A 61,157-nucleotide genomic window follows, 5' to 3' on the forward strand; every position below is an offset into this window, starting at 1 on the left:
GCGTTCACTCTGACGTACACAGGCACCATCTTTTTATATATGTCTCAGGTGATAGATTTATGAATGCTGTTCCCTGTCTGTCTGCATAATATGTTTAATTGTGTGACAGTGTCAAATATTACTGTTAGGCCCAGTCTGGTTCACTTCTGACTTCTTGTCTGAGATTCACTTTTGTAAATTAATTTTGGAAAATTAATTTTGCAAGAGTTGGAGGAAGGTTCAGAGATCAAATTGCCATTATTTTTGATTTACGCTGTAGTGAGCAAAACAGACACAAAATACAAGGTGCTTTGATTTCCTAATTTTGTGAATAAACTGCAGGGACTGGGTATAGAGGATCCAAGAATCATTGCTCCAATCTATCCCTTGCCACAATCCCTGTGGGCTGCGATGTGGCACAAACCAACAAGCCAAATGGAGGAACGTCTCCACCAACTGGTCTTTGCTTTCTCTGGGTGAAATGTGGATTGTTCTTTGTTTTGTAAATTCAAGTTTATTAATTAAACCACTCCAAATGCTGCCTCTCTCCTCCTCTCTGTGGTTGCACTTGTTTCAAACACTGTGATTGAGTTTATCCGTTCTGAGTTCTCACAGAAGTGATGTGTTCACTAATTGGAGCTTAATGAACAAAACTGCTGGCTGAGCTCCAGACTGTAGGGAGTAGGAAGGAAGAGTAGGTGAACCAGGCAATGATAATGTGTGACTAACCTATCCTATCAGCGGAATGTTAGCACTGTGTGGAGAGAGGTCACGGTCTGTGCATCTTCCCACTCTCTTCTCATTCATGATCCCCTTACAAGAGGACACATTCTGTGACAATGCTCCCAAGCTCTCCTATTGCTCCCTGTCTACTCCCCACCCAGCGAGGGAACTAAGTTTGTATTCCTTTCCTGTTCCATTACAGATATGCATTCCAAGGACTATATTTTAAACACTTCGTATTATAATTAAAAGATTCATGTAGGTTTTTAAGCCTTTGGTCTTTGGTGCAGTCAGTTCAATACTGAATATTAACTGAGATCTTTTTAGGGGATATTATAACACAAGAACCCAACCTCACCCCACCCCCTGTTTTAATAAAGAAGTACAGTCTGGGAGATGCCGTCTTTATATGAAACATAAAACCAATGCGCCATCAGTTGCGCATAAAGATCCCTTAGCAGTATTCAAAGAACAGGGAGAGCTCTCCCAATGTCCAGATCAACATTGCTTGCTCAGTTAAAACTACTCCATACACGAGTAAGGGGTTGTTCAGCATATTTGTGGGATCGTCCTGTGTGTGAAATAGGTGCGTACTTACCTATGTAGCAGTCAGTGGACCTTAGATTAAGGAAGCACTTCTCTCTCACTTCTCGCTGTAGATTCTTGCTTAATTAATCATTTTAAATCTGAGAATGATGGATATTTGCTAGCCAAAGGTATTAAAGTATAGAAAACCAAGGCTGTTGGATGGAATCATAGAATGGCTACAGCACAGAAGGAGGCCATTCGGTCTGCCGTGCCCATGCCAGCTACATAAGAGCAACTTGGTTAGTTCCACTCCCGCGCCTTTTCCCTGTAGCCCTACAATTGTTTTCTCTTTAGGTAATTATCCAATTCCCTTATTGAAAGCCACGATTGAATCTGCCTCCACCACACTGTCAGGCAGTGTGTTCCAGATCCTAAACACTCACTGGGTAAAAAAAAACTCCTCGTGTTGGAGTTGGACATGGATCAGCCACGATCTCACTGAATGGTCGGACATGCTTAAAGAAGTGAAAGGTCTAGTCCTGTCCCTAATTCTTTGTACACAAAATACTTTGCGATATTTCTCACAGAAGGAAGGTGCTGTATTAATAAATAAAAGTGTTGCTTCAGTGAAACTCCCACACCTAATTCTGTCACCCACTCAGAGTTACTGAGACTATCTCACACTTTGAATGAAGGGTTGTAGGCTCAGATGCATTGCAGATCAATAGAGGTTGTGACGATGCTGTATAAAATGAGTTTGGGATAGAACTAACCCCAATTTAGGTGAATGCAGATTCACGGCCCATGACTCAAAACCAATCATATCACGAGGGCTTTTTGTGGAAATTAAAATGTCACAGCTAAAACAAAAAAAAAGGGCAAATGGTGGAACTAAACGGCAGGTCTGTCAACATCTAAAAAGGAAAAACTGCTAATATTTCACATATAGACCCTAGTTTTTCAATGCTTCTATTTGTCACTCCTGCGGTCGCCTCCTCCCATCTGGATTAGGTTTGAGAAAGTATGAAGTGAATTACTCTGGCTTGTGCTGACTCATTGAAGCTCAGCTGTTATGAGCTTCAACTCGTGTGTCTGTGCAAACTCTGACTTTTTTGTATAAACCAGCATACACTGTTTTTTTAATGAATGGTTTGTATTTCCATTTCTATTTTGTATGATTTAAGTGTACCCAATAAATATGTAGATGAACTCTGAACCTGGTATCTGGGCAATTCATTAAGCTACCAAACCTCAAGTGAAGCACTGCATGTGGTGTGACTTGTTGGGGAGTGATTTGTACGCAGTCTGCTTTTTCCTTTTTGGTCATGGCTCTGTGGGTAAATACACGGCTGAGGAAGTCAGGTGAGGAAGGCCCACAGGGTTCTATGTCACTGCTTCTCTTCCCATGCTGACTGAACTGGTCTAAATAGAGGGAGAAAAGACATGAGGCTTCGGGTGAGAACAGGATCAGACTGAGTGCCACGATCTCTATGCTTAACTATCCTGCTGATACCCTTGACCTAGGCCCACACTTGAAGCATGGCCCTTTGTGTCAGATACCATAGCAGTCCAGTGCCCACGGAACAGTATCCCAGCAAATCAGTGACCTCGAGTGCTGAGGGGGAAAGTCCTTAACAAAGGAGTAAAAACACCCTCACCTGGTATTCCTCGTGTTTGAAGAGGGAACAAACCTGCAGAGTCTAAGATTGGAACCAAACTGTGCCCACAAATTTTGTTTTGTGAAAGGTTCCTTCCCTTTACCTGATCCAGGTCAGTCAGTGACTGCACTGTCTGAGGCCAACGGAGTGTGGTCCCTCCTGTATGGTTGGATAGCCTCAACCATAAGCCATGCCATCAGAATGAAAAAGGGGATTCCACCTTATATCTTGCCTTGGGCAAGGGCATGGTTTCAAAGCCCCACCCCTTGAGCCTATGATCCACTATAACACTTCAGTGAAGATTTTTCCCTCTTGGATACTCTGCACTCACAGCCCTTACCCAACCCATAGCATATTAAATTCAAGATTATTGTTCTCATTCACAAATCCTTCAAAACTCCCCTAAATCCTGAAACCTATTCCAATACAAATATACAGCTCCTTGGGGCTGGAGAGAAACTTGGAGTAGGAGCGGAAGGATCCAGTTGTTCTGCTCCATGTCGGTACCAACAACTTAGGTAGGACTAAGAAAGAGGTTGATGCTGATGAAGTATGAGCAGCAAGGGGCGAACAAAAAAGCAGAACCACAAAGGTAAAAATCTCTGGATTACTACCTGAGCCATGAGAAAATTAGCATATGGTAAATAAGATTAGACAGTTGAATGTTAAAAGATTGGTGTAGGAGAATTGGGTTTCGACTCATGGGGCACAGGCACCAGTCCTAGGGAAAGAGGGAGCTGTATTATTGGAAGTGGGGGGAGGGTTTACGTGAGGGGGGATTTGGAAAATTGAAGAGGAAAGACAAGGCAGTGGTGCAGGGTAACAATACAGGTAATGATAGCCAGAGTGCAACAGGAAGAGACAGAGCATACAAACATAGTGCACCAACAAATAAGGTCAGAATAGGAAAAAAGACAGAATTAAAGGGTCTTCATCTGAATGCAAGCAGAATTTGATGAATTGATAACACAAATAAAAATAAATGAATATGATTTGATAGCCATTTCAGAGACATGGTTGTAAAGTGATCATGGCTGGGACCTGAATGTTCAAGGGATTTGACATTTCTGAAGGACAGGAAGAAAGTACAAGGAGGTGAGGAAGCTCTGTTAACAAAAGACGACATTAGTATAGCAGTGAGAAATTATCTTGGTTGATATGCTCAAGATGTAGAATCAGTTTGGGTAGTGATAGGAAATAGCAGAAGGAGGAAGTCACTAGTGGGAGTGGCTTATAGGCTCCCTTACAGTAAGCTATACTGTAGGACAGAGTATAAGTTAAGAAATAATGGGGCCTTGTAAGAAAGGTACTGCAGTAATCATGGGAGATTTTAATTTTCATATAGATTGGATGATTCAACTTGGCAAGGATGTGTTCATAAGAGTGTATTTGGGACAGCTTCTTAGAACAATGCTTTCTGGAACCAACCAGGGAACAGGCTATTTTGGCCCTGGTAATGTGAAAATAAGACAAAATTAGTTAATTACCTCATTGTAAGGATCTTCTAGGTAAAAGTAATAACATGTTGGAATTTCACATTCAGTTTGAGGGTGAGAAATGTGGTTCTGAAACTAGAGTTTTAAACTTAAAGAGTTACAAGAATAACTGAAAAAGAGTATACAAGAGAATGAAGGCAGAGTTGGCTAAAGTGGAATGGGAAAATAGGTTAAAAGGTAAGACAGTAGAGAAGCAGTGGGTAGACATTTAAGGAGATATGTCATAACTCTCAACAAAGATATAGTTCATTGAGAAAGAAAGATGACAAGAAGGATGCACTATCTGTAGCTAACTAAGGAAGGTAAGGACGGCATCAAATTGAAAGGAAAGGCATATAATGCTGCAAAGATTAGTGGTAGGCCAGAAGATTGGGAAAATTTTAGAAACCAACAAAGGGTGACTAAAAAAAAATTTTAAAGAAGAAATGAGAGTATGAGAGAAAACTAGCAAGAAATATATAACAGACAGTAAAAGCTTCTACAAGTATGTAAAAAGGAAAAGAGATGCTAAAATGAGGTGAGGAGGAATTTCTTCCCTTAGACAGTCATTAATCTTTGGAATTCTCTTCCACAAAGGGCAGTGGAGGATGGGTCATTCAATGTATTCATGGCTGAGTTCAACAGATTTTTGATTCACAAGAGAGTCAAGGGTTATGGGGGACAGGTAGGAAGTGGAGTTAAGGCCATAATCGGATCAGCCGTGATCATAATGAATGGCAGAGCAGGCTTGATGGGCTGAATGGCCTACTCCTGCTCCTATTTCTTATGATCTCTAGCCACAGCTTATGGGACAGATTGGGCATCGAAAACATCCTTAGGAGCAGGGCAGGGATCTAATCAGACCAAACCAGATGAAATTAAGACCACCTCATATCCTTGAGATGCGGGTGTCACTGGCATTCCCAGAATTTATTGTCCATCTCCTAGTTGTCCTGAGAAGTGGATGTTAGGGCATAATTTCGAATGCTGCAGTGCGTATGGTGATGGTGTTCCCACAGTGCTATTAGGTGGGGAGTTCCAGGATCTTGATCCAGCCACAATGGAGAAACACAAAGTTGGTTACCCTGCAGATCATAGAAACTTGTACCACAGAAGGAGGCCATTCAGCCAGTTTTGCGGTGCTGGCTCTTTGAAAGAATGGCTACATTCACAGTTTTTTTTCTGTAGCCTTGTAATTTTTTCATCCTCAAATATCCGTGCAACTCCCTTTGAAAATTATTTTGGAATCAGCTTCGATCACCTTTTCAGGTTGAGCATTTCCGATCCCGACAGCTTATTTTTATTCATTCTTTCACGGGATGGGGGCATCGCTGGCTAGGCCAGCATTGCTTGCCCATCCCTCATTGCCCTTGAGAAGATGGTGGTGAGCCGCCTTCTTGAGCACTGCAATCCATGTGGCTAGGTACACCCACAGTTCTGTTTAGGGAGTACCAGGATTTTGACACAGCGACAGTGCAGGAACAGTGATATAGTTCCAAGTCAGGATAGTGTGTGGTTTGGAGGGGAACTTGCAGGTGATGGTTGAAGTGGGAGTTCAGTCACCCTCCTCACTTTCAATGATCAGACGAGACTCAAATTCCTTTGTGCACCAATTTATTCGAGCATATGCACGTATCCTTGGATGATGCACAAGTTCCCCTGATCCTTTACATGTTGGTATTTTTATACATTTCTTGATAATGCCGTTCATTTACATGCACCAAGCACTGATTAACACAAGTCATTACTATACCATGATTCACTAGTCAAATTTGCACATACAAGAATTAGGCTATCCTATCACAATAAAGCATGTCCTTAGCAGATTAGGACTTCACCTTTACTCTATTTATAATTTACAATAGACAAAGCACATCTTGTGGCTTAGCAAGGAACCCCCACTCTGTCTAGTTCTGTATTTTCTGCTGACAACTGCATCCTGAATCTTCACCATGCATTTTAGTCATGGCCTCTGTATACAACCCCCAAGGACCCTTCCTCTATCCCACTTCCCTTTCAATGGTGTTCCCATGTATCTGCTACCCTTGTCTTTTTCACCCAGAGAGTAGTGGGCATCTGGAATTCACTGCCTAAATTGGTGGTTGAGGCTGAAACACTCAACTCATTTGAAAGGTACCTGGAACTGCACATGAAGTGCTGTAACCTGCAAGACTATGGTCCAGTTGCTGGAAAGTGGGATTAAAAATTAGCAGCTAGTTTCTTTTTCTCCCTTTTTAAGACCAGTGCAGATACGATGGGCTGAATGACCTCTTTCTGCAGCGTAACTTTTCTATGGTTCTGTGGTTCTATGGCTGAGGTCGAAAGTTTGGAAGGTGCTGTCAAAGGAGACTTGAGCAGTTGCTACAGTGCACCTTGTAGATGGTACTCACTATCTACCACTATGCGTCAGTGGTGGAGGGAGTGAATGTTTAAGGTGGTGGATGGGATGCCAACCAAGTGGCCTGTTTTGTCCTGGATGGTGTCAAGCTTCTTGAGTATTGTGTGAGCTGCACTCATCCAGGCAAGAGGAGAGTATTGTATCACACCCCTAACTTGTGCCTTGTAGATGGTGGACAGGCTTGGGAGTCAGGAGGTGAGTCACTGCAGAATTGCCAGCCTCTGATCTGCTCTTGTAGCCACAGTATTTATGTGGCTGGTCCAGTTAAGTTCCTAGTCAATGGTAACTCCTAGGATGTTGATAGTGAGGGATTCAGCGATGGTAATGCCATTGAATGTAAAAGGCAGATAGTTAGATTCTCTCTCTTGTTGAAGATTGTTATTACCTGGCACTTGTGTGAGGTAAGGGTTATTTGCCACTTATTAGCCCAAGCCTTAAGGTTATCCATATGCACACAGACTGCTTCAGAACCTGAGGAGTCGTGCATGGTACTGAATGTTGTGCAATCATTTGCGAACATCCCTAGTTTTGACCTTATGATGGAAGGAAGATTGTTGATGAAGCAGCTGAAGATGGTTGGGCCTTGGACACTACCCTAAGGAACTCCTGCAGTGATGTCCTTAGGTTGAGATGATTCACCTACAATGATCACAATCACCTTCCTTTGGGCTAGGTATGCCCCTGACCATTGAAGAATTTTCCCTCTGATTCCCATTAACTTCAGTTTTGCTGGGCTCCTTGATGCCACACTCAGTCAAATACTGCCTTGATGCCAAGGGCAGTCACTCTCACCTCCCTCTTGAGTTCAGCTCTTTTGTCCATTTTTGGACCAGGGCTGTAATGTGGTCAAGAACTGAGTGGCCCTGGCAGAACCCAAACAGAGCACCAGTGACTTTCTCTCTGAGTGAAAAGATTTCTCCTCATCTCCCCTCTAGATCTTTTTCCAATGATATTAAATTCAAGATCATTGGTCACTGACCCACTCCCCAGCAGTAATAGGTTTCCTCCATCTACTCAATCACAATCTCTGATCATCTGGAAAAATGGAGGTGTGCTGCTTTCTTAAAAACCTCTGTAGCAGTTTGATACACTGAGTGGCCACTTCAGAAGGCAGCTAAGAATGAACGAACCTGGTGTGGGATTGGATTTAAGTTACGGTTCTCAACCTACCTGCTTGGGCAGGGTTAGGAAACTGTATTTGCATGCGTGATTTGTGCAGTGTCCTCGCTGGAGGTGCCCATCACCTGATTAACTCCATCACTCTGAGGAGAGACTTAGGAGAGGGAGAGAGAGAGAGCGACACAAAATTATGGAGGGGGGGGAGAGAGAGAGAGAAAAACAAACAAACTGGGAAAGGAAGGGAGAGAGAGAAAAACAAACTAGGGAGAAAAAAAAACTGGGAGAAAGAGAGCAAGAAACACAAACCGGGGGAGAGAGACAGAAACTGGGGAGGGAGAGAGAAACAAGTTGGCGAAAGAGAGAAAGAAAAACTGGGGAAGGGAGAGAAAGAAACACAAACTGTGAGGAAGAGAGAGAGAAAATCACAGAAACTGGGAGAGGGAAAGAGAAAAAAACCACTTGGGAGAGTTGGGAGGAGAGTTGCTGACAGCCTGTGATGTGTGCAGTATTTTGTTTCAGCAATCAGGCAGCATTGCTGCTTCTCCCTGAGGACTGAGTCTCACCTCCCTGACATGCGACTTGAGCTATGGGTTATGGGAGTTCAGCGAATTTCATTAGGTTTGGCTTGGATTTTATTTATTCTTTTTATAACTTGCTGTGTATTGCGAAAGTCATAAAATTGTACAAAATCTTTAGTTAAAAGTTATTCATATCGATGTGGCGCTGGTGTCATTGGTGTTTCTCATTGCAGTCGATAATGTAGAAATGTCATAAAAGTAGTCTTAAATGTTACTTATCCTTAAAAGTTTATATTCTTTTGCGTTCTTTGATTTAAGTTAATCATCGCACCATAAAAACAAAAAGTGAAATATTTTATTTTGGGTTTGGTAAGATCGAGACAATCAACTAAGGTGCATACAATAACATTTTCAAATAGTGAGCAAATGTCTCATGATCAAATGTCATATGATTAAGTATCAAACAAGCTTCATCATGTGACTTAATTACCATCTGCAAGGTGCACTTCACCAACTTACCAAGGCTTCATCGACAACATCTTCCAAACCCACAACTTCTACCATGTACCTGGAAGGACAAGGGCAGCAGATGCACGGGAACACCACCACCTGGAAGTTCCCCTCCAAGCCACTCACCATCCTGACTTGGAAATATATCACCGTTCCTTCACTGTCACTGGGTCAAAAACCTGGAATTCCCTCCCTAACAGCACTGTGGCTGTACCTACACCACATGGACTGCAGCGGTTCAAGAAGGCAGCTCACCACCACTATTTCATGGGCAGTTAGGGATGAGCAATAAATGCTGGCCTAGCCAGCGATGCTCACATCCCATGAATTAATTTTAAAAAGCCATGTGATCAAATTTTCAGGAATACGTCAAACCAGAGTTGCCAATCCTAACTTAAGTTGTGAAATCTGCTGCTATAACACTGACAATAACTTAACCAAGAGAGGGCATTTGTTTGGGAGTTTCTTCTTTCTGACAGTCCCCCTCTGTATTTCTTGTTTATTGTCAAAGTTCGACCTCAGCGACAGAGACTGCGGTTATTTTCTCCACAGACGCTGCTGTCAGTGACTCGTTCCTTGGTGTCTCTGCCATAACATGGATCTCTGGCAGGGTCTCCTGATCTGCTTGCACAGGGCTACAGTGTGTTTGCTCATTGTGTTGTTGTGCCTTTTCTTGGCTTATCTCTGCTACATTCACTACCTCCACCTGAAGTTTGATCACATACCAGGTCCTCCCAGAGACAGGTATGGTCACTTTATAGATTTGGGGAATGTGATACTCCAGAAAATAGGGGAAACAAGAACAAGGGAGCTGGGGCGTATAACCTTGAACAGAGGTTATGCAGTGAGGGACATTAGAGACAGGGAAAACATTACAGCAAGTGTTCAGAAAAAACTGTTCGGATTTTCTGTTGGAGCACACTTCCTAGAAGTTCAGGACCTCATTTTAGATAAAGTGTAAAAAGAACTTTTGAATGTTTGTCTGAGAGCCAAGCTGACATAATGACAGCAATGGTGATCCCACATATTGATTATTAAAGGTGCACAGTAATCACAGGGTGTATAGCGAGTCACAGTTTACTAAACTAATTCCTGGAATGGGCAGGTTGTCTTATGAGAAAAGGTTGGACAGGCTAAGCTTGTATGTGCTAGAGTTTAGAAGAGTAAGAGGCAACTCGATTGCAACATATAACGATCTGAGGGGGCTTGACAGGCTGGATGTGGAAAGAATGTTTCCTCATGGGAGAATCTAGAACTAGGCATCACCTTTTAAAAATAAGGGGTCACTCATTTAAGACAGAGATGAGGAGAATTTTTTTCTTAGCGGATTGTGAGTCTTTGGAGCTCTCTTCCTCAAAGGCAGTGGAAGCAGATTCTTTGAATATTCTTATGGCGGAGCTAGATAGGTTCTTGGTAAGCAAGGGGGTGAAAGGTTATTGAGGGTAGGCAGGAATGTGGAGTGGAGGTTAAGATCAGATCAGCCATGATCTTATTGAACGGCGGAGCAGGCTCAAGGGGCCGAGTGACCTGCTCCTAATTCATATGTTCGTATGACTTGCATTTATACAGTGCCATTCACGGCCTCACTATGTCCCAAGTGCTTTACAGCCAATGAAGCATGGTCACTGTTGCAATCTGGGACACATGGCAGCTGAGCAGAGCCATCTGCCAGGATGCTAACGTATATCTCAGGGCTTGCACTACTGCTGACAGTACCGGTCAGTTGTGGATCAAATCCTGCCTCCATCTCTCTCCAGCTGTGACCTATGGAGGTGATGCTGTGGGAATTTTAAAGACTTACGTTTATATAGTGCTTTTCATGATGACCGGACATCTCGAAGCTCTTTACCGCCAATTAAGTAATATAGGGAATGCAGCAGCCAATATGCACACAGCAAACTCCCACAAACAACAATGTGATAATGAGCAGATAATCTGTTTTTCTCATGTTTATTGAGGGTTAAATATTGGCCAGAAATAATAATACTCGAAATACAAGTGGAAACTCCCTTGCTCGTCTTCAAAAAAGTACCATGCGACCTTTTACACCCATCTGAGCAAGTAGATGGGGCTTCAATTTACCGTCTCATCCAAGAGGCGACACTTAGACTCATAGGGCAGAATTTTGCCATCAGCAAGCAGGGGGCGGGGCCCGCTCGCTGACGCGGGATGTCATTGGGCGGAACCCCCGACGTCATCCCGCCCCATTTAAATCTTCAGGAAGGTGGGGGCGCAGCAAAATCAGCTGTGGGCCCGCCGACCTGTCAATGACCAATTGAGGCCATTGACAGAATCATTTAAGCAATTAAAGGACCTGCCCGTCCAACCTTAAGGTTAGCAGGCAGGCCAGGAGCCCCAGCGGCAACTAGAGAAAACATGAAACATCAACCACCAGTGGGATGAGGTTTCATGTAGGGATTTAAAAAGTTTAATAAAGTTTTACTGTAATTTATGAACCTGCCCCATCTCATGTGACACATGAGGGGGACATGTTAGGGAATTTTTTTTACTATTTTTAATCTTTTTAAAAGTGTCAGCGATCTCCCTGAGGCAGCACTCAGCCTCAGGGAGATGTGCGCTCTATCATGCATGAAAGAGCACACTCTCGCATTTGGGGAATCCCCCCCGCCGCCCGCACAGGGAGTGCATAGCGCTTCCCGCTGGACATCACGCTGGGCGGGCCTTAATTGGCCCGCCCACGTAAAATGGCGGCGGGGCCCACTTCTCCGGCGGGGATCGGCTCCTCGTCCGCCAGAGATTGGGTCGGGCCCGCCCACCCAACAGGCAGAGAAAGAGGCCATTCAGCCCATCGTGTACGTGCCAGCCAGCAAAGGTCAGATTACACTGATCCCATTTTCCAGCGCTAGGCCCATAGCCTTGGAGGCCATGGCAACGCAAGTGAATATCTAATACTTCTTAAATGTTATGAGGGTTTCTGACTCAACCACCCTTTCAGGCAGTGAGATCCAGACTCCCACCACTTTCTGGGTGCAAACAATTCTCAACTCTGCTCTTAGCCTTCTACCTCTTACCTTAAATCTATGCCCCCTGGTTATTGACCCCTCTACTAATGGAAAAAATGCCTTCCTGTGCACTCTACCTATGCCCCTCATAATCTTATACGCCTCTATCAGGTCCCCTCTCAACCTTCACTGCTCTAAGGAAAACAACCCCAGCCTATCCAATCTTTCCTTATAGCTCAGACCCTCCAGCCCAGGCAGCATCCTAGTAAATGTCTTCTGCACCCTCTCCAGTGCAATCACATCCTTCCTATAATGTGGTGACCAGAGCTGCACGCAGTACTCCACTTGTGGCCTAACCAGTGTTTTATACAGTTCCAGCACAACCTCCCTGCTCTTGTATTCTATGCCTCAGCTAATAAAGGCAAGTATCCCATATGCCTTCTTAACCGCCTTACCTACCTGCCCTGCTACCTTCAGGGACCTGTGGATATGCAACTGGAGGTGGTACTGCACGAAGTAGCTGTGGTGGGCAGTTCCACTATGTCAGTCTCGGCTCAGTTGGTAGCACTTCCGCCTCTGAGTCACAAAATTCCAGATTTAAGTCCCATTCCAGGGCTTGATACTGATACTGATACTGTAGTGCAGTGTCAGCTTTGATATCTGTACTCAAGCCCTGGAATGGGACTTGAATCTGGAACTTTGTGACTCAGAGGCGAAAGTGTTACCAACTAAACCAAGACTGACACAGTGGAACTGCCCACCACCAGCTACTTCATGCTGTACCACCTCCAGTTGCAGGGCTGCAGATGTATTCCTGCATTTTACTTTTCCTCAGAGTCAGAAGGTCAAGTCTCACTTCAGAGATCTGAGTCCGTAGTCCAGGCAGACATTTCCAGTACAATACTGAGGGAGCACTGCACTGTAGGAGGTGCAACCTTTCAGATGAGACATTAAACCAGGCTCCCTCTGTCCTCTCAGTTGGACGTAAAAGACCCCACAGCATTATTTCAAAAAAGAGCAGAAGAGTTCTCCACATTGTCCTGGCCAATATTTATCCCTCAACCAACACATAAAACAGAATATCCACACATTATCACATTGCTATTCGTGGGAGTTTGCTGTGCACAAATTGGCTGCTGTGTTTCCTACATTACATCCATAACTAAATTTCAAAAAATTATTCCATTGGTCGTAAAGTACTTTAAGATAACCTGAGATCATAAAAGTTGATATATAAATCTGTTATAAATCTATTAAAAGATAAATAATATCTTTATAACTGTACTCAAGCCCATCACCTCCACTCACCTCCCACCATACCCCCCAACCTGCCATCCTTACTGTCCTGTCAGGTCTGGATTAGGCCAAATGGTGTTTGAGTGCCTAATTTGTCACTGATGTCTATCTTATTCCAGCTTTCTCTTCGGACATGATCCCTCACTTCAAAAATCAATGGAAGGTAACAAAATGCTCCATGGAAAGTTCCTGGAATGGTGAGTGTGGAGTGCTCCTTGCCTCTTTAGTGCCTTAGACACTATCTCATACTAAAGGGGGAATGTTCCATTACCAGTAAGGTTGGAGGCTGGAATAGCCATTATTGGGACAGATCTAGACAGCAGTGCCAGGAACACACTGCCCCATAATTGTTTTCATGGCCTCACTTGATTACTTATTCCCAGCTATTCATGAAGCTTTGGGCTTGTGTGGGGAGCAGGTTTTAAAAGAGGGAAGCAGAAAATCTGGCCAGCTGTTGTACGCTCTGAGGTTAGAAACTGTAGAAACTATTAATTCAGACGTAATCAAACTACAAAATAAATTTTCAATATTGCAACCTTGTTACTCACACATTTCTGACACCTTGGGCCATTTTAAAACAGTCATGCTACAAAATCTACAGATATGGCTCTCACTTAGTGGCTTCTTGACAGCAAATTTAGTATGACGATTGTGCAAGCATCAATCACTGTGCAAATACTCAGCTTCCAACTCGTCAAGATAACCATTCTGCTGGTACCAATCAGATGCCACCTCACACTCACACTTTGAGCACTCGACCATATCCCTCTTTATAAATCTGTTACTTACATATAGAATAACTCACACACAGGAGTGAGTTACAGGTTAGAATCTAGTCAAAGGGTTCAGGGTAGTTTATATATAGAATAGCATATACCGTGATTGAGGTAAAGGCTGGAATCTAATCGAGGGGTTTGGGGGGTTTATATATAGAATAACATACCTGGGAGTGAGTTACAGACTGGAATCTAATCGAGGGGTTTGGAGGGTTTATGTATAGAATAATAGATACCCGGGAGTGAGTTACAGGAAGGAATCTAATTGAGGGGTTCAGGGATTATATATAGAATAACAGATACCTGGGAGTGAGTTACAGACTGGAATCTAATCGAGGGGTTTGGAGGGTTTATGTATAGAATAATAGATACCCGGGAGTGAGTTACAGACTGGAATCTAATCGAGGGATTTGGAGGGTTTATGTATAGAATAATAGATACCCGGGAGAGAGTTACAGACTGGAATCTAATCGAGGGGTTCAGGGGGTTAATATATAGATTAGCAGATACATGGGAGTGAGTTACAGACTGGAATCTATCTAATCGAGGGGTTCAGGGTGGTTTATATGTAGAATAACAGATACCCAAGAGTGATTTATTGACTGGAATCTAATTGAGGGGTTCGGAGTGGTTTATATATAGAATAACAGATACACAGGAATGATTTATTGACTGGAATCTGATTGAGGGGTTCGGAGAGTTTATGTATAGAATAACAGATACCTGAGAGTGAATTACAGGCTGGAATCTAATCGAGGGGTTCAGGGGTCAATATGTAGAATAACAGATATTTGGGAGTGAGTTGCAGACTCGAATCTAATTGAGGGGTTCGAGGTGGCTTATGTATAGAATAACAGATACCTGGGAGAGAGTTACAGACTGGAATCTAATCGAAGGGTTCAGGGGTTTATATGTAGAATAACAGATACCCAGGATTGAGATACAGACTGGAATGTAATCGAGGGGTTCGGGGTGGTTTATATATAGAATAACAGATATCTGGGAGTGAGTTACAGGCTAGAATCTAATCAAGAGGTTCAGAGGTTTATATATAGAATAACAGATACCAAGGAGTGATTTATTGACTGGAATCTGATTGAGGGGTTTGGAGAGTTTTTTATAGAATAACAGATACCTGGGAGTGAGTTACAGACTGGAATCTAATCGAAGGGTTCGGGGGGTTTATATATAGAATGACTCATACCGAGCAGTGAGTTACAGACTGGAATCTAATCGAGGGATTTGCAGGGTTTGTATTTAGAATAGCAGATACTCAGGAGTGAGTTACAGACTGGAATCTAATCGAAGGGTTTGGAGGGTTTATATATAGAATAGCAGATACTCGGGAGTGAGTTACAAACTAGAATCTAATCGAGGGGTTTGGAGGGTTTATATATAGAATAACAGATATCCGGGAGTGATTTATTGACTGGAATCTGATTGAGGGATTCTGAGAGTTTATATATGGAATACAGACTGGAATCTGAACCGAGGTGTTTGTATATAGAGTTTCAGATTGTTTTAAAGACTGATGTTCACTATAATTAATTTCTTGGTTGTTTTAGGAGTGAGATGTACGGACCAATCATTCGAATTAATGTTTTTTATCGCGTGTCAGTTCTTGTCACACACCCAGAAGCAGTAAAGGTAGAGAATATTATTTTCCATTCTAGATTAATTGGTTTGGTTGGTCTGATGAGATTTCAGACCAATATGTAATAATTATTTACCTCAAGCCTCTAGCTACTCCCTCACCTTGACTGAATCTCTTTATTGATTCTGCAATGGTATTATGACGCAGCCAATGGTAAAGACTGAGTTGTTCAAATACCAGAGGGAAACTTGAAACTACTGTCATAATCCATTTTTGCAATTTGTATATTTTGAGATGCAGGCTTTGAATTCAGTAGTAATAAGACCACCGAGTCTCAAGAGGTTTTTTTCATAAAACTAAATTAAACATTTATTAATACAAGAAATATTGTAAACACATAGATATATCTACAAAATTACTACTATAATAACTACAAAAATCCCCTAATTGATTTGACTCTCAGTTACACCCCTGTTAAGGCAACAGTAAATCTCAGATTCAAAGAGACACCTGGCAAAGCACAACCTGGACAGTCACATTCAAAATGAGTTTCTTTCAGCTCTGGGTCCTTGCAGACAGACTTGAGGCTTAACAGGCTGGAGGCTTCTCACACTTGATGGATCTTAAAATGCCTTTGCCTTACCCACACTCTCCTTTCTCCTTAATGCATACCTTTCTCTTTGAATGTAAATTTTCCATTATATCACTCGGCTTTTAATTTTACCTCTTCTAACAATAACATCCTTTCATTCCACCAATTTTATTAGTAAGGTGAAAAAAATAAACACATTGCTTGGTGTCTTCTAGCTAGGTGCAAGATTTCACCCATTCTTTTGAAAGCTTTATTTAAAAATACATATTGCCCCCTTGATACCTATGTTTCTAAACTCCCCCATGTTTATCTAATTACCATTTCAAACCTACTTCTTTCTATACATCAAAGCCTCTATACCAGCTGACTTTAATCCAGTTAAGACATACACACAGACACCACTAAACTCTATTTAAAAAAATAGTTTCCAATAACCTTATAGACATTAATCTCTTCATGACAAATCGTCAGTGCTCTTCTGAACCCTCCTGTCCCCACAAAGATCCCATCTCACAGTATCTTCCCACTGGCTGCATTTCTGCTATGTTAATATCATGATTTCTGTATCTTCAGCAGGAAAACTAATGCATATTTAGACAATGGGATGAGTGGTAATTTAAGGAGCTAAATAAGACTCCTACTCAAACTTGCTCTCCCAGGGACCTCAAAACTTTGTCACATCTCTGATAAAAGCAAAATACTGCGGATGCTGGAAATATGAAACAAAAACAAAAATAGCTGGAATAACTCAGCAGGTCTGACAGCATCTGTGGAGAGGAACACAGTTTGGCAGATGAGTTACTCCCCCTCTGTTTCCATCTACTCTTTCTCATCCCTTTATCATTTAAATCTCCTGTATCAAAAGCCACATGGTCTCCTCTTCTAGTGAAAGTAGCCCCACTTTTCCAAACCTTGTTTTGCATTTCTATCACCTCATACCAGGCAAAATCGGTCTATTACCTTAATATCCTTCGTACAGTGTGCAGTGTAAAACTGCACACAATACTCCCAACTGTGGACTTCACCATTATATCAAGACATTTATGTAAAACACCCCGGCCATAAAATCCAATATTCCACTTGCTGTCTTGCGCTATTCAAACTGTAATTATTGTTATTAACAAAATATAACATCTCATGTTCTCATTTAGTTCCATCAAGCATTTTTCCCATTGCATCGTCTTATCAATATTTCTCTACAGCTTTCTATGATAATCAGAATTATTTACTATACCTTCTATTTGTAGCATCATTTGTAGAATTCAGGCATTGCTCCCTCTAGCTTTATCTTCAAATCATTTATCATTCAAATCATATTGCAGCGCATATGTGGCTCCAGAACTCTGTGGGACACCAATGTCTAATTACAAGGACCCTGAGAAAATGCTCTTGACGTTTCTCAGTCGTACACAGTTTAGATAGATACAAAACTAAGGAATACAGAGTTAACGCTTCGAGTCCGTATGACCCTGCTGTCATGCCCACATGTCCGTCCTTGGCCTGCTGCAATGTTCTAGTGAAGCTCAACGCAAACCAGAGGAACAGAACCTCATCTTCCGACTAGGCACTTTACAGCCTTCTGGACTTAATATTGAGTTCAACAACTTTAGATCATGAACTCTCTCCTCCATCCCCGCCCCCTTTCTGATCCCCTTTTTTAATAATAATTATAGTATATATTTTTATATATTTTTCTTTTCCCACCTATTTCTATTGTTATTTTTAAATTTATTTCCATCCGTTGTTTTATCTCCACCTTTTGACCTATTTCGATCCCTTCCCCCCACTCCACCCCCACCAGGGCCATCTGTCACTTGCTCATCCTGCTTGCTACCCTTAATGTCACCATTAGCACATCCTTTAGCTAATATCACCACCGTCAACACCCCTTTGTCCTTTTGTCTATGACATCTTTGGCAATCTCTCCTTTGCCTCCACTTATCACTGGCCCTCTATCCAGCTCCACCTGTCCCACCCCTCCTTAAACAGTATATATTTCACCTCATTTCTATTTCTCTTCAGTTCTGTTGAAGAGTCATACGGACTCGAAACGTTAACTCTGTCCTCCTCTCCACAGACATTGTCAGACCTGCTGAGCTTTTCCAGCTATTTTTGTTTTTGTTTTTGTCACATCTCTGCTCTCTAAGTGAGCAAAGGAAAGAGGAGCAGGAGTAGGCCATTCAGCCTCTCAAGCCTGCTTCACCATTCAACCAGATCATGGCTGATCTCATTTAAATGTATAAAATTCTTGGAAGGTTTGAAAGGATAGAAATTGAACGGCTGTTTCCTCCTGGCTGGAGAGACTAGAACTAGGAGTCAAAGTCTTAGGATTAGGAGTTGGCCATTTCGAACTGAGATGAGAATTTTGTCACTAAGAAAGTTGTGAATCTTTGGAAATCTTTACCCAAGAGAATTTTGGATGCTCAGTCATTGAGCATCAAGACTGAGACTGATAGATTTTTGGGCATAAAGGGTGTTAAGGGACATGGGGTTAGGGTGGGAAAGTGGAGGTGATGTAGAAGTTCATTTATGACCTTATTAAATGGTGAAGCAGGCTCAAGGAAATGTGTGGACTACTCCTGCCCCTGTTTCTTAAGTGATGGTCCTCATAGTTGCATAGCTTACTGACAGTCTGTTCAGGCATGCACATGAAGGGTGGAAACTTGAACAGACTGATATGTTCATGCAACTGTACTCCAGCAAGAAGCAGCATTTCCTGGAGAGAAGGGGTAAAAAACTGCAGTGTAAAATGGTACTGCTACCTCACCCAATGATCCACTCCTCATGTGTGAGTCTAGATTCTGATTGTTGAGAGGCTTAACAATTATGAGACCATCACAGCAGGGCTCAACCCTAACCTCCGCACTAGGACAGCCTTTTTTATTCATTTTACAGAAAGTGAGCTTCGCAGGCTAGGCCAGCATTTATTGCCCATCCCCAATTGCCCTTGAGAAGGTGGTGGTGAGCTGCCTTCTTGAACCGCTGCAGTCCCTGTGGTGTAGGCACACTCACAGTGCTGTCGGAGGGTCCCAGGACATTTTTCTGCACCCAGATCCTGAAGCTCCAACTCTGAGCCAGGCGAGTTGCAGATGCCCCTGGGCCAGATGCAGAAAGGAAATAAGGTGGAAACATACTTGGCGCCTCAAACTGCCAGTCTGCAGTAAAGGGAGCATCAGCTGGCAGAAGGCTCTCACCTTTTCAACTATAGCAGTGAGGAAGTTGGAGATGATGTATACCTGGAAAATGAATGTACTACCAACATATCACTGTTCAATATTTTTTTGTTGCAGGAATTCTTGATGTCACCAAAATACCCCAAAGATCCTTACACATATGATCTCCTATTCAACCTCTTTGGTAAAAGGTTTGTGGATCTGCACTCAACAGCCATTTAAAAAAATTACATTCAAGGCCAATATCTGTTGCCTATCCCTAATAGCCCCTCGAAAAGGTGGTGATGAACTGCCTCTTGTACCACGTCAGTCCATATGATGAACCCAGAGTGCTTTCGGGAGTTTGGGGATTTTGAAGGAATGACAATATATTTCCAAGTCAGGATGATGTGTGGCTTAAAGGGGAACTTGCAGGTGGTGGTGTTCCCATGCACATGTTGCCCTTGGTCTTCTAGGTGGCCAAGGTGCTGACGAAGGAGCTTTGGTGAGTTACTACAGTGTATCTTGTGTGTGATACACACTGCTACCATTGTGCATTGGTGGTGAAGGGAATGAATGTTTAAGGTTTGCCCTCATTTGTTCAATGTTTAATGCTTTGTTCTGGATTGTGTTGAGCTTCTTGAGTGTTGTTGAAGTGGCAAGTGGATGTTCCACTGCACTCCTTAATTATGCCTTGAAGGTGATGAAAAAACTTTAGGGAGACTTTTCGCAGAATTCCCAACCTCTGACCTGCTTTTATAGCCACAGTATTTCTATGGTTGGTCCAGTTAGGTTTCTGGTTGTTAATGGTGGGGATTCAGCAATGTTAATGCTGCTAAATGTCATGGGAAGATGGTTAGGTACTCTCTTTTGGAGACAGTCATTGCCTGGCATTTCTGTGGCTTAAATATTATTTGCAATTTATCAGCCCAAGACTGGATGCTGTCCCTTGTCTCTCTGTACCCCACACTCCTCACTGTAACATTCTGATATACCCTGTTGTTAATTGTTTATTAACTGGGTGTTTAATTGTCTTCAGTAGTTGGGTGTTAACTTTGTTCCTATATGCAGGAATAGAATGAAACTCTTTTTGGGCTTGGAGGTGTATGTTTATAATGTGTGTCTGTAAGTAAAAGCTAATAAGTGTTTAAAGACTAGGCTATAATTTTATCACTCACCACCTGGCTTTCTAGATAACTAAATCCTTCACTAAAACCCTCATATCACAGAATCACAGAATGGTTACAACACTGAAGGAGGCCATTTGGCTCGTCATGTCTGTGCTGGCACTCCAAATAAGCAACTCTCCTGATGCCATTTTCCTGCCTTCTCCTCATAACCCTGCACATTTTTCCTTTTCAGATAATAATTCAATTCTCTCTTGAATGCCTTGATTGAATCTGCCTCCACCACACTCTCAGGCAGCGCATTCCACTCACTGCATGAAAATGTTTTTCCTCATGTCTCCAATGCTTCTTTTGCCAATTACCTTAAACCTGCACCCTGTTCTCGATCCTTCTACTAATGGGAATAGTTTTTCCCTATCTACTCTTTCCAGACCCCTCATGATTTTGAATACTTCTATCAAATCTCTTAATCTTCTCTTCTCCAGTTGAGGCTGAACCAGTGTCTTATACAAGTTTAACAAAACCTCCTTGCTCTTGTATTCTATGCCCCTATTAATAAAGCCTGGGATACTGTATGCTTTACTAACCGCGCTCTCAACCTGACCTGCCAACTTCAGTGATTTATGCATATATACACCCAGGTTCCTCTGCTCCTGCAACCCCTTTAGAATTGTACTCTCTATTTTGTATTGTCTCTCTGCATTCTTTCTACCAAAATGAATCACTTTACACTTCTACCCCAAATATTGTGAGCTTGAAAGAGGTTTAACTTAATTTGTGCAATCCTTTACAAATGTTATTAGACCAGGCATTGGTTAACCTCATGTTGTTTTTCACAGGTTTTTGGGGCGTGGCCTGTTGACTGATACAGACCACCAACACTGGTACATGCAGCGCAGGGTGATGGACCCTTTCTTCAGCCACTCGTAACTATGTATTTATGTCTTTAAACTCCATGTTATTCTTAAAATAAAAATAAAATATATTGCGGATGCTGGAAACCTGAAATAAAAACAGGAAGTGCTGGAAATACTCAGCAGGTCTGGCAGCATCTGTGGAAAAAGCAACAGAGTTAACATTTCAGGTTGAATATGACTCTTCTTCAGAATCCAGCTGTAATATTCAACTCGAAATGTTAACTCTGTTTTTCTCTCTCCACAGATGCTGCCAGACCTGCAGAATATTTCCAGCACTTTCTGCTTTTATTTAAATGTTATTCTTCCTGTTTTAAGTGCTGGTCAGTGTCAAAATCTAATGACTCCAATTCTTACACAAACAGGGATATCCATACTTCAGGACACATGCCTGTTATTTAGAGTGACAATCCCCTGCAGTACCAAATGGTAAAATTGAGACGGGATGTTTAATTCCCTGTACAGGTGGCACGATTCAAACAACAGAAAGGAATTTTTCTAGCCGGAGTCAATATAGGATTAACTAGATGAAAAAACCCAAGGTGCACCTAGTTCATCTTCTACCACCCTGGTAATTACCTGATATAACAATAATGGAGCTGTTGACTAATCACAGCGATCAACCTCTATCGATGAATCTATAACGGAACCAGATACAAGGTGAGGAAACCTCAGTGGTTGGAGAGCTTTGGAAACCAAAGGTCCAAGCTGAGCACGTTCCCCTGAGCACATTCCACTCACCACACATCATGTCTCAAATTACTCACATACTGAACCCCAAAATGTTTTTTCTAAAAGAAATCTATCCCATTTACATTTGAATGAATCAATATTAACCATCTCCCTCGGGAGCCTGTGCCATAGATTGACCGCTCACTCATTGAAATATTGTTTCCTCAGCTTAGTTTTCAATTTCCCTCTTTAAGCGTTCTCTGGTTCTACAGTTCTGGACAGGGTGAAACAATTGCTCTTGGTCAACATTATCCAATCTCTTTAGAATCCTAAAAACAGCAGCGATCAGATCACCTCTTAACCTTCTCCATTCCAGTGGGAACGCTGGTCTCTCAACCAATACCACCAAAACAGATTAATTGATCATTGTTGTTTTTTGAGCTTTGCTGTTTATAAATCAGCTGCTGCATTTTGTGTTCATAACAGTGACTGCGCTTTTAAAGTAATCAATTACCTTGAACCACATTGGGAGTAAAAAGCACAATATGCCACACCTTCCTTATCTCTGTGTCGTCGTTTGCCACGCAGGTACCTGGTGGGGTTAATGGATGTGTTTAATGAGAAGGCTGAGCATCTGATGGAGAAGCTGAGAGAGTTGTCTGATGGTGAAACTCCAGTGGGAATGCACAGTAAGATGAACTGTGTGACACTTGAGGTTATCACAACGGTAAAAATTGATTTTACTTTCCCTTCTCTTTTTCCTCCACTTTTTGTCCCTGGTTGTCTGACTCCTGCATTCCTGTGAAGCAACTTGGGAAGTTTTACGACATTAAAGATGCTATATAAATGCAAGTTGTTGTTCTTACTGGTGCAGATCTACCCAACACCCATCTTGTTGGTGTCTCTGTACAATGATCACCAGTGTAAACCCTATCTATTTCAAGACATACTGTGCACTATTTTTATTATTATTTCTTATAAGACCTCTGGATGTGATGCTGCTCTGTGTGTGGCTCACTGACAACATGCCAACACACTCTCTCTCTCTCTAACCTATTTTGAAGTATCCATTAGTCTCTCTAGGAGATTCATTAATCTTTGTGTAACACAATCTTAATTATCCATCACTCTTTCACCCATTGATTGCACTTTGTAACCTACTTTTAACAATCCATTACCCTCTGTGTAACTCACAGACGCTTACCCATTGCTGTCTGTGTATATCCATTAGTCTCTGTGTAACTCAGACCTGTGGGCACGGGAGTTCACATTATCTGCACACCTCTACATCCTGAGCTGTTTGTGAGATCAGCACATGATGAGTTAAAACAGCTTTCTGCTGAATATGGAAGGCTATGTGTATGTGGACCAGAGGCCCATGTACCTTCTTAAGATTAAGGGACTGATGGAACCTGTGAAATTCACTTGTCCATGTCTCTTATGACCTTGAAATGTTGATCAGGTCATTTGTGTTTATAGTAATAAAATAATTGGCCATATAACCATGGTAACAGAATGTTTAGAAGAGATTTGGGAAGAGTTAAATGCTATTTGCTGGCTCCACGTTGTTATTCTGATGTCACTTTTATGTATGTTTGTTGTGCTATGATTTGGTGGGCAGTATGTGTGGAATGCAGAAATCAAAGGTAGAATTAGTTTGTAAGAGTTGTGAGTAAACCACTGTATGTTTTACATACTGGATTGTGGAGTGTTATAAACATGTAATCATGCTGGAATCGTGGTGTAATGTCTCAATCAAGACGTGATTTTTTTTTATTATTTGTCCTTGGGATGTGGGCATGACTGGCCAGGACAGCATTTATTGCCCATCCCAAATTGCCCTCAAACTAAGTGACTTGCTAGGCTGTTTCAGAGGGTAGTTAATTGACAGCCACGTTGGTGTGGGTCTCGAGTCACATGTAGGCCAGACTGGGTAAGGATGGCAGATTTCCTTTGATGAACCAGGTGGGTTTTTACAAGGTCACCGTTACTGGTACCAACCCAGACTTTATTACTTTGTTGATTTTTTAAATTCTCCCAGATGCCATGATGGGATTTGAACTCATATCCTTGGAGGATTAGCCCAGGCCTTTGAATTACTTGTCCTGAAACATTTTCACCATACTACTGTCCCAATTCTGCAACTGATGCATTTGTACCCCAGTGCTTAAAGTAATGAGATTGATTAGAAGAAGAAAACAATCCAAATACTATCTATTTTATTAATCTCTGTATTTACTCTCAGCTATCTATCACACTTTGTAACTCACTGACAGTTAACCCTAACTCATTCCTAGGACTCTTCTTACATTTCTGTATAACTCACTCAGGTTATCCATTGCTCTTTGTAGCAACTCACTCCCAGTGTTCATCACTAAAACTCATTTTTGCCCTGCAAGAATCTGCCATTTTCTGTAACTCACTGTGAGTGTCCTTTACTCTCTGTAACTTACACACCATTACTGTCATAGATGCTGCATTTAAGGGGAAGCTAGGGAAGTAAGAGGGAGAAAGGAGTAGAACGATATGCTGACAGGGTGAGATGAAGTAGAGTGGAAGGCGATAAAAGCAAAATACTGCGGATGCTGGAAATCTAGAACAAAAACAAAAATACCTGGAAAAACTCAGCAGGTCTGACAGCATCTGCGGAGAGGGATACAGTTAACGTTTCGAGTCCGAATGAGTCTTCATCAGAACTAAGTAAAAATAGAAAAGAGGTGAAATATAAGCTGGTTTAAGTGGTGGGGGGGAGGTGGGACAGGTAGAGCTGGATAGAGGGCCAGTGATAGGTGGAGATTGCCAAAAGATGTCATAGACAAAAGGCCAAAGAGGTGTTGACAGTGGTGATATTATCTAAGAAATGTGCTAATGGGGACATTGATGGTAGAAAGCAGGACGAGCAAGGGACAGATAGCACTAGTGGGGGTGGAGTGGGGGGAAGGGATCGAAATAGGCTAAAAGGTAGAGATAAAACAATGGATGGAAATACATTTAAAAATAATGGAAATAGGAAAAGAAAAATATATATAAATTATTGGAAAAAGGGGGATCGGAAAGGGGGTGGGGATGGAGGAGAGAGTTCATGATCTAAAGTTGTTGAACTCAATATTCAGTCCGGAAGGCTGTAAAGTGCCTAGTCGGAAGATGAGGTGCTGTTCCTCCAGTTTGCGTTGAGCTTCACTGGAACATTGCAGCATGCCAAGGACAGACATGTGGGCATGAGAGCAGGGTGGTGTGTTGAAATGGCAAGCGACAGAGAGGTCTGGGTCATGCTTGCGGACAGACCGAAGGTGTTCTGCAAAGCGGTCACCCAGTCTGCGGTTTGTGTGAAACATGAACACCAGAATATTTGGCCAAATGACCTGTTTCTGTGACATTATTTTAAGTTACTCCCAGATATCTGTATCTCTGTGGAACTCAGTCCCAGATATCCATTACTCTATGATCTCTGTTCTCCTTAAAGGTGGCCTTTGGGATGCAACTGAACTTATTGGATGGTACTGAGTCTCCATTTCCACAGGCAATATCAATGATTCTGAAAGGGATGACACAATATATTCGGAAACCATACATGCAGGCAAGTGCTCAAAGTCCAAACTAAATTACCTTGTATTTGTGTTTGAGTTACACGGTGGTACAACTCCACGCAACAGGAGATCCTTGGCAATGGCTCCTAAGCAGTCAGCTGTGTCTCAGTGGGTGGCACTTTTGCCTCTCTGAGTCAGAAGGTGGGTACAAGCTCCATTCCAGAGATTTGAACTCATAATCCAGGCAGACACTCCAGTAGCATACCAAAGGATTGTTGCACTGTCAGAAGTGCCGTCTTTCGGATGAGACGCAAACCGAGCAGAGCAGGGAGTTCTCCCTGGTGTCCTGGCAACCTTTATCCCTCAACTAAAATCTGAAAAAACTGTTATTTATTTCATTGTTTGTTGGATCTTGCTATGCGCAGTTGTTACCCCCGATTCCCTCTTTGTACTATCCTTGCCCCCTTTAATCAGCTGCCTTTCCAGCCCTGTCCTTGTGTTGCTCCCTTTAATCACCAGCCCTGCCATTTCTGCCCCTTTGTTGTCAGTCTACCTAATCCACTTCCTTCTGCATTCCCAGTACATGCCTTGGCACTGGAAGTTTGTGAAGGAGGTGCGGGACGCCTTAGAGCTGCTGCATGCTACAGGGAAGCAGTGCATAGAGGAGAGGAAGAAAGCTGTAGAAAATGGAGAGGACGTGCCGAAAGACATCCTGACACACATCCTCAAAAGTGCAGGTGATACAATTCTCCATAAATTATCAGTGAGCAAGCTTGCCGTCCGTGATTCTGGCTCTTCCACTTTTTGAAAAACTTATTATGCATCTTTCTCAAAATCGATGATTGCCTGCAATTTTGACATCAGGCAGTCCCAGCCCAGGGACACCAGCCACTAGATACAGGGGGTAAATGTATGCCTTTACTGGGTGGGCATTAAGCATCATCTGGATAAAGCACGGAGACAAACATCTAATAGGAATGTTCTCTTGAGGTCACATTGCAAGCAAGTCTTGGAGGATTTTCCAAAACATGATCGTAATATAAACCCATCTGGTTCCTAATATCCCTTAGGGAAGGAAATCTGCTGTCCTTACCTGGTCTGGCCTACGTGTGACTCCAGGTCCACAATAATGTGGTGGACTCTTAAATGCCCTCTGAACAAGGTCAGTTAGGGATGGGCAATAAATGCTGGCCCGGCCGGCGACACCCACATCCCATGAACGAATAAAAAAAAAATCACCATTAAAAGAGTTATGGAAAAGGACAAGGAACAATCAAGTGTAAAAATACTTAGCTGGAGGAGGGCAAATGTTAGAGAGATGAAAAGGGATCTGTCCCACATAGACTGGAATCAAAAATTGATCTGCAAGATAACAACACAGTAGACACTTTCCCACAAAGGAGAATGGAAGGGCATCCAAAGATAGAACTCACAGAATCACAGTGCAGAAGAGGCCCTTCGGCCCATCCAGTTTGCATCAACACATGAGAAACACCTGACCTACCTACCTAATCCCATTTACCAGCACTTGGCTCATAGCCTTGAATGTTATGACGTGCCAAGTGCTCATCTGGGTACTTTTTAAAGGATGTGAGGCAACCCGCCTCTACCACCCTCCCAGGCAGTGCATTCCAGACCATCACCACCCTCTGGGTAAAAAGGTTTTTCCTCACATTCCCCCCTAAACCTCCTGCCCCTCACCTTGAACTTGTGTCCCCTCGTGACTGACCCTTCAACTAAGGGGAACAGCTGCTCCCTACCCATCCTGTCCAGGCCCCTCATAATCTTGTACACCTCGATCAGGTCACCCCTCAGTCTTCTCTGTTCCAATGAAAGCAACCCAAGTCTATCCAACCTCTCTTCATAACTTAAATGTTTCATCCCAGGCAACATCCTGGTGAATCTCCTCTGCACCCCCTCCAGTGCAATCACATCCTTCCTATAATGTGGCAACCAGAACTGCACAAAGTACTCCAGCTGTGGCCTCACTAAGGTTCTATACAACTCCAACATGACCTCCCTACTTTTGTAATCTATGCCTCGATTGGTAAAGGCAAGTGTCCCATATGCCTTTTTCACCACCTCGCTAACATGCCCCTCTGCCTTCAGAGATCTATGGACACACACGCCAAGGTCTCTTTGTTCCTTCCTTGTCAAATTACTCCTTCCAAAGTGTATCACCTCACACTTTTTAGGGTTAAATTCCATCTTTCACTTATCTGCCCATTTGACCATCCCGTCTATATCTTCCTGTAGCCCAAGACACTCAACCTCACTGTTAACCACCCGGCCAATCTTTGTGTCACCCGCAAACTTACTAATCTTACCCCCCACATAGTCATCTATGTCGTTTATATAAATGACGAATAATAGGGGACCCAGCACAGATCCCTGTGGTACACCACTGGACGCTGGCTTCCAGTCACTAAAGCAGCCTTCTGTCATCACCCTGTCTCCTACAACTAAACCAATTTTGAATCCACCAAATTACCCTGTACCCCATGTGCATTTGCCTTCTTTATAAGTTTCCCATGAGTCTCCCAACTCACCGCATGACTAAAGATGCCAAGATTAAAATAAGACAGAAAAAGGAGACTTATGGCAATTATAAGGTTGCTAATACCAAGCTGAAAATAAAATGTACTCAAAGTGGAGAAGACACCTAGTCCAGATGGCGTGCATCCTCGGTTACTGAGGGAAGTAAAGGTGGAAATTGTGGTGGCTCTGACTAAAAACTTCCATTCCTCCTTAGAAATGAGGGTGGTGCCAGTGGACTGGAGGATTGCAAATGTTACACAGGGAGAAACACAGCAACTACAGACCAGTCAGCCTAAAGTTGGTGTTGGGGAAACGTTTGGGGACAACAATCCAGGAAAAATTTTACTGGCATTTCGAAAACGAGAACACAGAAGTCAGAAATGTAAAGAACTATGAGAGGAATAGTAACAAACCTCAGGAGAATATAAGAGGCAGTAACATCATGGAAATGTCACTGGACTAGCAATCCAGAGGCCCAGGCTAATGTTCTGGGGTCACAGGTTCAAATCCCACTATGGCAGCTGGTGGAATTCAAATTCAATTAATAAATCTGGAATTAAAAGCATGAAAAACATTGTTGATTGCTATAAAAACCCATCGTCCATACCTGGCCTGGCTTAGGTCTGATTCTGAACTGCCCTTTGAAATGGCCCAGCAAGCCACACAATTGTATCAAACCACTACCAAATCTAAAAGGAATGCAACTGGTTGGACCGCCTGACATGGAACTAGGCACTGGAAATGACAAATCACACCCAGCGTGTCGACCCTGCACAGCTCTCCTTGCTAACATCTTGGGGCTTGTGCCAAAATTGGGAGAGCTGATCCAAAGATCAGGTCAAACATTCAGACATGGACAAGGAAACCTCATGCTGATTACTACCATACCACCTACCGCCCCCACCCACCGCCCCCAGCTGATGAATCAGTACTCCTCCACATTGAACACCACTTGGAAGAAGCATTGAAGGTGGCAAGTACTCTGATTCGATATACTCAATGTCCATCACCAAGAGTGGCTCGCTAGCACCACTGCTGACCAAGCTGTCCTATAGGACATAACTGCTAGACTGGGTCTGCAGCAGGTGAAGGAAGGAAAACCTACTTGACCTCACCAATCTACCAGTCGCAGATGCATCTCTCCATGACAGTATCGGTAGGAGTGACCACCGCAGGGTCATTGTAGAGACAAAGTCCCATCTTCACATTGAGGATACTCTCCATCATGTTGTGTGGCACTACCACTGTGCTAAATGGAGCATTGTGGGCCAGCAACAGCAGCAGCAACAGAATTATTCACCACAATCTGTAACCTCATTGCCCAGCATAACCCCCAGTCTAACTATTACTATTAACCCGGGGTTCATCCCTGGTTCAATGAAGAGTCCAGGAGGAACAACAGGCATACCTAAAATCGAGGTGTCAACCTGGCGAAGCTACAACAGAGGACTACTTGCATGCCATACAAAGATAAAAATTAGGAGCAGGAGTAGGCCACTTGGCCCTTCAAGCCTGCTCAGCCATTCAATAAGATCATGGCTGATCTGACTGCAACCTCCCATCTACCCCCGATAACCTTTCGCCCCCTTGTTTACCAAGAATCCATCTACCTCTGCCTTGAAAACATTCAAAGACTCTGCTTCCACTTCCCTTTGAGGAAGAGAGTTCCAAAGCCTCACTAGCCTCTGAAAGAAAACATTTCTCCTCATCTCTGTCTTAAATGGGCGACCCCTTATTTTTAAACAGTGACCCCTAGTTCTAGATTCTCCCACAAGAGGAAACATCCTCTCCACATCCACCCTGTCAAGATCCCTCAGGATCTTATATGTTTCAATTAATTCGCCTCTTACTCTTGTAAACTCCAGCGGATACAAGCCTAGCCTGTTCAATCTTTCCTCAAAAGACAACCCGCCCATTCCTGGTATTAATTTACTAAACCTTCTCTGAACTGCTTCCAATGCATTTACATCCTTCCTTAAATAAGCAGAACAGTACTGTACACAGTACTCCAGATGTAGCCTCATTAGTGTCCTGTACAACTGAAGCATAACCTCCCTACTGTTATATTCAATTCCCCTTGCAATAAATGATAATGTTCTATTCGATTTCTTAATTACTTGCTGTACCTGCATACTAACCTTTTGTGATTTATGCACTAGGACGCCCAGATCCCTCTGAATTTCAGAGCTCTGCAATCTCTCACCATTTAGATAATATGCTTCTCTTTTATTCTTCCTGCCAAAATGGACAATTTCACATTTTCCCACATTATACTCCATTTTTCAGATCCTTGCCCACTCACTTAACCTATCCATGTCCCTTTGTAGTCCTTATGCCCTCTTCACTGTTTACTTTCCTACCTGTCTTTGTATCATCAGCAAACTTAGCAACTGTTCCTTCGGCCCCTTCACCCAAGGCATTTGTATAAATTGTAAAAAGTTGAGGCCCCAACTCTGACCCCGGTGCCACACCACTCATTACATCCCATCTACCAGAAAAAGACCGATTTATGGCTACCCTCTGTTTCCTGTTAGCCAGCCAATCTTCTATCCATGCCAATATGTTACCCCCTTCACCATGAGCTTTTATTTTCCATAATAACCTTTCATGTGGCACTTTATCAAATGCCTTCTGGAAATCTACATCCACTGGTTACCCTTTATCCATTGCACATGTGCCTTCTTCAAAGAACTCCAATAACTTGGTTAAACATGATTTCCCTTTCACAAAACCATGTTGACACTGCCTGATTGCCTTGAATTTTTCTAAGCACCCTGTTATAACATCTTTAATAATAGCTTCCAACATTTTCCCTATAGCAGAAGCAGTATGCAATGGTCAGAGCTAAGCAATCCCACAACCAACAGACCAGATCTAAGCTCCACAGTCCTGGCACAATCAGTCATGAATGGTGGTGGACAATTAAACAACTATCAGAAGGAAGAGGCTCCACAAATATCCCCATCCTCAATGATAGGGGAGCCCAGCACATCAGTGCAAATTACAAGGCTGAAGCATTTGCAACAACCTTCAGCCAGAAATGCCGAGTGGATGATTCATCTCGGCTGCCTCCTGAGGTCCCCAGCATCACAGATGCCAATCTTCAGCCAATTTGATTCACTCCATGTGATATCAAGAAACGGCTGAAGGTACTGGATACAGCAAAAGCTATGAGCCCTGACAATATTCTGGCAATAGTACTGAAGAATTGTGCTCCAGAACTAGCAGCGCCCCTAGCCAAGCTGTTCCAGTACAGCTACAACACTGGCATCTACCCAGCAATGTGAGTATCTGCCCAGGTCGGTCCTGTCCACAAAAAGCAGGGTAAATCCAACCTGGCCAATTACTGCCTCATCAGTCTACTCTCAATCATCAGTAAAGTGATGGAAGGTGTGGTCGATGTGCTATGAAACGGTACTTACTCAGCAATAACCTGCTCACTGGGTTTGGGTTCCACCAGTGTCACTCAGCTTATGACTTCATTACAGCCTTAGCTCAAACATAGACAAAAGAACTGAATTCCAGAGATGAGGTGAGAGCAACTGCCTTTGATTGACATCAAGGCAGCATTTGACAGAGTGTGGCATCAAGGAGCTCTAGGAAAACTGAAGTCAATGGGAATCAGAGGTAATACTCTTCACTGGTTGGAGTGATACTTAGTACAAAGGAAGATGTTTGTGGTTGTTGGATGTCAATCACCTCAGGCTCAGGCCATCACTGCAGGAGTTCCTCAGGGTAGTATCCTAGGCCCAACCATCTTCAGCTGCTTCATCAGTGACCTTCCTTCCATCATAAGGTCAGAAGTAGGGATGTTCGCTGATGATTGTATAATGTTCAGCACCATTTGTAACTCCTCAGATACTGAAACAGTCCATGCCTAAATGCAGCAAGACCTGGACAATATTCAGGCTTGGTCTGATAAGTGGCAAGTAACATTTGCACCACACAAGTGCCAGGCAATGACCATCTCGAACAAGAGAGAATCTATCCATCTTCCCTTGATATTTAATGGCACTACCATCGCTGAATCCTTCATTATTAACATCCTGGGGGTTGCCATTGACCAGAAACTAAACTGGACTAGCCATAAAAGTACAATGGCTACAAGAGCAGGTCAGAGGCTGGGAATTCTGTGGAGAATAACTCACTTCCTGACTCCCCAATTCCTGTCCTCCATCCACAAGGCACAAGTCAGGAATTTGACAGAATACTCTCCACCTGCCTGAATGAGTGCAACTCCAACAATACTCAAGAAGTTCAACACCATCCAGGACAAGGGCAGCAGATACATGGGAACACCACTATCTGGAAATTTTCCTCCAAGTCACTCACCATCCTGACTTGGAACTATATCGCCGTTCCTTCACTGTCACTGGGTCAAAATCCTAGAACTCCCTCCCTAACAGCACTGTGGGTGTACCTACACCACATGGACTGCAGCGGTTCAAAGAGATCTGCAGTGGATCTTATTTATATAGATTTTTAAAAAGTGTTTGACAAAATACTACATAAAAGGCTGATTAACAAATTTGAATCTCATGGAATAGAAGGATCCATACCAGCTTAGGTTAAAAAAAATGCCCTAAGGGCAGAAAACAGCAAGACGTAAATAAAAGCAAAATACTGCAGATGCCGGGGATCTGAAATAAAAACAAAATGCTGGAAAAACTCAGCAGGTCTGGAACATCTGTAGAGAGAGAAACAGAGTTAACGGTTCAGGTCCAATATGACTTCTTCAGAACCCAGAAACTCTGTTTTTCTCTCTCCACAGTTGTTGCCAGACTTGCAGCATTGTTGTAAATGATTGTTTTTCAGCCTGGAGGATGCTAGACAGTGGTGTTCTTCAGGGATCAGTGCTGGGACCACTGTTTTTATATATATATATATATATATAGAATATATATATATATATATATATATAGATATATAGAATATATATATATATATATATATACTGAACTACAGAGTAAATTTTCAAAACTTGCCCATGATACCAAACATGGATGTGTGGAAAACAAAGGCCTAGCCCTGTGCTCAGTTGGACCACACTGGTCTTCACCCACCCAGAGTCAAGGGCAGCGAAATTACAAGCATTTTAATCTCTCACACCCCATTGTGATCTTCTCTTGCAGAAAAAGAAGGGGAATACAACGATAGCCTGATGCTGGACAACTTCATCACTTTTTTCATCGCAGGTGAGTCAGAATACTCTCTACCTCTTCCTGTCATCAGAGTTCCTGCACTGACTGCAAACTGTGTCACCGCACAGAGCTGGTCTAACAAGGAGGTTCAAAAGTAACAAACACTGCATTTATAAAACTGGTCCATCAGCCTCTGTTAGGAGAAAATATAGATCAACACTTCGGGTTAATTCCCAAAGACAAACAGTTATTTTTGATGTAGCAAAATATCTCACAGCACAGCTGGAGGTAATTCAGTCCATCGTGCCTGTGCCAGCTCTTTGAAACAGCTATCCGATTAATCCCACTCCCCTGCCCTTTCCCCATAGCCTGTAAGTTTCTCCTTTTCAAGTATATGTACGGTTTGTCTTTTGAAAGTTACTATTAAATCTGCTTCCACTGCCCTTTCAGGCACACATTCCAGATCACAACAACTTGCTGCATCAAAAAAATTCTTCTCATGTCCCCTTTGATTCATAAGGACATAGAACGTAAGAAATAGGAGCACGAGGAGGCCATTCAGCCCCTTAAGCCTGTTCCTCCATTCAATAAGAAAGTGGCTGTTCTGATCATGGCCTCAACTCCATTTTCCTGCCTGCCCCTCCATAACCCTTGACTCCCTTGTAGATCAAAAATCGATCTAACTCAGCCTTGAATACATTCAATGACTCAGCCTTCACTGCTCTCTGGGAAAGAGAATTCCTTACATAACAACCCTCTGACCCAGCCAACTTGATTCTTTGCCAATTATCTTACATTTGTCTTCTCTGGTTACCAACCCTCCTGCCAGTGGAAATAGTTTTTCCTTGTTTACTCTATCAAATCCTTTCATGATTTTGAAGACTCCTGTTAAATTTCACTTTAGCCGTCACTTCCCTAAGGAGAACAGCCCCAGCTTCTCCAGCCTCTCTACATATCTGAAGTCCCTCATCGCTGGTACCGTTCTCAGAAATCTTTTCTGCACCCTCACAAAAGCCTTCACACCCTTCCTTAAGTGTGGTGCCCAGAATTGGACACAATGCTCCAGCTGGAGCCTAACTCGTGTTTTGCTGTTTTGTTTGTTTTGTTCCTCACAGGGCAAGAGACAACAGCCAGTCTGATCTCATTCACCATCATGGAGTTGACACGGCAACCTGAAATAACAGCAAAGTAAGGAGATCGGGGCTGTGACTGGGGAGAATGGGACAGAGATCGGGAAGGTCCTGGCACTCCAGAGGAAGAAAGATCTGAAAATATGGGAGGGAGGGGAATCAGGGAACATGGATGGAGAGGGACTGGGAGGCTATGTTGCAGACCAGACTCGAGAATCGGAGCAGAAGTAGTGCCGGGGCTGGGAGCAAAGTAAGGCCGGGGATCAGAGAGGGAGCAGAGCCAAAGATCCAGGATCATGGGGTCTGGGAGGAAGTGAGGCTCAAAGTGAAACAACCAGCTACAGAGCAGAAGAAAGCAAGAGAATGAGATCACAACCCTGATACAGGAGTGGGTGAACTCCCACTGAACGTAGGAGGGTTAATCCATCTGGTTCCAGTAGATAGGTGGTAATGCTGTTCATCACACTTGTCCTATCTATGAAGAATTAGCAATGGGATCCTGAGCTTTGTGGATTTAGAAATTGAGGGGTGTTAGGAGCAAAGAGCCAGAGTAACCATTCAGTGCACCAAGCTTGCTCCATCATGACAGCTCCAGGTGTCAGCCATGGCTCAGCGGGTAGCATTCTTGTCTCTGAGGCTGTGTGTCCAAGTCCCACTCCAGAGACTTGAGCCTATAACCCAGGCTGACACTCCATAACTGAGGGAGCGCTGCACTGTCAGAGGTGCTGTCTTTAAATGAGATGTTAAACCCTGGCCCTTTCAGGCGGATCTAAAAGATCCTACAGCTACTATTTCAAAGAAGAGCTGGGGAATGCTCCCTGGTGTCTTGGCTACTATTTATCCCTAATCAACATCTCTAAAAAACAGATTATCTGGTCACTATCTCGTTGCTATTTGTGGGAGCTTGCTGTGTGCAAATTGGTTGCTGCATTTTCTACATTACAACAGTGACTATGCTTCAGAAGTACTTAATTGGAGAGTTCTGGAGTTGTGTACATTCTTTGTATCTTTCATCCCAGTTCCTTGCCTTTTCCCCATTGCCACATTACCCTCACTTTGCAAACAAGCCTCCATTTGCCTCACTGACTCTCTGTCTCTAATCTCCTGCAGCAATACGTACCACATTCTCACAGCCCGCTGTGTGAAGAAACTTCTAGGTTTGCTTTAACTGATTTAGCTCCAAATCTCTGCTTCAGTTTCCTTGCTGTGGATTCTCCTACTAGAGGCAAGAGTCATCCTGTATACCCTGTCAATCCTCCTCATTATATTCAACATGTCCAGATCACTCCTCATCTCCAGGGAATATAATAATGTTTACCAGCTCAAGCACTCCTGTGTTCTTAGATTGTGTGATCTCTCTTTCCACTCCTTCAGGCTACAAGCAGAAGTGGATGAAGTTGTCGGTATGAAGCGAGATATTACTGCTGAAGACATTGGCAGATTGCAGTACTTAAATCAGGTATAGTTTCTGCTATGCAATTCAATTAGATCATGGCTAATCTGTACCTCAACTCTATTCACACACCTTTGCCTTATATCCCTCGATATCCTTACCCAACAAGAATCTATTGATCTCAGTTTTGAAAGGCCCATTTGACCCCCAGTATCCACAGCCTTTTGAAGAATTCCAGGTTTCCACTATTCTTTGTGTGAAGAATTGCTTCCTATCATCAACCCTGAATGGTCCATATTTGATGTTTAGGTTATATCTTCTTGTTCTGGATTCCTCCACAGAGGAACTAGTTTCTCCACATCTACATTATCAAATCCCTTTAACATTTTCAAGACCTTGAATAGATTATCCATCAACCTTCTAAACTCAAGGAAATAAAACCTATCTTCATAATTTAACCCACTAAGCCCTGATATCTTACTGATGAATATGTGTTGCATCCCCTCCAAGGCCAATATATCCTTCCAGAGGTGTGGTTCCCAAAACCCCAGAGGGTGTCTGAATAAGGCTCGGTACATCCGAAGCATCGCTTTCTTTTAAACATAAAAACATAAGAAATAGGAGTAGGAGTAGGCCATTCAGCCCCTCAAGCCTGCCCTGCCATTCAATAAGATCATGGCTGATCTGCCCTAGGCCTCAACTCTTTCGTGCCAGCTCCTCATAGCCCTCAACTCCCTGAAATTTTAAAAATCTATCTACCTCCTCCTTAAATACTTTCAGTGATCTAGCCTCCACAACTCTCTGAGGTAGAGAATTCCAGACATTCACTACCCTCTGAGAGGAGAAATTCCATTGCATTTCTGTTTTAAATGAGTGTCCCCTTATTCTATAACTTTGGGCAGGATCTTCCTGTAGGCGAGTGGGGGCGGGGGCCAGGCCCGCTCGCTGACGGGTAAAAGGACGCGGGATGATGATGTCGGGAGGAACTCCTGACATCATCCTGCGTCATTTCCATTTTCAGGTGGCCGGGGGCGCAGCCGAGTCAGCTGTGCGCCCGCCCACCTGTCAACAGCCTATTGAGGCCATTAAAAACCCATTTAGATAATTAGTGGACCTGCCCATCCAACCTTAAGGTTGGCGGGCAGGCTGGGAGACCTGGCGGGCATCAGAAAAAGCCTGAAACCTCATCCACGGGCGGAATGAGGTTTCATGAGCGATTTATAATCTGCACATTGAGTTTCAATAAAAGTTATGGCCGTGTCCCAACTCGTGTGACATTGTCACATGACAGGACATGGAAGGGAAACGTTAGGATGGTTTTTATTAAAAATTTGAAGTCCAAACCAATCTCCCTGAGGCTGCACTTAGCCTCAGGGAGATCTCTGCGCTCTTTCACGCGCATGCGCAAAAGAACACACTCCTGGCTGAGGGAATCCACCCCCCCCCTCCGCCTGCAGGCGGATGTCACACTGGGCGGGCCTCAATTGACCCGCCCACTTAAAATGGCAGCGCACCCCCGATTGGGGGCGCTGATCAGAGGCGCGCCTGCTCCCGCGCTTCCCCCCCCACAACGGGGGGGAAATTTTTCCCTATGTCCCCTAGTTCGAGAGTCCCCCACTAGTGGAAACATTTTCTCAACATCCACCCTGTCAAGCCCCCTCAGAATCTTGTACATTTCAATAAGATCACTCCTCACTCTCCTAAACTCAAATGAATAAAGGCCTAACCTGTTTATCTGTTCTTGATAAGCCAACCCCTTCATCCCTGGAATCAGCCTAGTGAATCTCTTTTGAACTGCCTCCAATGCCAGTATATCCTTTCTTAAATACAGAGACCAAAACTGTACACAGTACTCCAGATGCAGCCTCACTAACACCCTGCACAGTGTAACAAGACTTCCCTATTTTTAAACTCCAACCCCCTAGCAATACAGGCCAAAATTCCATTTGCCTTCTTAATTACTTGCTGTACCTGCATGCTAACATTATATGGTTCATGCACAAGAACACCCAGATCCCTCTGTGCTGCACTTTTTTGGAGTCTCTCTCTATTTAAATAATAATCTGTCTTTTGATTTTTCCTTCCAAGTGCATGACCTCACACTTTCCTACATCAAACTCCATCTGCCAAGTTTTTGCCCACTCACTCAACCTGTTTATATCCCCTTGCAGATTCCTTAGGTCCTTGTCACAACATGCCCTCCCACCTATTTTTGTATCATCAGCAAATTTGGATATATTACACTGTGCCCCTCCTCCAAGTCATTAATATAGATAGTAAATAATAGAGGCCAAGTATTTATGCCTTCAGCCTATGAGTTCACTAGTTAAGTAAACTCATATTGCACACCTTCATATACATTTGTTAGTTGATGCTCGCTATCAATAACGGAGAGAGACCGACATAAGAACAAACTGTGATTGTTTAGTGCAACAGAGGACAGAACACTAAATCCTTGTGTGCTCCCACAACCACCTCCAGCTCTAGACTTAGTTAACCAGTAGCCCGTGTTGTACATTGATTGGTCAGTACTGTCACATGGTTAGTCCACTTGCATTCCCTTAAAGGTACATGGTACTCCACTTTACCATATCCCTCCCCCTTTACTTAAAAAATACAGTTGACAAACTTAATAACATGTGAACTATTTACACTAATAACTATTTACAAATCAAGTCTCTCAGGAGGCTTTCTTGGACATTTTGAGCGTCGCAGTTCAACAACCTTGGCTGGTTTTTCCGAGACTTCCTTTTCAGGGGACAGTTGTCCACTTGATTCCTCAGTGGATGGTTTCACAATCTTCCAGGTACAGTCACATTCACTCCTGCTGCCGCTCCCCTCCAAGCTGAAACAGATAAAGGGCGACAAGCACAAAGCAACACAGAGAGAAAAATAATTTTTTGTTTTTCTTTTTGGGGATTGTCAATAATTCCTCTTTTTCTTCCTGCGTGTCCTTTCCTTGGTAGCACAGATCCATATCTCGGCCTTCTCTAATTTCGCTATTGGCTGAACTAGACTCAGGCACGAGCTGAACTTGAGTGAGCTCAAAAGTTGGGTTTTACGACAGCTCTTCAGGGAACTCAGAGCTTTCTAGTTTTAAAACTTGACGGCTTTTACGCAGCTGCTGCTTCAGCTCTTTCAATTTTTTCCTATTCCCATTAATAGTTTCCTGGAGAATCTCACATCGTTGCCCCTTCTCAGTTAATTCATTCCTTAACTTGGCCAGAGACAGGTTTAACTCTTCCTTTTCTTCTTCATATCTTTTCAATGGCACAGATTGGGAGCTGATTGAATTTTGTAGCGCACGAAAATCCTTTAATAGGTTTTTCTTTTTGAAAAATGCTGACTTCAGCTTGAGCTCTGTCCCGGTGAAACACTTCCACTGGCTTCTCCCGTTGAGTCTTCGCACACTCATTCTTTTCAGCAGTAACGCTTCTGGTTTCCAATTGGGAACTTAACGGGCCCTCAGGGTTTATCTCTCCCAGCCAGTTCCTTCCGAGGAGACTCGGTCCCCTGCCTGACATTACAAATTGGGGTAACTTTGCAGACTGTTCCTCACACTGCACCTTGACTTGACATATTCCTTTCGGTCTTATTTCTTCACCCGTGTATGTTCTCAGTTTAGTGTCCGAAACTTCCAATCTTAAAGGATGGGTTCCTTTATTCAAGTTTCTGAATGTCTGTTCTCCGGTGACAGACATCGGCACTCCAGTCTCAACTTCCATGTTTACGGATTGTCCATTGACTATAATGACTACTTGGATTGGCTCGGTTCTACCCAGTTTCAGGCTATATAATGAATGGATGTCTGATTCTATTTCTTCTGGTTCTTACATGAGACATATTTCACAATTACTCCCTTTGTCTTTAAAATGCTGTCTCAGCCAATCTCTGCAGTGCCACTTTACGTGACCATAGCAGTGGCAGAAAAAGCATTCAACTTTCCACCCACGGCGGTTGACAGGGCCCTCAACCGTGTCCGGCCCATCTCCTGCGCACCCACCCTCACAACTTCCTCTCCCTCCCAGAAACATGATAGGGTCCCCCTTGTCCTCACTTATCACCCCACCAGCCTCCGCATTCAAAGGATCATCCTCCGCCATTTCCGCCAACTCCAGCATGATGCCAACACCAAACACATCTTCCCTTCACCCCCCTAGCGGCATTCCGCAGGGATTGTTCCCTCCGGGACACCCTGGTCCATTCCTCCATCACCCCCTACACCTCAACTCCCTCCCACGGCACCTTGCCATGCAACCGCAGAAGGTACAACACCTGCCCCTTTACTTCCCCTCTCCTCACCATCCAAGGGCCCAAACACTCCTTTCAAGTGAAGCAGCATTTCACTTGCACTTCCCTCAATTTAGTCTACTGCATTCGTTGCTCCCAATGCGGTTTCCTCTACATTGGAGAGACCAAACGCAGACTGGGTGACCGCTTTGCAGAACACCTTCGGTCTGTCCGCAAGCATTACCCAGACCTCCCTGTCGCTTTCCATTTCAACACTCCACCCTGCTCTCATGCCCACATGTCCGTCCTTGGCCTGCTGCATTGTTCCAGTGAAGCTCAACGCAAACTGGAGGAACAGCACCTCATCTTCCGACTAGGCATTTTACAGCCTTCCGGACTGAATATTGAGTTCAACAATTTTAGATCATGAACTCTCTCCTCCATCCCCACCCCCTTTCTGATCCCCCCCTTTTTTACCAATAATTTATATAGATTTTTCTTTTCCCACCTATTTCCATTATTTTTAAATGTATTTCCATCCATTGTTTTATCTCTACCTTTTAGCCTATTTCGATTCCTTCACCCCACCCCACCCCCACTAGGGCTATCTGTACCTTGCTTGTCCTGCTTTCTACCCTTAATTAGCACATTCCTTAGATAATATCACCACCTTCAACACCTCTTTGTCCTTTTGTCTGTGACATCTTTTGGTTATCTCCACCTATCACTGGCCCTCTATCCAGCTCTACTTGTCTCACCCCCCCCTTAAACCAGCTTATATTTCACCTCTTTTCTATTTTTACTTAGTTCTGTTAAAGGGTCATTCGGACTCGAAACGTTAACTGTGTTCCTTTCCGCAGATGCTGCCAGACCTGCTGAGTTTTTCCAGGTATTTTTCTTTTTGTAAAACATTCAACTTGTTTGAATTGTTGATCACCCACTGGATGCCTAGGTACAGTTCTCTCATTCATTTTGCGGGTTTTCACTGTAATGCTGCTGCTTATTACTGATCTGTACATAGGGGGCGTTTCTGTGGGGTCCGATGTTTTTGTGCCTTTTGTTGCCGGCCTGTCCTGCCCTACCAGATGGATGACACCATTTTGGGCATCTCTTATAGCCTCTGAATTTCTAACAGCACTCTCCATGGCTGTGGCTAATTCTAATGCCTTATTGAAGTCTAGATTAACTTTGGCCAGCAAACACCTTTGAATAGTATCATCTCCAATCCCGCATATCAGTCAGTCTCTCAACATAAGAACATAAGAAATAGGAGCAGGAGTAGGCCATTTGGCCCCTCAAGCCTGCCCCGTCATTCAATAAGATCGTGGCTGATCTGCCCCAGGCCTCAACTCATCTTTCGTGCCAACTCCTCATAACCTTCAACTCCCCGATATTTCAAAAATCTATCTACCTCCCCTTTAAACACTTACAGTGATCTAGCCTCCACAACTCTCCGGGGTAGAGAATTCCAGACATTTACTACCCTCTGAGAGAAGAAAACATATCACTAATGGACATTCCAAATTCTCAATGTTTAGTTAATGCCTTTAGAACGGCAACATAGTCAGCTTTTTCCTCCCCTGGAAACCTATTTCTTGAATTGAACTTGAAGCATTGCATAGTAACTGAAGGCTTTGGTTTCAGGTGGTTTTGTACAATTTTTATTAACTCGTTGAAAGTCTTGGAGCCAGGGGTGTTAGGTGACATGTGGACAAAAGAATCATCCTCTTCTTCTCCTCCCCCGCGATGTTGTTAGCAGTAAAAAAGAACGCTAGATGTTCGACATGCTGAGACCAGTCATCTGAAATGGGGTCAAATGGATCTACACACCCGAACTACGACATTGTGAACAACTGCAAGGGGACTGTGCTTTCAATGGCTTCCCAGTTAATAACGAATTCATGTGTTTGGCTTACCACAGCTTTCTTGACTGCTGTCGATCGATTCGTGTTTTGCCTACGACAGAGTTGCCCTCCCTCTGGGCTCTCTTATAATTTTCTGTCCATAGCCATTTTTCTTGCATGTATCTTTTTAAATGTAGTGCCACTTTAAGAAAAGTCACCGTTTGTTTTTTAACTCTGTCTCTGCAGCTGTCGGCTTCTTTGTGCTGGGTTTCACGCACTTTTTGAGTTTCAGCAGGATCTCTGCAATTGTGATTCTGCAGGGGGGTTTTTTTCCTTTTCTCTTTTTTAAAAAATTTAAAACTGCAGCACTGCTTCCTGCTCTGATTACCATCTATTTTACAACATAAATACAGATTCTCTTTCTAATGTTTTGCCCTCCCGTCTTGTGGATTCGCACTCAGAGTGACATTTTCTCCTATTTTCATCCTGGTCGCCAGTTTTGTGTTGAGTCTATGAGTTCACTAGTCGAGTAAACTCGAATTGCACACCTTCATATACACTTGTTAGTTGATGCTCTTAAAGGTACATGGTACTCCACTTTACCACACCAAGGGTAACAGGGCAGATCCTTGACAATTATTCGCTGAACCACAGCTAAGTGATGTGATAGTTTAATACAGGGCAGGGCAAGGAGGCAGGCCTGAGCCTACCTTAGCCAGATCCTGTCTCCTACTTCACAACCAATTAACAACCAATTAACAACATTCTCCCAAATTCTGTGTGCTTTCATCTCTTACCAATAACCTCTTGTGCAGAAAAGTTCTCTCTACACCATGCCATCAGACACTTCCAGGGCTAGTACAGCACAGGGTTAGATACGGAGTAAAGCTCCTTCTGCACTGTCCCATTAAACATTTGCGCCACACAAGTATCAGATAATGACCTTCTCCACCATAAGAGAATCTAACCATCTCCCTTGACATTCAATGGTATTACCATCACTAAATTCCCCCACTATCAACATCCTGACCAGAAACTGAACTGGACCAGCCATATAATACTCTGGCTACAAGAGAGGTCAGAGGCCTGGAATTCTGCAGTGAGTAACACACCTCCTGACTTCCCAAAGCTTGTCCACTATCTACAAGGCAAGTAAGGAGTATGATGGAATACTCTCCACTGACCTGGATCAATACAGCTCCAACAACACTCAAGAAACTCAACACCATCCAAGACAAAGCAACCCGCTTGATCACCTCCAACATTCACTCCCTCCACCACCGACTCACAGTGGCAGCAGTGTGTACCATCTACAAGATACACTGCAGCAACTTACCAAGGCTCCTTCGACAGCACCTTCCAAACAGACAACCCTTACCACCTAGATGGACAAGGGCAGCAGATGCATGGGAAACCACCACCTGCAAGTTCCTATCCAAGCCATGCACCATCCTGACTTGGAACTACATTGCCATTCCTTCACTGTTGCTTTGTCAAAATCCTGGAACTCCCTTCCTAAGAGAACTGTGGGTGTACCTACACCAAATACTTAGAGGTTCAAAAGGGTGGCACGCCACCAATTTCTCATGGGTATTTAGGGGTGGTTAATAAATGCTGTCCCAGCCAGCGATGTCCACACCCTGTGAAAGAATAAATAAAAAAACCTCCCAGGACAGGTACAGCACGGGGTTAGATACAGAGTAAAGCTTCCTCTACACTGTTCCCATCAAACACTCCCAGGACAGGTACAGCACGGGGTTAGATACAGAGTAAAGCTTCCTCTACACTGTCCCCATCAAACACTCCCAGGACAGGTACAGCACGGGGTTAGATACAGAGTAAAGCTTCCTCTACACTGTCCCCATCAAACACTCCCAGAGTAGACACAGCGTAGGGTTACATACAGAGTGAAACTCCATTCACACCAGCCATCAAACAATCTCAAGATGTCTCCTAATGCATAGCATTAAGTGTCTGGTCACTGCGACATAACATGAATAGTTTAGATAAAAACAAAAAACTGCGGATGCTGGAAATCCAAAACAAAAACAAAAATAAAAATACCTGGAAAAACTCAGCAGGTCTGACAGCATCTACGGAGAGGAACATGGTTAACGTTTCGAGTCCGTATGACTCTTCAACAGAACTAAGGAAAAATAGAAAAGAGGTGAAATATAAGCTGGTTTAAGGGGGGGTGGGACAGGTAGAGCTGGATAGAGGGCCAGTGATAGGTGGAGATTACCAAAAGATGTCATAGATGTTTACCGTCAACACCTCTTTGTCCTTTTGTCTGTGACATCTTTTGGCAATCTCCACCTATCACTGGCCCTCTATCCAGCTCTACCTGTCCCACCCCCCCTTAAACCAGTTTATATTTCACCTCTTTTCTATTTTTCCTTAGTTCTGTTGAAGAGTCATACGGACTTGAAACGTTAACTGTGTTCCTCTCCAGATGCTGCCAGACCTGCTGAGTTTTTCCAGGTATGAATAGTTTAGAGCTGTGTCCCACCAGGGCTGTGAAACTCAGTGACAGTCCATCTACTACATTCCCCAGAACCCTACTGCTGATTATTTTTATAACAATGGAGGTGATTATGAAAATAATCTTTTTTTCACAGGTATTGAAGGAAACTCTTCGGCTCTACCCCCCAGGACCAGGAACAAGCCGTTGGTTGTCAGAGGACATGGCCATTGAAGGAATAAAGATCCCCGGGGGAGTTTCTGTTATTGTAAATTATTGAGTTATATTTTTATTGGAATAGTATTTATTCCTGATAATGTTTTGTAGATCAGGGAGTCATTTTGTGGAATCAGACAATAGTTACAACACAAAAAGGAGATTATTCAGCACATCATGTCCATGCTGGCTCTCTAAGAAACAGACTCATCTTGGCCTGCTCCCCCACCCTTTCACATAGCCCTGAATTTTTTTTTCCTTCGAAAGATTATCCAATTCCCTTTTGACATCCACGATTGACTTTACCTTAATTACGCTGTCAGGCTGTGCATTCCAGATGCTAACCATTCACCGCCTAAAATCGTTTTTCCTCATCTTGCCTTTGATTCTTTTGCAAATCGCCTTAAACCTGTGCCCTCTTGTTCTCAATCCTTCCACCAATGGGAACAGTTTCTCTCTATCCACTCTGTCCAGACCCTCTCATGATTTGGATTACCTCCATCACATTTCCTCTCAACCTATTTTTCTCCAAGGAGAACAGGTCCAGCTTCTTGAATCTATCCACATAATTCTAGCCTCTCATACTGAGCCCATTCTTGTAAATCTTTTCTGCACCTTCTCTGATGCCATCACGTCTTCCCAAAAGTGTGGGCCCAGATACTCCAATTGAGGCCGAGCCTGTGTTTTACGAACATACAAGTTAGGAGCAGGAGTTGGCCACTCGGACTTGGAGCTTGCTCCGCCATTCAATAAAATCATAGCTGACCTGACTGCAACTTCCCACCTACCCCTGATAACCTTTCACCCTCTTGTTTATCAAGAATCCCATCCACCTCTGCCTTGAAAACATTCAAAGACTTCACTGCCTTTTGAGGAAGAGAGTTCCAAAGATTCTCTAGCCTCTGAATTAACAATTAACTAGTGGAATTAAATGAGTGGGTGGAGTCAGTGATAGGGGAGAGTGTACATGGGGCTGTGGGAGGGGATTAAATGGGTGGGTAGAGTCAGTGATAGGGAAGCGTGTACATGGGGCTGTGGGAGGGGATTAAATGGGTGGGTAGAGTCAGTGATAGGGGAGAGTGTACATGGGGCTGTGGGAGGGGATTAAATGGGTGGGTAGAGTCAGTGATAGGGGAGAGTGTACATGCGGCTGTGGGAGGGGATTAAATGAGTGGGTGGAGTCAGTGATAGGGGAGAGTGTACATGGGGCTGTGGGAGGGGAGTGAATGGGTGGGTAGAGTCAGTGATAGGGGAGAGTGTACATGGGGCTGTGGGAGGGGATTAAATGGGTTGGTATAGTCCATGTTTGGGTGGATTGTAATTAAGGTTTGAAGAAAATTAAATAGGGCCAAGTTGATAAAGTTATGGAAGGACATTACGTGTGTGGAGTAGAGTACATAATAAAATAGTGAGTGTATGGCCTGGAGGGCAGTTTACATCTCATTGCTTTTAAAGTTGGAAATGAAGCAAAGGAAATGAAGAAAGTATTATCACAATTGAGTAAGGCTGTTAACCACCTCTAGAATTTAAAACATATCGGATTGCTAGCTGCAATGGACAGTCTCTCCATCCTGCAATCAGGTTTAACAATAGAATGGGTTTTTTCTCACTCAGCCAAACTCTTAACAGAGTTAACAAGTGAAGAGGGCATGTAGTACGGCACATATCACCGCCACACTGTGTTAACACAACGTTGTTACAATTATGCAGCTCTTCTTTGAGATTTTTCCCTACTTGGCTGATGCTCTGTAACTACAAAGCTGAGAAAATAAATCCTTTTATTAAAAGCTTCCATCTCACTGAGGAGGCTTCAGGCCAATCCATATCCAACAACCTGCACTGAAAACGCTTGACAAATTTTGACAGCTGTGCAACTTGTACCAAAGCAACAGGGACAACTCATAGCATTCTAAAACAATCAACAGCATTTTAAATCAAACAACTCATAGCATTCTAAAAAATAAGTCATTTTAGCCTATCTCCCAATGTTAATGGATCCTTTAAAGATTTCCAGGATCCACAACTTTGCCAAAAATGAATCAGTTCTTCCTTGGGCCATACCCTATCTGTGTACCAAGTTTTGTTGAAGTCTGCCCATTAGTTTCTGAGATATATCGTTCACAGACTCACAGGGGAGGAGGTATCAATGGTAGAGAAAGATAGGAATTCACAATTGACCTACAATGTAGTTTGGCGTGAGGTAAAGTGCACACATATGGGATTTTGCTCAGGAGAGTTGACATAAACGGAGATTTATCCTGTTTCTTGTTATATCCGTTCAATTAATTTATTGTGAGGCCTGGTTTCTGAGCTATTTAAGGTGGATTCTATGGCTGCTGCTTCTGTCAAATCTTCTTTAGACATTTTAGCCTGAGAGACTATAACACAATACTATGAAAGGCTTCTTTTTATATTTACAGAAAGTCCTTGATTTAATAGTTCAGCATATGTTCTCTCCATTTTAAACATATATTTTGGTACTGCTGTCAGCTGGAATTCTGATATCAATAAGGTGTGAGTGCATTGGTAGCCTCGGATTAACATTGATCTGTCAGCTCCCCCGTTAGTCCTGATTTCTTTCTGTTTTTGCACGTGAGAACTGAATTTGGTGATGTGGTGCATCCCTTTTCTTTATCAGTGGTGTGTGTGGAGAGGAGCTGTTTTCAAGTTACCCACCGCCAGAATTTTTTTTTATTTCTTCATGGGATGTGGGTATCGCTGGCTAGATCAGCCTTCATTGCCCATCCCTAATTGCCCTTGAGAAGGTGGTGGTGAGCTGCCTTCTTGAACTGATGCAGCCCATGTGGTGTAGGTACACCCACAGTGCTGTTAGGGAGGGAGTTCCAGGGTTTTGACCCAACAGCAGTGAAGGAATGGCGATATATTTCCAAATCAAGATGGTGTGTGGCTTGGAGGGGAACTTGAAGGTAATGGTGTTCCCATGCATCTGCTCCCCTTGTCCTTCTAGGTGGTAGAGGTCATGGGTTTTGAAGGTGCTGTTCAGGGAACCTCGATGAGTGTTTTTGGCTAAACCCTACCATCTTATCGACAAACCCCCCCCATTCAACTGTTCAAGCCTCCCTACCAACCACCCCCTGCCTCAACAACTCTCCTTCCCACCCCCCACACCCCTCCCCCCCAGCCACCCCCTGCCTCGTTTCACCCTGGGGTCACATGAAGTTTGAGGCATTAAAATGGGAGCATAGCAGGAAAAGGTTTGGGAAGCACTGGGCTCGGGAGTGGAGTTTGTCACAGGGAACAAAGGCAATGGCTTTGCTCTTCCCTCCTACTTTCACTCACCTTCCATCTTCCTTTCCATCCCCTCCCCTTTGCCCTTCTGGCTCTCCTTATGCCTCCCTCCTTCTGCCCACATTGTTCCTTTATCAGCTTAATCCCTAACCCTACTCGATCAGAACAATTCAAGTTGATGTAAATTACCTTTGGTCTTGCAGTTTGTATTTCTAATTTTTTTCACACTGGTACATTCTTTCATTAGCGCTCTTGCCCTTGCACTCTCTTTATTTTCTCTTTCTGCCCAACTCCTAAACCTCAGTAACTGACTGCAGGGGATTCACGTTTTCAGGGCTGCTGCTGGGATAGAGTTGTGCCAATGGCTCAGCAATTCACACACATGAATATATTAGATCACCTTTTACATAGAATTTACAGCAGATAGAAACATAGAAACTAGGAGCAGGAGTAGGCCATTGGGCCCTTCGAGCCTGCTCCGCCATTCATTATGATCATGGCTGATCATCTAACTCAATAGCCTGCTCCCGCTTTCTCCCCATACCCTTTGATCCCTTTCACCCCAAGAGCTATATCTAACTCTTTCTTGAAAACATACAATGTTTTGGTCTCAACTACTTTCTGTGGTAGAGAATTCCACTGGCTCACCGCTCTCTGGGTGAAGAAATTTCTCCTCATCTCAGTCCTAAATGGTCTACCCCATATCCTCAGACTGTGACCCCTGGTTCTGGACTCCCCCACCATCGGGAACATCCTTCCTGTCTAGTCCTGTTAGAATTTTATAGATTTCTGGCCATTCAGGCCATTCTGCCCAACTGGTCTGTGCTAGTGTTTATGCTCCACACGAGCTGCCTCACACTGGCTTCTTACAATTCTATCACCTTATCCTTCTAGTGGTTTCTTCCTCTTGTTTGTCTAGCCTTTGCTTAAATACAACTACACTGTTTGCCTCAACTACTCCTTGTGGTGGTGTAGTGGGGTACATTCTAACCACCCTGGCTAAAGAAATTATTCCTGAACTGGATTTGTTAGTGACTATCTTATATTTATGGAAGGTGCTATCTAAGGAGGCTTGGTGAGTTGCTGCAGTGCATCTTGTAGATGGTACACACTGTTGCCTCTGTGCGTCTGCAGTGGAGGGAGTGAACGTTTGTGGATGAGGTGCCAATCAAGCGGGCTGCTTTGTCTTGGATGGTCTCAGGCTTCTCGAGTGTTGTGGGAGCTGCACTCATCCAGGCAAGTGGAAAGTATTCTATTACAATCCTGACTTGCACCTTGTAGATGGTGGACAGGCTTTGGGGAGTCAGGAGGTGAGTTACTCGCCACAGGATTCCTAATCTCTCACCTGCTCTTGTAGTCACAGTATTTATATGGCAGATCCAGTTCGGTTTCTGGTCAATGGTAACCCCCAGGATGTTGACAGTTGTGGGGGGGTGGGGTTCAGTGATGGTAATGCCGTTGAATGTCAACGAGAAAACGGTTAGATTCTCTCTTGTTGGAAATGGTCACTGCCTGACACTTGTGTGGTGCGAATGTTACTTGCCACTTATCAGCCCAAGCCTGCATATTGTCCAGGTCTTGCTGCATTTGGACATGGGCTGCTTCAGTATCTGAGGAGTCACAAATGGTGCTGAACATTGTGCAATCATCAGTGAACATCCCCACTTCTGACCTTATGATGGAAGGAAGGTCGTTGATGAAGCAGCTGAAGATGGTTGGGCCGAGGACACTACCCTGAGGAACTCCTGCAGTGATGTCCTGGAGCTGAGGTGACTGACCTCCAACAACCACAACCATCGTCCTTTGTGTGACTCCAGCCAGTGGAGAGTTTTCCTCCAATTCCCATTGAATCCAGTTTTGCTAGGGCTCCTTGAAGCCACACTCAGTCAAATGCTGCCTTAATGTCAAGGGCAGTCACACTCACCTCTGGAGTTCAGCTCTTTTGTCCTTGTTTGAACCAAGGCTGTAATGAGGTCAGAAGGCCAGGAGCTGAGTGTCCCTGGCAGAACCCAAACTGAGTGTCAGTAACAGGTTATTGCTAAACAAATGTCGCTTGATAGCACTGTTGATGACCCCTTCCATCACTTTACTGATCATCAAGAGTAGACTGATGGGGCAGTAATTGGCTGGGTTGGATTTGTCCTGCTTTTTGTGTACAGGACATTCCTGGGCAACTTTCCATATTGCTGGGTAGATGCCAGTGTTGTAGCCATACTGGAACAGCTTGGCTAGGGGCAAGGCAATTTCTGGAGCACAAGTCATCAATACTATTGCCGGAACATTGTCAGAGTCCATAGCCTTTGCAGTTTCCACAGCCTTCAGCCGTTTCTTGATATCAGGTGGAGTAAATGGAATTGGCTGAAGACTGGCATCTGTGATGCTGGGGACCTCCGGAGAAGGCAGAGATGGATCATCCACTTGGCATTTCTGGCTGAAGATTGTTGCAAATGCTTCAGCCTTATCTTTTGCACTGATGTGCTGGGCTCCCCCATCAATGAGGATGGGGATATTTGTGGAGTCTCCTCCTCCTGATAGTTCTTTAATTGTCCACCACCATTTACGACTGGATGTGGCAGGACTGTAGAGATTACATCTGATCGGTTGGTTGTGGAATCGCTTGGCTCTGTCTATCACTTGCCGCTTATGCTGTTTGGCGCACAAGTAGTCCTGTGCTGTAGCTTCACCAGGTTGACAGCTCATTTTTAGGTATGCCTGGTGTTGCTCCTGCACTTTTCACTGAACCAGGATTGATCCCCAGGCTTGGTGGTAATTGTAGGGTGGGGGTTATGTGAGAGGTTACAGATTGTGGGTGTGTACAATTCTGCTGCTGCTGATGGCCCACAGCGCCTCATGGTTGCCCAGTCTTTTGAGTTGCTAGATCCGTTCAAAATCTATCCCATTTAGCACAGTGGTAGTGCCACACAACACGATGGAAGGCATGTAAAGACAGGACTTCGTCTCCACAATGGCTGTGCGGTGGTCACTCTTACTGATACTGTCATGGACAGAGGAATCTGCGGCAGGCAGGTTGATGAGGATGAGGTCAAGTATGTTTTTCCCTCCTGCTGGTCCCTTACCAGCTGCCACAGACCCAGTCTAGCAGCTATGTCCTTTAGGACTCAGCCAGCTCGGCCAGTAATGCTGCTACCAAACCATTGTTGGTGATGGACATTTAAGTCCCCCACCCAGAGTACATTCTGCACCCATGCCACCCTCAGTGTTTCCTCCAAGTGGCGTTGCACATGGAGGAGCACTGATTCATTAGCTGAGGGGGTGAGGTATGTGGTAATCAGCAGGAGGTTTCCTTGCCCATGTTTGGCCTGATGCCAGGAGACTTAAGGGAGTCCAGAGTCGATAGACTCCCAGGGTAACTCCGTCCCACCTGTATACCACAGTGCCGCCACCTCTGATGAAGTTGATGGTGGTGTCTGGGGCATGATTTTTAAGGTATGATTCCATGAATATGACTATGTCAGGCTGTTGACTAGTCTGTGGGACAGCTCTCCCAATTTTGGCACTAGCCCCCAGACGTTAGTAAGGAGAGCTTTGCAGGTTCGTTGTTGTTTCTGATGTGGTCCGTCTGGTTCCATTCCTGTTTGACTTTCTAGTGGTTTAATACAACTGTGTGGATTACTGGGCCATTTCAGAGGGCATTTAAGAGTCAACCACATTACTATGGATCTGGAGTCACATGCAGGCCAGACCAGGTAAGGGCCTAAAGGGCATTAGTGAGCCAGATGGAACAATGGTCATCATTCCAAATTTTTATTGAATTCAAATTGCATCATCTGCCATGGTGAGAGTTGAACCTGGGTCCCCAGAGCGTTACCCTAGGTCTCTGGATTACTAGTCCAGTGACAATACCACTAAGTCACCGCCTCCCACTAATGGTCCATCGATTAGATTTTACTGAGAGCCATTGTCTTGTATTATCCTAGCTCCAGGTTTTTACTTTAAACTGAGTTATGCTGGTTAGGAACAATGTTTTTTCATTCATGTGCTAACACAAGTTATTTACTTCTAGTTCAACACCTATACCATGGGCCGAATGGCCAAGTTTTTTGATGACCCTCTGACCTTTGACCCCGAACGATTCAACCCAAATGCTCCAAAGTAAGTGCTGCCGTGTTTCCTACATCACAACAGGGACTTTACTTCAAAAGTACTTCATTGACTGTAAATAACTTTGGGCTTCCTGAAGGTGTGAAATGTACTATAGAAATCCAAATCTTTCTTTCTTTCACCAAAACAAGTTGCGAAATTGAATTCAGTAAATTTGTTGTTTTGTGTAAAACCCATTTGTGAGACTCAATGTCCAGTAGTTATTATGCAGCTAACGCACTGATTCTGATTGTTTCCAGACCCTACTATTGCTATTTCCCTTTCACTTTAGGAGCACATTCCTGCCTGGGTCAGGTGTTTGCACAGGTAATTTTAATTAGATATTAATGATAATTAATTGTATCTAGATGGTGAGCATTAACTTGTGCCCCTATAAATAAACACAGATTGAAACTGTGGTATTTGGATTAGGAGGTGCTTGCTTATAATGTCTATCTCTGTAAATAAATGCTTATTAAATTCTGTACAGATTGGCTCCAGTTTTATTGGCTCCAGTTGGATCCTTCACCAACTAGCCTCCTGGGTGATAACAGGCAAGAAACAGAAAAGGTTCATGGGATCCCACGTCTTTGCACTGTAAACTGTGGATGATAAAACTTCTATCCCTATAAGTATGGTATCTGAATCCAAGTTTGGCTTTGGACCCAGCTTCACCTTGTTTCTCATTGTTAACCCTTTGTTGTTCCCTTTCACCAATCCACCTGATACCAATAGACTATCTCTGTCTCAATGAAGAGGTTTCCAGCTGTTCTACAGTCACTGCAACTTTAAACAGGTACTCCTGAGGCTTCTGATTCTGTTAGGGCAGTCAGAGCTATCTGTGCATAATAGAGCCTGAGAGTTCACAGCCAAAACTTCATCTTAACCCAGTAACACATGCTGTGTTATTATATAATATATACGGGAGTGTTTTACCCAGTAACTCATGGCAAGCTATTATATAATATATACAGTATATCCAGTAACATACAGTATGTTATTTCTAATATATACAGCATGATACCCAGTAACGCAGTGTGTTATTATATATTATACACAGTGTCATACCCAGTAACACAGGGTGTGTTATTATATAATATATACAGTGTAATACCCAGTATCACATAGTGTGTTGTATAATATGTACAGTGTTATACCCAGTAACAAGCAGTGTATTATATAATATATACACTGTTATACCCAGTAACGCACAGTGTGTTCTTATATAATATATACAGTGTTATGCCCAGTAACGCATGGTGTGTTATTATATAATATATACAGCATGATACCCAGTAACACACGGTGTTATTATATAATATATGGTGTTATACCCAGTAACATACAGTGTGTTATTATATAATGTACAGTGTTATACCCAGTAACACACAGTGTGTTATTATATAATATATGCAGTGTTTTATACCCAATGTGGGCAGGGTTCCCACATAGTCCATCAGCATCTTGCTGAGTGGTTCCCTGAAAGCCACAGCAGGAATTGTAGGTGCAGGTTTTATTGCGGTTTCCCACAACCTGGCAGATGTGGCAGGTTCTGCAAAACCTTACCACACCCTTGTGGAGGTGTGGCCAGTAAAAATGTGGCTGATGCAAGCTTGGATTTTTCATAAACCAACATGTCCAGCCATCGGGAATTTGTGTGCTCGCTGTAATATTTCCCCATGTACCTCGGCGAAACCACTGGTGGATCACTGTCCACTCCTCACCTGCAGGCCTGTGAGGAGTATCTCCACCTCCATATCAACACCTCATTTTTAATGTAGCAGCATTTAGGGGTTGCCTCTGCCTCAGCTTCAGTTTGGGCAGCCTGAGCTCACTTTTTTAACAATGGGTCGGCTTGCTGAGCCACAACCACGGAAGACGCACTTATTACCTCCTTAGGGTCCTCTAGACTCCCTAAAAAGGTCTCAGATTACCAGACAGTCGGGTGATCTGCCTGCAGTGGCACTTCAGCCTCTCTGCCGGAGTTTGTCTGGCAGTAGACTTGGTTACCATACAGTCAGGGAAAATGCCAGGTACTTTCTCCTGCAGCTGTTCTGTCTCCCTGACCTTGGTTGGGAATACTTGGAACGCTTTCACTTTTGATCCTGCCAAGTCATTGCTGAAGAGCAGGTTCGACCCCGTCATCAGGCAACCTAGGGATAACTCCCACGTTCACCGGTCCTGACACAAGGTTGCACTCTAGTTACACCCGGTATAATGGGATGGGCATGTACCTCCCTTCAATACCCTTTACCAGCACTTTGGCACTTACTGCACTCTCTAGTGGAAAGATCATGTCTTTTCCCAGCAGTTGTGTTTGGTTGGCCCCTGTATCCCTCAGGTATCACTATGGGCTCACTTGCCTCGCTCTGGGGAAATGTGGCCATTCTTCCTTCTGATACAAAGTCCTAGTAACTCTCAGGGATTTTATTTGAACTCACCCACACTCACAGTGGTGTGTCTGCAGGGATTTGCTGCCACAGTCAGAGCCATAACCAGGCCTGATATAGTCTCTGACTCCCATTTTCCTCATGGGGGTTTGTGAACCTCCATAAGTCCCATGGGTTTTTCCCTCAACCTCCGGCAATCAGCACGGAGATGTCCTGCCTTGTAGCAGTTGAAACACAGGCTTCTTGGCTCATTCCTCTTCTCAGCACCATCCTTTCTGGTCTGAGGAGGGCCTCCTGTGTTTCCAGCCGTCCCTTCTCTCTGATGGATGGTCAGTTTCCTATCATTCTCCCACCTTCTATTCTCGGTTGAGGGTGACTAGGGAACGGTTTCCTTTGCAATGAGAGTTTGTGGACAAGCTCATTATCATCAGTCAGGGTTGCTGCCTGTCTGCTCCCTGTTACTCTCTCTTCCTCTCTGTGAGTTCTTATCGGGAAGAGAATGGAGCTTTTGAACTTCTTGAGGAGGACTATTTCATGAAGATTTTCGTAGGTGGCCTCAATTTTAAGCGCCCATACCCACTGGTCAAAAGTGAGTTACTTGTGCCATTCAAGTTCCAGGTTGGTCTTGTTATGACCGTGCAGTTGGTACAGCTAAGGGAAGCTTTGAACAACTGTCATAACCTATAATTTTAATGTTATGTTTGAGATGCAACTCTAAACTCAGGAATCAGATTAGCAGTTCTTGAGAGGCTTTATATGAAACTAAATGAAACATTTATTTATGTTACAATGCATTAAACACATAAATGGCAACAAATTACTACTATCATAACTTTTAACAGATTCCCAAACTAATCTCCATTAAGGCAACAGCAACCCATAGACTTAACCAGACTCCAGGCAAAGCTTACGAATTCAAAATGAGGTTCTTTTCACTTTGGTTCCTGTGGAGACAGCTGGAGGCTTACAGCTGCCTTTTGATCTCACATTGCCTCTGCTCTGCACACCCGAAAACTGCTGAAGTTATACCTACCACCCCCATTGAATGTAAATTCTCATTGTATCACCAGCCCCTTTGAACTTCACCTTTTAACAATAAAACCGCTTTCATTGTACCAGTTTTATTAGTAATATAAACATCTGGCTTGGTATCTGTTGACTAGGTGTCAGTTTTCACCCCAATTCTTGAATACTCTACTCAAAAAATACAAATGCACTCTACCTCTCTTACAGGTCAAAACTAGTACACATCAAAGCACCCAGACTAACTGGCTTTAATCCAATTAAGACACACCCACAGACTAAACCTCTATTTTAAAAGAAAAATATTTTCCAATAATAATATATACATTAATAGCTTCATGACAGCCTGGTCAGGCGGTTTCCGGAGGCAATGGAATTTCTGACAGTGCCTCTGACAATAACTGGTACACACTTAAAATAGCCCTTTTAGCTGCCTCATAGCTTGTTACACTTGCCTCAGGCAAGAAGGATTAACCATCCTGAGCTTTTCCTGTCAGCTTACTCTGCAATAGCAGGGACCATTGTTGGGCTGGCCACTTAAACTGCTGTGCTAACCTTTCGAAAAAGATAAAGAGAGTGTCCACTTCTTCTTAATTAAGCTTAGAGATTAAGTGGCAAAACTTGAATACGTCAGCCCTTAGGTCTGGTTCTCTCACCAGGGGTGCCTTCAATGGGCACAATAGGATCCTTCCTTCTCAGCTCGAGCTATTTTAATTTAAACTCCATTTCCTTTTTTTTCCCTGGAAGTCTCTCTCCTCCTTCCATTCCTGCCTCTCTCTTTTTTCCCTTTCCTGCCTCTCTTTCTCTTTTTCCTGTTCCTACCGCTTTCTCTCCTTGTCCTTTTCCTCAAATTTCAGTTCCAATTTCCACTGCTCTAATCTTAATTTCTCTACCACTGATTTATCTGTTTCAGTGTCCTCAATTTCCAGCTCTAGATGTTTCATCACCTGTTTTAAAACTTCTGTTTTTCTGGCTTTCGGGCAGAACTCCAGCTCTAGGTGCCGAGCTGCACCTTTCAGTTCTTCCAAGGACAGAGCCCTTAACTCCTCGCCAGTTATCTCACCCTGTTCTGTGAAAGCATTGCCATTGAATGTGGATATTTTAGCACTTCCGTATTCCAGACCCAGGTAAACCTTTTCCAGTTTTTAAATTGTTTATGAAGGAACAATTTAATTTCCCCACTCCAATTATTTTGTCCGTCTGAGGGAACATTTCTGGACACGAGCCCCCAATTTTGTTATGACCAAGAGAGAAGGAGTGAACCAGCTCCCTTCTATTCAACCTCCTCACTTGGTCACAATAAAGGTTGAGTTTCTTCATCACAAGGATATGCCTTTTCTGAACTGTCGGAGGGGGGTTGTGTGGGGGCAGACACGGGCATGCGCGCAGCCGATCGGCGCCCCAGTCAGCCCCCATTTTACATGGGCAGGCCAATTAAGGGAGCGCTCCCTGTGCGGGCGGGGGGAGTAAGCTGAGTCGGGGCATACACGTGAAAGAGCGCACGCGTGTGAAAGAGCGCAGAAATCTCCCTGAGGCACAGAGCTGCCTCAGGGAGATTAGTTTCACGTATAAAACATTGAATAAAGGGAGAAAAAAAATTTAAGGACATGTCCCCTCATGTGAAACTGTCACATGAGCTGGGACGTGTCCATTAATGTTAATAAAAATTTTTCCAACACTTTAAAAACGTCCATAAAACCACAACCCGCCCGTGGATGAGGTTCTATGATAAATGCGAAGGCTGCCTGGGCTCTTCGCCTGCCCCCCAACTTTAAGGTTGGACAGGCAGCTCAGGTCAACGATTTGATTGATTGTTAAATGGCTTTAATAGGCCTTTGACAGTTTGGTGGGTGCATAACCAAGTCGGCTGCACACCCGCCAAACTGAAAATCTGAATGTCGCATGGTAACGTCAGGATGCACGCCCCGCCTCCCTCGCCAAGCCGAAGATTCTACCCCAAATGTATTTAACTATTTAAGCTGAGAGCAATAAGGAGCCAATCAAACAAAGTTTTCTTGAGTCAAAGAAAGAGCAAGTTTATTAAGCACTAAACCCGAGAAAAATAATTTTAAAAAGTGACATCAAGCGTTCGGCCGTCTCACACACATGCGCACCAGTATTAAAAATAAGGTGAGTTAGAGCCCAATAAAAAATGTAAAAGAATATATGGGTAAGTGTCCTTTGATTGTCCTTGAGGCATAGATTTTAAAACGCTGCGGCCGATTTGGGTTAGTTGGAATCTTGGATGTGGTCAGATGGAGAAGATATTGCAATTATTACAAGACTTTAGTTCACTGGTAGGCCTCTGGTAGAGTTGGCTCCTCGAACCAGGTGACACCCTTATTCCAAAAAAGAGAGAGGGATAGATCAGCTTTCAGTCTGTTTCCGCTACTGAAGACTTTCTTGACACCACCTGTGCCATCTTTAGTGGCTGGCCGGCCTTGCTGTGAAATGCTTCACCCATTGTGTATTTCCAAGGGGTTTTGGGTGTGTCTGCCTGTGGCAGCCATTGCTTCAATATCCAGTACTTTGCATTTTTAGTGCCTCTTTCTTAGACAGTTACAAGTTTCAATTGGTGTCTGGATTATAGGAAATATCTCTCTCTTCACACTCCCCTGAGGGTGATTTGCTTGTTTCTCACCTTCACCTTGGAATGTGGCCTTGCATTTTTAAGCAGCTTGTCTCAGTTCAAATAGCAACATTTTTAGTCAGTTGAAAGCTGAAAATCATATTTTCAAAAATAAAGGGGCATAGCCTCATGACAGTCTCAAAAATTTGAGAAACTAGCTGTTTCACGCTGCTAATATGCAGTAGCAACACGAGTGGTATTTACAACTATGGGGATGCTGCTGTCAGGCCAAAAAGACATTCTGCCTATCACACAAATGAGTAATGTGATATATGAATTTTGAGTCGGTGTGATGCCAGGTATGTTGGCCGTACGTCCCAATAACTGGTGGATCGTATCAAACAGCATGTCCCTTTGGCTGCTCGTAGCAGGCAAAGTACTGACCATACCCAACTAGCCCGTGCTTGCAAAACTCAAAACATAGTGTCCAATGTCACATGTGATTCTGCAATTGGACAGCACTTGCTAAACAATCTTGATTGTGCTAAGCATTAGACTGAAAACCAATTTAATATTATCAACCGGGCTCGCAGTATGGCTCACTTTATGGCCCAGTGTGCCATGGGGCATAAGTCAAGGAACGGCTTTCCCCAAGCTTCTGTTTAGTTGAAAATGGTGCAATGCATGGACATGCATAACACACCATATGTTAAAACAATGTATATATTATATAATAACACAACATATATAGTGTTACACTCAGTAACTCCTGGTCTGTTATTATAATATGTACAGTGTTATAACATGGTGTGTTATTATATAATATATACAATGCTATACCCAGTAACTCATGGTGTATTATGTAATACAGGGGTGTTATACCCAGTAATGCGCAGTGTATGATTGTTGAAATATATCTATTATTAAATCTGATCTTCTTTATTCAGATGGAAGCAAAGGTGATTTTGTGCAAATTCCTGCAGAGGTTTGAATTCCAACTCATGCCAGGCCAGACTTATGAAATTTTGGACACCGGGACTCTCCGACCTCGGGATGGTGTTGTGTGCACCTTGACACCAAGATCTTAATCATCCAAGAGAGCAAGGCAGCCCTTTCCCGGCAGAGAACTGAGTGCAATGAGGGAGGAACCTTTCTGGAGAACATATACAGGCTGCCCAGCACCTCCTGTGTAAAACAGTTCCAATAGACCCACTGGAAAATCACAGTAAGACTTGTGAGACTGGTTTGTGAGGAATGATTGAGTCCTCTGTCTGTTATACTCATGGCGCTATAAAGTCAAAGCCCTAGAGAGATTGATTGTTATGACTGGGGTGGGAGGAGTGTGCAGTTTATCCAGCTCCACTTCTCCACAGGTCATACCATGAGTGTAAATGTTTAATTTACTTACCAACATGGTCAATTATTTACCTTCGTTACTGATAGACCCAGAATAAAAGAGACTTTAACCAGGCTTCTTTCAATAACTCAGAATGATTGATTTATTATAAAACAGAATTTATTTTTAAAAACAAGTTGCAAGAACTGGTTAACACACAATTTGTAACCTTGTAGTGTAACTATCTATACCTTTTAAAATTCCCCAGCATGCACGCACACACACACAAAGGACAAATAGGATCTCTGCAGAGTTGGGTGGTTGAAGAAAATACTTTATACAAGGATAAAGTTCAGGATTTTGATGCTGTTGATCTAGTGCAAGGACGGGCCGCTAGTACCAGTAGATGTCTGAAGGTTCTCACCAATGGAGCTGCGGCGTGGAGGAGTGCAGGGCTGGATCAATCTTTCTCGCTTCAGCCTCTCGGGTTTCCAAATACAGGCAAGTTTCACTGAGATGAGGATTCCTAGCTGGACACTGATATCCACACTATATTTCAAACAAGGCAAGGAGAGCATGAGCTGGGCAACTTTTCCCCTTCTCAGCCCATTCCCAGCTGAGTTCAAAACAACGAGTTCAAAACATAAAGCTTGTCTCCGTCAGATGATTTCTAGTAAATCACCAGGGCCTTTGCCTTTTAAACAGTTCTTTGAGAGCTATTCAACTGGTCCCAGTCCCTGCTCATTCCCCATGGTCCTGTGGTGTGTTTTTCCCTTCATGGATTTATTCAATTCCCTTTTGAAAGTTATGATTGAATCTGCTTCCACCGCCCTTTTAGGCAGCGCATTCTAGATCACAACAAGTCACTGTGTTAAAAAAGTTTCCTAACCTCCACTTTGGTCCTTTGGTCAATGACCTTCAATCTGCATTCTCTAATTATTGACCCTCCTTCCAGTTGAAACAGAGTAAGTATGGAAAAAAAAATCAAAGCAATTCTTGATTTTGAATACCTCTATCAAATCTCCTCTTGTGGCTAAAACCAATGTACCCTCTAAATTTCTTTTTGGAGTATATGGGAGATTTGATTACATGCATGTTCTCTTTGAATCATTTTATGTGACTATGTACTTTTGGTAATTTAAACAGACCAACATGTGCACAGCTTGCGTATGGGAATGTTCAGGTTGTTATGCGGCCTCACAGCTTAGAGGAAACATCGCTTACAACAATATCCCCGGGCAGAATGGGGTTCGTACACTGATCTTTCACGTCGGGAGGGGTACTGCTGTAATTAAGAGCTGATTCTTTACTGTAAATTCAGCACAGATTATTGGCCTAACTCAGATAGAACGTACCCACAGTGTGAGAGAGTTTCAGTGAAATTGTTCATGATCTCTGCTGTCGGGTGTGTAATTGTTCCCAGGTATTTACTATCCCAGCAAGGTAGAGAATCTGAGTTCTTTGACTGCAAAATTCTTGAAGATTCAGGAGATATTCTGTACTTACACCCTTTTAAAATTGGATAACACTTTTACCTTTAACACTGTTTTAACATTTGTGTGCAAAAAATTACCATAAAAGAGTTTTTAAAAGCTAAAGTAATTTATTAATTTATTTGAGAAAATAACATCAATGTTTAAGTTTTAAACCATGTAAAGGAAGATGTCTATTTAACACAGCCCCTCATCCCATCTCAGAAACACCCTAAAGAGCTTCAGCAGAGATATTGGAAAGTGCCCGGACTGTTGCAAAAGTTAATGCATCAATCATTTTGAGCAGATCAGGAGCCCAGAAACAGCAATGAATAATAATATATAAAAATAGAAGATGCTGGAAATACTCAGAGTGTTCAGCAGAATCCATAGATAGAGAAACAGAGTCCACAGGTCGGTGACCTTACATCAGAACATTGACCTGAAACATTCACTCTGTCTCTCTCAGGGTGTAGTGCCAAATTTTGAGATGCCACACTCTAAAAAAGTGTGTTGGCCATAACATTTCTAAATCTATTACGT

General features: G+C 43.4%; 1 protein-coding gene across 1 annotated transcript; it reads left to right on the top strand.

The window, feature by feature from the left end:
* The first annotated feature begins 9,351 nt into the window (after positions 1-9,351).
* On the top strand, positions 9,352-59,277 carry LOC144692878 (cholesterol 24-hydroxylase-like). Its single transcript, XM_078561964.1, has 15 exons — positions 9,352-9,652; positions 13,287-13,364; positions 15,509-15,590; positions 19,420-19,493; positions 21,248-21,334; positions 22,583-22,721; positions 25,458-25,571; positions 26,102-26,258; positions 33,192-33,254; positions 34,316-34,388; positions 35,705-35,789; positions 44,416-44,526; positions 51,748-51,836; positions 52,085-52,151; positions 58,754-59,277. Exons 1-15 carry the CDS (start codon positions 9,504-9,506, stop codon positions 58,892-58,894), a joined length of 1,509 nt encoding a protein of 502 aa, XP_078418090.1. The 5' UTR covers positions 9,352-9,503; the 3' UTR covers positions 58,895-59,277.
* The last annotated feature ends 1,880 nt before the right edge of the window (positions 59,278-61,157 follow it).

The sequence above is a fragment of the Cetorhinus maximus genome, chromosome 18 (genome assembly GCF_964194155.1).
Source record: "Cetorhinus maximus chromosome 18, sCetMax3.hap1.1, whole genome shotgun sequence".
NCBI classification, from domain to species: Eukaryota; Metazoa; Chordata; class Chondrichthyes; order Lamniformes; family Cetorhinidae; genus Cetorhinus; species Cetorhinus maximus.

Coding starts and splice junctions, on each gene's coding strand:
- LOC144692878 (XM_078561964.1), top strand. CDS start 9,504: ATGGATCTCTGGCAGGGTCTCCTGATCTGCTTGCACAGGGCTACAGTG. Junction 51,837..52,084: donor TTCAACCCAAATGCTCCAAA/GTAAGTGCTGCC, acceptor GATTGTTTCCAG/ACCCTACTATTGCTATTTCC. Junction 52,152..58,753: donor TGGGTCAGGTGTTTGCACAG/GTAATTTTAATT, acceptor TTCTTTATTCAG/ATGGAAGCAAAGGTGATTTT.